This window comes from Rhipicephalus sanguineus, unplaced genomic scaffold (assembly GCF_013339695.2).
Source record: "Rhipicephalus sanguineus isolate Rsan-2018 unplaced genomic scaffold, BIME_Rsan_1.4 Seq686, whole genome shotgun sequence".
NCBI classification, from domain to species: domain Eukaryota; kingdom Metazoa; phylum Arthropoda; class Arachnida; order Ixodida; family Ixodidae; genus Rhipicephalus; species Rhipicephalus sanguineus.
Genome location: NW_023615767.1, coordinates 3408 through 75496, shown reverse-complemented (window position 1 = coordinate 75496; position 72089 = coordinate 3408). Strand labels below are relative to the sequence as shown.

At 44.9% G+C, this 72089-nt stretch overlaps 1 pseudogene; it reads left to right on the top strand.

The window, feature by feature from the left end:
• Positions 1–13309: 13309 nt before the first annotated feature.
• LOC119378097 (serine/threonine-protein phosphatase 2B catalytic subunit 2-like) lies at positions 13310–70813 on the top strand (annotated as a pseudogene).
• Positions 70814–72089: the final 1276 nt, after the last annotated feature.

Genomic DNA, 72089 nt, shown 5'->3' with positions numbered 1-72089 from the left:
TGTTTTTGGTCTGCCATCATGTTACTACTACGACATGCTGTCTTTGGAGGCGTCGGCGTCGTTGTCGGGCTAGTGTGACCAGACGGTCCGGCGACATCGTCGGCGGGCGACTAGTCGGACGACCGTCTGCGTCTGCCTCGTGTCTGCGTCGGTGTCGTGTCGCCCTAGTGTAAACGCGCCTTTTCGTAGTAGTGTAACATGATGGCAGACCAAAAACACCAGCAAAACGCATCGGCAGACTGGTCGTCGGCAGGTCGTCGGAGATCCGTGGCCGAGCGAAAATTTGCCCATGTCGTTGCTTCGAACGTCGAGATTCTCAGGCATTTGACAATGGGCATCGTGCGCACCCCTCCGACGTCTTTTCTTTGCTTCCCTTTGTCTGTCCGCACACCCGTCCCCGGACGAAGGAAGGGGTGGCGGGAGCCGCGCAGCTACCCGAGAGGGACATTGGTAGAAAAGGGAGGACGGCCTTACAAATTTGCCCATGCGTCGAAGGGGGAGATCTCCCGCGCGAGCGAAAGCCGAGCAGCGTTTGAATGGGCATTGTGCGCACCCCTCCGACGTTTTCTTTGCTTCCCGTCCCCCGACATCCGAAGGGGTGGCGGGGGCTACGCGGCTACACCAGAGGGACAATGGTAGAGGAGGGAGGACGGCCTAAATGAGCTGCAGGTGGTCCCCCGTTTTCAACTTTTACGAGCAAGTTTAGGCGGTTCGCTGTGCGTGCCTTCTGTGTGACAAGAGAATCGGCCGACGAGAGGCTGGGAGCACGATAAGACGTGGACGGCGTATTTCACAGACGATCGGCCGACTGGTGGCGTCGTAGCAGTGTCGATAGGACGACGACACGACAAAAGACACTCCCGGCGATAGTCGGCAGACCGAAATCGGTGTCGTGTCGCTCTAGTGTAAACGCGCAGCGACCCCTCTCCTAAACTGCGAGGGGAGCCCTATTGTTGAAAGTGTGGAGGATATGGTAAATAAGGGAGTTCGAAAAAAGTGGAAAGCGTTTAACGCCGGCCTTTAAGGACTAGTCCCCATGAAAAAATAAGACGAGTGGCTGGTGCGTGCTCACGCTCGCGGGCTCTCATGGTTCCGGCAGGACACCAGGTAGTTGAGCCAGGACCGTGAAACAGTAAAGATCTCTAGCTCTCTCTTGTTCCTGGCTCCGTGTCATCTGGGAGGGCTTCAGGTGTTCACTGGCCTTGAGCACACACCTTTTATGCTAGTAATCATGTCCTATCATGCAGACAGAAGTTATTAACTGGGCCGAAGAGGTCGTGGCGAGCTACTTGCCACCACCATTCGTACCACCGGCAAGCTAAATTCAACGACCATATGTGCCGTCCATAAAGTTGTTTTTTCTCTCTCCCTCGGTACCTACAAGCCCAGCTTTCCGCCTTAGTACAAACGCTTGGGCGTGGTGCTGATAAAATATGGAAGGAGCACAACGTAATAGCTAGAAGTTAGACCTGTGCGCCGCTCCCAAAATCCGCGGTGGTGGCGCGCCGGTGTTTCCTCCTCCGGCAGCGTCGTGTGAACGGCGCGGGGTTCATCGGATCGGCGGCGACGTGGCGCGAGGGGAGGGGGGAGGCGTAGATTCAAGAGATCGTGGGGAGAGAATTTTGTCCCTTGAATTTTGTAAAAGATCTGTTTCAGCGAAAGGGCGAAGCAGTGAATGCGATAGCAACATGTCGTAATGTTATAGGAACTAAGGCTAGCAGCTAATATTGGTCCGATCTCGCGTAACTCCACAAAACGCTGGTATATGGGAATACGGCCGCTCCCGGGAGAGAAGCGGTTTTCGTGCAGTTTCTCGTATCAGTGGACACAACACGAAGCGGTGAAATCACAGCGCGTAGAAGGGTATGTACAAGTCGTTTGCTGATGTCTACCGTCATAACGATCGCGCCCTTCTAGTCAAAGTTCGCAGTTGCTGCTCGAGCCACGAAGCCCTCCCCTTTAATCCGGCGTCCCTTCATGCTCCTTCGCCCAGCGAAACACGAACGGGGCGTTTCCTTTCTGGTTGAAGAGCAATTAACGGCAGGTCTCGCAGGCGGGTTATGTTACTGCATGCGCCCTCCGTGCGAGAGAGAAGGCCAGCTTGTTTCATCTCTGCTTCAGCCATGTTCCTCGCCAGCGCACGCGAGCTTTTACTCGCGGTTACAACATACGATGCGCGCAGCAATGTGTCGATTTGGACTTTATACGGAACAGTACGGCGACGTTGAAAAGCTGTCCAGAGTGTCCATATAATTGTTATATCGCAATCAAAAAATATACAAAACCGTGGAAGAGGGCTCGCCTTTTTTCCGGAGAGCTGCATCGTCTCCGCTGCAAAGAGTTCGTCCGTTGGAAGAATCAAATAATCCGACGCCTTTTCCATTGATTTTGTTCTCGCCATACCCTTCTTACAGGCGATATCTCCTCGCCACATGTTTCTTCAAAAAACACGCGTACAATGTAAGTATACTAAGCGCTCAGCCAATCAGGATTTCGCGCTTGTCGGCTACACTCTGTTATCTCCTCTTGCTCAGTAGATTGCGCACGATATATAGTCACGCGAGACAAGGAAGAATGGGTGGGCTACTCCATGGCAAAGCAGGGTGGGAAACAATTCACAAGTGATATTTCTCGTATATGGAACAATCGAGAGTGCGTACCCTAATGGTGTCACGTGAATCACTGTTGTGGCCTCACGAATTGCGCCAAAAAGGCGAAAAACGCCAAGAGAGAATAACGCGCTCGAGTTTGTATTTTCAGAGGCTGTTTTGGGGCCCTTTCATACGGACAGTCTGGACAGCTTTTCACCGTCGCCGTACTGTTGGGGAATTTCGGCATCTAAGCCAATGGTATTGTTATATTTTTACCTCTGTTTATCACCTTCTTGATATGTAATATACGTTGTAAAGTACTAACAAAAGGAACTGAAAACCATGTGCTATGAATACACTACTTTTTTTATGCAGTAAATTCAGTCGGTTTGTACTGTCCCCATAGCAAAATAATGCAATGGTGGGACTGAACTTCAAAAAATGTTTTCTTCCCTAAAACAAAAACTACTTCGATTAAACTTTCTGTGGACGAAGGTGTTATGATTGTCAATCGTATGCGCTTTTCTTCTTATTTTTTCTTGGACCACCTTAGGGTGCTACAGACGTCTGAACATAGGCCAACGTAGCATTTTTTCCAAGTTCAGCATTTTATTTCAGAGCCTGTGAGCCGCACACAGGCAAAACAAAAACTTTAGGAGATAGTACGTTTTATGGAGAGTTCTATAAAAATAATTGATGTATTTGATCTACAATCGTCTTTTGTAAAAAAAATTCCCGAAAACGCTGCAATTTACTCAATTTTACCTAAGCACTAAGGGTGAAAAATATAAAGCTACTTTAAGCAACTGTCCTACAATGAAAGCGCGATGCTCTAAAAACACAAAAAGCTAGTTTCGAATGAATGCGTGAAACGGTCCATTTATAGCGATTTTTTTCTTCCGTACCTGATTGTCCACCATATCGAGAAGTTCAAATGGCGCTCACGTGCCCGAAAAAATTTTGCCGCTCGAAATATTTTGGGAAAATACTGTAGAACTGATGTCTATATGTGTGTAGTTTTCTCAGATTTTTTCAGAAAAATTGATTTTTGTTGAGCGCCCAGACTGGGACAGTTGGCATGGAATGACCCTATATACAAAAATTGGTGACCGCATGCGCACAGGAGGACCGTTATAACTAAAAAATAAATTGATAACTCTCTATGGTACAATGGCGTAAATCATGGGGGGGGGGGGTTAGGGGGTTCCCAACCCCCCTTGTGTTCAGGCTGGGGGTACACTCCTTGCAAGTGTCCCCCCTTGAGATTTATTTTTCAAACATTATATCTGAATTACTTGACAGTTAAAGATACCCAGAGCTTTTTTTTTAAATTTTATCAGCATTTAGGCTTCAGCATCATTAGATCATTCGCCCCATAAATTAGGCGACGCACCTTGTATCAAGGCCGCTACGGGCTATTATATGTGAAGCCCTTGTGAAGCAATCTGAAGACCTTCCAAATAGCCGAAACGACGTACGAAAGTGAAATCTGCTTTTCGTTTCAAAAGGTACTCAAAGCTTCCTGAAAAGGTACGGATTACTTCTGACGTGCCGCAAATGTTCATTACGATGCAGATGCACATCCAAATACAAAATAAAAAAAAGAATTACCGATCATCTATCGTTATTTATTTGTGGCGACGATTCGTTGGAGTCCATTGTAGTGATGCAAAACTATCGGCAAATCGACTACCGATAACATCAATAGTTTTGTTTGAACTATCGATAGTGTAAAGAAAATAACGATAGTACTACTATCGATAAACTATCGATAGTATTATACCGGTAGCGCAATCGACAGTACAGTCGGTAGTATTATTACAGACATTACTATAGTTACTGTGAACAATTATGCTGTTGCTGGCTGGCGATATTGCCAAAAAGCATTTGCGATAGCCTACTATCTGCAATACTGAGTTTACTTAATTTATGAGCAACTTTTTGCCGAAATAACAATTGTTTCTGCAGTGAAAATGCAGGGATATATCCATCAATAAATTCATATTCAAAGGTAACCACTTACACCTTACAATTAACAAACCTAATTCTTGATATTTTTATTTTGAAATCACAAAAAGCAATATGAATTTTAAGCCGTACAGTACCTTCAAATGTAACGTTCTGGTTTCCTGTACACTTGAACAATTTAACTTAATTGTCACGGGTCAGCCAAGAATTCTGGGGAAGGAGCGCAATCAGTGCATGTCAACTTTCTTGCACTTCAGCCTCTTCCCCCTGTTCCACACACTCGGGGAGAGAAGTTTATGCTGCGATGAGTTCTCCCGGTTGATTTTATACTATGGGTAGTGCTATCAAATTTATTATCGATAGCGCTATCGATAGTTTTTCTTACCATCGATGGTTCGATAGTGACTGAACTATCGATAGTATCGATAGTACCGTCGATAGTTCTGCATCACTAGTCCATTGACAATGAAGAAGGAATCCGATTGCTCCACCATGATTCGCAAATACAGGTTTTATTTTCAATTATATAAAAACTGAACTCATCCTTTGGAATAAAAAAAAAAGTAAACGAGCTTGTGCCACGGCGCCGGGCCAGGGAGCTTAGCCTAACAGCACTGAGCAGCCACTTTCTAGGATATTTCTAGCTAATACGCCATTCGGGGTAAACTATCAAATGAATATACTAGAACTTTTTGTTATAACCTGTAGACATAGGCGTGCACACGGGGTGGGGGGGGGGATGCAGGGAGGAGCGCCCCCCCCCCCTATTAACCTAAGGGGGGCGCAAAGTCTGCCGCATACCATTATTCAGTCGTAACTGCCCTGTCATTGTTTAAAGAGCAGGGTTTCGGCGACGCAGATTGTTCACGATAATGCCGGCGAAGGCCCCTTATGTTGCATTCCTAGAACTGTTTACTTCACATCTTTTCGTTCCGGTAAGCCAGGGACCAAAGGCAGGCCATTGCGAGAGGCACGTCATCGCCACATTTTCATTTTTTCATCCATTGTGAAGCATGTTAGCATGTTGTCTCTTGGACCCGAATACCGGGGGGGGGGGGGGGGGGTGGAGGGTAGCAGGGGTTATGGCCACGCAGATTGTTCACGATAATGGCGGCGAAGGCCCCTTATGTTGCATTCCTAGAACTGTTTACTTCACATCTTTTCGTTCCGGTAAGCCAGGGACCAAAGGCAGGCCATTGTGAGAGGCACGTCATCGCCACATTTTCATTTTTTTCATCCATTGTGAAGCATGTTAGCATTTGTCTCTTGGACCCGATACCGGGGGGGGGGGGGGGGGGGTGGAGGGGAGCAGGGTTATGGCACGCAGATTGTTCACGATAATGGCGGCCGAATGGGGGCTGCAATAAAACTTTGCCTCCCCCCCCCTCCCTTAATGGGGGATCCTGCGCATACCTATGCGCGTAAATGTACAACTTTTCTTTAACTTGACCTTAATTCCCCGTCCTGCAACCTGTAAGAAGAATCCTCCCACGATCAAAACCTGTAATATTTCTTGTAAAGCATGTTTATGCTCGCCGGCGGTGCTTTTTAATAATACAATCATGGTGGGGCAATCGGATTCCTTCTTCATTGTCAATTGACTTGTGATGCAGAACTATCGATGGTACTATCGAACCATCGATGGTAGGAAAAACTATCGATAGCGCTATCGATAATAAATTTGATAGTACTACCCATAATATAAAATCAACTGTGAGACCTCATTGCAGCATAAACTTCGCTCCCCGAGTGTGTGGAACAGGGGGAACAGGCTGGAGTGCAATAAAGTTGACATGCAATTAAGCTCCTTCACCAGAATTCTTGTTTGACCCGTGACAATTAAGTTAAATTGTTCAAGTGTACAGGAAACCAGAACGTTACATTTGACGGTACTGTACGGCTTAAAATTCACTTCACTGTACGGCCTTAAAATTCAATGTACGGCTTAAAATGCTTTTTGTGATTTCAAATAAAACATATCAAGAATTAGGTTTGTTAATTGTAAGTTTTAAGTGGTTACCTTTGAATATGAATTTATTGATGGATATATCCCTGCTCTTCACTGCAGAAAGAATTGTTATTTTCGGCAAAAAGTTGCTCATAAATTAAGTAAACTAGTATGCAGATAGTAGGCTATCGCAAACGCTTTTGGCAATATCGCCAGCCAGCAACAGCATAATTGTTCACAGTAACTATAGTAATGTCTGTAATAATACTGGCGACTGTACTGTCGATAGCGCTACCGGTATAATACTATCGATAGTTTATTGATATTAGTACTATCGATATTTTCTTACACTATCGATAGTTCAAACAAAACTATTGATGCTATCGGTAGGCGATTTGCCGATAGTTTCGCATCACTACCATGGACTCCAACGATCGTCGCCACAAATAAATAACGATAGATGATCGGTAATTCTTTTTTTTATTTTGTATTTGGATGTGCATCTGCATCGTAATGAACATTTGCGGCACGTCAGAAGTAATCGTACCTTTTCAGGAAGCTTTGAGTACCTTTTGAAACGAAAAGCAGATTTCACTTTCGTACGTCGTTTCGGCTATTTGGAAGGTCTTCAGATTGCTTCACAAGGGCTTCACATATAATAGCCCGTAGCGGCCTTGATACAAGGTGCGTCGCCTAATTTATGGTGCGAATGATCTAATAATGATGAAAGCTGAATGCCGATAAAATTTAAAAAAAAAAACGCTTTTAGGGTCCCTTTAACTGTCAAGTAATTGAAATATGTTTTGAAAAATAAACCTCAGGGGGGGACACTTGCAAGGGGTGCCCCCCTAGCCTGAACAATAGGGGGGTCAGGACCCCCTGACCTCCCCCATGATTTAAGCCACGGCACTGCCGCAACCTTTCCGTTTATTACACCGGGAAGTTTGGCCGACGTAACAACGGCCACAGGACAATGGAATCCTGTTATACCTCTGCGGTTTTGCACTGAAGAAAACGCGCAGCATGGCTCCCCTTATTCATGCCACCATGACATGTAGCAGGCTTAGTTTTTAATTGAGGCGTTGGGGCAGCCCGAGTCGATCTTCTTCGGAATGTTGCTGCAGTTCCTGGATCAGGACCTGGAACTGGGAAATAGGTCAAAACTTACCTCCAAAAACTTTTTTTTCTCGCGGGCCTCCCCCTTAACCCTGTATTTTCAATTCCTCGGAAACAGTGGGCGTACCAACTCGGTCCCGAGTGCGGGGCCAAGCGTCGCTCACTCTGTCAGCCGTGTATATATATATATATATATATATATATATATATATATATATATATATATATATATATATATATATATATATATATATATATACATATATATATATATATAATATAGTATAGATATATGTATAGATAGATATATATATATATATATTGTGAAGAACCAGACGAGACAACACCCGTTCTCGGGCAAGCTGTTCTAATCGCTGTCCTCGTCTTTCTCTCCTCTAGCTGCCCGCGCGCACAGGCCTCGGTGCCGCTCTTCGTCAGCACACTCGGCCATGACTGCGAGCGCGCGGAACAGTCGACAATGGTCTCTGGTGGGCGGTTTTGGCTGCATCGCGGTTGGTCGGTCCCGACCACGCTGCAAGTTGGTTGGGAGACTTGCAGAGAGTGCCTCTGGTGGGCGACACTCGTTGAATAGCGGTGGCGCTCCCGGCCACGCTGCGACTTGGCGTGTGGATGAGTCATAATATCTCAGTTCGGCGACACTGGCTGCATGGCGGTGGTCGGTCCAGGCCCCGCGGCGACTTGGCTTGAGAAGGTGCCTCAGCGTGCTCTGGCGGGCGACCCTGGTTGATATAATGTGGTCGTATGTAGTTCGCACGTTTATCCCGTCGCAGTTGGCAGAACAGGGCAGGACGTGGTGGGCCCTGTAGCACCACTTGCTGCACCGAACGAGGCCATCTGCGTTTTTTGCAGTGGTTCGAGGGGCGTCTAGGTCTCTTACTAGACGTCTGTGGCAACGGGAAGCTCAGTCACGCGTTGACCTTTGACACCGCTTGTACTTTTGCAGCGTTGTCGCTGTGGAGCACCACCCCGCCGTTCCGAAGTCAGCTTTTCTTGAAGACGCGCTGCGCGCAGCAGGGGCATCCTCGCAAGAAGCCGTTCCAACAGCAGAAGACTTGTGCTGCACAGGCAGGTCGATCTCCGCCGTGTCAGACTCATTGGCGGCTTCTGGAGAGACGTCTCGCAGCAAGTTGGAAGCATTTTCGCGTTCTGCCAGTGCATGCTGTGAGGTACGCAGATCCGCCTTCGTCTGGGCAGAGAGGATCGCGTTTGAACCGACGGAAAAGCACGGCTCGTTGCATGGTAGAGGCGTCCAGTACTGTAAGTGTCGGTGCCTCCAAATGGTCAAGCGACGACGAGCATGGGGGTGGCTTTTCCGACAGATGTGGACGGAAAACGCTCTCGGCCACCGGCAGGGATGTTATGGCGTTGGATACCGACGCCGAGTCCGTGACTTGAGATGGTAGGCCTGGTCTAAGTTGTGTGCTTGTCCCAGGGCAGGTTGAGGCACTGTCTGTAGGTGAGCTGCAATGCACAGTTGCAGCCTTCTCGAGGTGGTGCCCCTTCAGAGTTCCATCCTCGGTAGCAGTGAGGTTCGACTGGGTGGTGGTACTGAGGTGGTGATCAATCGGTCAAGGCAGCTATGAGCCTGGTGCTCCACTCGGCCCCAGGATTGCTGCCTCACGCCTTCGTACCTGTGCCACGCCGCGGGCACCGTCCCGAGGCGGTCTATGGCCACGGACCACTTCTGTTGATCCGTCCAGCAACTCGCGAGCTCCGATCGCGTTACGGTCGCCACCCAGTTGTTGGCGGCGTTCTTGGAAGCCGCAGAAACTCCGGGCAACCACAGATAAGCCGGCGACGGTGGGCGCAGACGAAAAATCTGGAGTATGGCGACCGCCAAGGAGCCCAGCTGAGATGCGAGATGCGTCAGGGCACACCGGAGCTCTCTACGGTTCTGGACTGAGCAGGATTCAAGGCCTTGTGAGGCAGCTGCAGCAAAACAGAGCATTCATTGTGCACAATGATGGGATAGCGGCAGGATACAGCTCGGAGCACCGCGCTATCCTGGTGTTAATCTCGACGCGGAGTTGTGCGATGGTACGCAACAGCTCCGCGGCGCTGTCGGATGAGGTGCACAAGGAGCGAGGATTCAGGTCCCCGGAATATGCTGTGGTAGCGGTACTCCCCATGGCAACATCCACGTCCAAGGAAGCCTGAACGGCGTCCCTTGGATGCTCACGCGTTGAAAGAGTCACGCGTTGGAAGGGCACGGGATGCGTGCCACGGGAGGTGTACGCGACGTTCCAGACGACAGGAGCCCGTGCACATTCTCAGGCGAAATGGTAGCACGGTTCCTGAAACGTCGTACCCTGGACCACCCGAAGAGTCATGGACGCCGTCCGCGGATGATTGATGCGTGGCGGCAGCAGCGGTCGAGTCGTAGAGTCCATGATCGAGGAAGCGTGGACGGCGTTCCTTGGATGGATAGACCCGCGCTGCTGACGACCTCGAGGACACGTGGCTTCCGCTTCAAGGTTTCGATTGACGTCGGAGGCTGCGCCATTGTGAAGAACCAGACAGAGACACAACCCGTTTCTCGGGCAAGCTGTTCTAATCTCTGTCCTCGTCTTTCTCTCCTCTCTAGCTGCCCGCGCGCCAGGGCCTCGTTGCCGCTCTTCGTCATCACAGTATATATAATATATATATATATTATATATATATATATATATATATATATATATATATATATTATATATATATATATATATATAATATATATATATATATATATATATAATATACATATATATATATGTATGTATAGAGCGAGAGAGAGAAACTATTTGCCCTCAATTTGACGTAATTTTTTATATACAGAGAGATAATTTTTCAAAACTGTTCTCTGAAATCACGGAAGAAGCTGCACAAACAGATTGCGTAGGATGGGCCGCCCTCTACCGCGACAACACAGCTGTGTTTAATAACATTATGGAAAAATTACCGTCAATTTTAGAAATTACAGCCACATTTAACCGTTGCATCTGAGCATTCCATCTGCAACCTTCACAGTCTCAGTTTGGCGTCGTAAATACGATGAGTATGAAGAACCTGCTTTGGGAATTTAGTACCCTAAATTCTCACTTATTAAACAACACATGTGGCTGACAAAGCAAGGTACTTTGCAGAAGTCTTCATAATAGGCCGATTATAATTTTTTTTTTTTTTTTACTGTAAGAGCCCTCTAATTTAAAGTCTTTCTGAAGAAGACCAAGTTTTGTCGATTAATTTTTAAGGAAACCATATTGAGCTGGCTGTGTATATAAGATTATGAATGACTACAAATTTATATACTAGGTGTCATTCCTTGCCCCCCTACTTTTCCCAGCCTGTGCGGGGGGTAGAAGGAAAAACGGCGAAGTGGCCCTTTTCTCCTCTTCTCTGGCTCCTCCAAGTAAATACGCTTACGTAAACTGTATAAGCTCAAATTTTCTTCGATAAAATGTGGGCGATTATAACGTTAAACTACCCCTGATTGTTTCGTTCCGTATAGATCGTTAGCTGTCAATGATTGGTAAAACAAAAAATTTCTGGGTCATGCTCACACACTTGCTCGTAACACGACGCAACAAATGACACGTAAGGGATCCACCGCGTAACGACCACGTACGCATACATAAAAAGCAAGAAAAGCAAAATAACTATTTCAGTACGGCATATTGTTGGTCATTGGTTTCTCGCTATTATTCAAAAGTTTTCGACGTGCCATAAAATCGCGTCCTTGTTAAGCGACATCACAAGTCTGCAAACTCGCGGCGTTAAAATGAATGTGCACAATAAACAGCGCCGTAAGTAAACTCTTTTTTTTTTTTTTTGAATAGCCGGACGGTGTCTCATTCTGAACGCAATAAAGAAGGCTGCCCGCCCATCGCATTGGCAGCGGCGAGATGGAGCTTATAGGAGCTGGCGAGATGGAACGATATGCGTATAATAGATACTTGCGTTTGTAGTATAACGGTGTTGAGCTGTTTTTTGCGCGTATACACCTCTCTGTGAACTCATCCTTGCTGAGAGAAAGAGAAAGAGAGAAATGAACATCATTAGGAACAGACACAAGCCTTTGCAGGTGGACAGTTCTCTCAGTCCAGAAAACTGTGGAGGTAGATCCCTGGTCAGGTAGATCATGTTAAGGGGCAAACTCGAAGGCTGGGCTTCTCAAAGTGCTCGAATTCACTGCCTTATTTATAAGCCGCTGCGATCGCTGCAGGCTGCCATATGATAATCAAGGTGAAGCAGGTTAATCGGAGACTAAATCATGACCTTTTTAGCTGTCCTGGCTCGGCACAACTAACATACTCGACACTTCTGCACACCTCAACTCGCAGCTTGGATATGGAGCAGCGGCGATGCCATTCGTTTCAAAGAAACTAAATTGCCTGTAAGAGGAAGAGCATTCGATCGGGCTTTAAAACGTTTACTGATTCCCACCCGTATTTGCGTCACCGATTAAAAATTTCAGGCCAGGCAGAACAAAATAAATTATGACACATTGCTGTAATATTACAGAGCCCCTGCCGAGCGGTGGTCTTCTCTGCAATGCTCGAGCGCAAGGCGCGAAAGCGCCGCATAGGTTGCCCGCACGGCAGAGGGCCTACAGTGCGTGGCCATGAGACACGGAGGACAGTCTTCACGGCAGAATCGTAGGACAGATTGTTTTTTATATATAATTACGTGATTGCTCCGTTGAAGTAAAACTTTGCCTGACTTGTTAGTTTCCCAGTCTGCAGCTGACAATGACCGCTGTCGAAAGTGGGGGAAGGGGGGTGGGGCTAGCGCCCCCCTTGCCCCCCCCCCCCCCCGTTGGATACGCCTATGTCGGGAAACCCCTGGTTGCCTTATACCCGAGCCGTATTCATTAGCACGATGGTCTCGTGCGAACATTAGAAAAGTAAGAACGACGTTGAGGAGATTTCGTCAAAGGTATCTGATGTTTTAACTGTCGCAATATCTATAGAAGTTTAGCTACACAGCGCATATCCTCTCGGATGCAGCAGCCTTTACGATATTAGAAGAAATAATATTTACTCGTACAAGAAGTACTCACCGACAAATTATAATACTCGCCCAGTTGCGACAAGCGTTGTTTAAATTTGCCGCCGAAATTAGTGCGCCACCTATTCGACTAAAAAGATTCCAGAATCACGTTGAAAATAATTCTAGTAATATACTTTCTACGGAAACTTATATGTAATTTTTGTATATATTTGCGTTTACATGTCGCTAATATTTCGTTGATACGACACTAAGGCGCGCTTGAATCAAAACAAAAATGCTTGAGGCAGGAATCTTGACGCGGCATACCGAGAACGCGAAATACAGCTTGTCGACGTTCTATTACGGTTCACTACTGCATGATACATTTTGTGAAAAGGTCCCGGAGGTGTCTTCTATAGTAGGGACACATTTTAGAGCAAACTGCTGTCCTCAAACGTTTGAAATTCACGAAATTATTTTACTGAAGTTTGAATTTGAAGGAAGACACTGCAGGTTGAGTGACGTCAGTACAGCTGTCCAATGAACACGCTCCTCTGCCGAGAGCGGCGAACGGGGCGCCTCCACTGCCGTCGAGCGTCGCGATTGGTCCTCTCAGTCTGCGCGCAAAATTATGCGCAATGCAGCATGCAAACAGGAGTTTGTTGTTTACGCATTTGTGGCCGTCGTAGTGTTGTGTGTCTTTCTTTATCGCAGTGATATACTTGTCATCCGTATGTGTTTCGTGTAACGTGAACACCTAGGATTATTAACATGTCGGCGAATAACGCGAAAATACCAACGACGGAACGCGTCGTCAAAAGTAAGTCGTTTTTATCTACCCTACTCCCGGCGTCCATGGGCTCGCCCCGGATTTTGCAGAGTCCGGCGGCCATTTTTGTCGGGTGCAGCCCCTTTAAATATGCAGTGTGTGACCGTACGGCCTTTCCGTGCTGAAATACACGGACCTGCGGGTTAGTATCGAACCGGACACATGCTCCGTGCGCACGGGAGGCGTACGGAACGACACCATAAAAAGCTGGACCGATCGTCGGGCGTTTAAGCCTAACGTTCCCGTCTCGACCCTTTAAACAAGCTCAGCTGATCGAAAGCCGCGACCGCTGGAAAGCTGGTTTCGCACCGAAATGCGTAGCGTGCACCGAACAGTACAGCGCGTCTCGCTTCTTGCTTGCCGCGCTGTGCTATGTAGTAATCGGTGACGAATACTTCAGCGAGAGCTGTCCGTGTTTGGGATCGCGCTGCATCAATTTTTGGTGGTCATCGCTAGAGCAGCTTCTTGTTCCTCAGCCTCTCGGCTTGTCATACCGTTGGTTTCATTTCACGGGTGGCGGCTTCGCGGGCGATCCTATTTCGGGTGCGCTTCGGTGTCCCCCCACTGTGGCGGTATGTTTACATCGGCATGCCTCCCGTTTAATTTTGAGTCGCTACCGACATCGCTTTGGAATCGACCCGAGGTAGTACGCGCGTGCGTTCTCCTACAGCTGTCGACGAACTTGCCGAATTTGAGTAATTGGTATAATGAGGGAAGCCCGGTTTCCCTGGAACCCGAGTTTCTCTCGAGTAGCGTGTGCCGGAGGGGACCCGAGCGCAGTGGCTCATGGGTCGACCTCGGGCGTTTTTAGAAACCGCTCCCTGTTCACGCTGAAATTGGACGTCGTGGCCGTGTTTTCCGCCGCGACCTCCCTTGTCCGCAGGAACACAATGCCGCGTTTTCGTCAGTCCGAGAGCGCGTCCTGGCAAGGAGCGCTCAATATCCCCCGGGTTTTGGCCGAAAGAGGGGAGGGGATGGGTTGCCATTTTGGACCCGTGCGATCGTCGTCGATGTGCGAACAACTCGCCGGCGCTGGGAGACCGGGTCGTTAGTACGAAACAAGGAAAAGACCACCACCCAAGGTCGCCGCCGGCTGTGTAGGCGCTTGCGTTTGGTGAAACCGAACCTACCGGATCGTAGAAAGTGAAAAAAATTTTGTTTTTTTGCCGGCGACGTCAGCGCCCGCGGTGGCGCCAGCAAGGCTTACGATTCAATAAAAGTGGCTCGCTAGGGTACAAAATAACCGTCGCCTGGTGTGTAGTACCTGCAACGTTCGTCTAACCTGTTCAAAAAGAGCAGTCAAATATAAGGGGCTTATGTCCAATTGCAGCGAACATGGCATCGCGTGCCATAAATGTACTCGTTCCGCAAGTGCAACGCGTAATGAGCTTTCACTCCCGTGGTGCTACTTTGGCAGTAATCGTTCGTTGCGGAAATTCACGCTTTTACGTTACGTGGTAACGATAGCGATGCGAAAATGGCTTCAACCTCCGACACTGTAGAGGCAGTCGTTGATACTGCATGCATTCTGGCCGACATTCAATCCACAAACATTTGTATTCATTACGTTATTTACGTCTGCATGGTATCTTAGGATACACCGTGTTGGACAACTTCGTAGCAGGATGCCCAGCGGGCTGTTCTTGCAGTGCCCCAACTGTCGCTCGAAAGCTCTTCACGGCACCTGTTGATCGCACTTGAGAGTGCACACTCAAGCCCGCGTGGGTGCAACGTCCTTGTTTTCCAGCGCACGATAGACAAGGGGTTCTGCCGCTGGACCGATGTCGTACGCCCCGTGCACAAGACTGCTTGTTGTGGTTATGGTGCAGTTTCGTAATCGATATCGCTTGGACAAAGCCTTCTTGTGACGCTTGGTCGGAGGCGCTCTTGTCGGCCGGGCCGCGAGACTTGTGCCCTGCTAGTCTGACCTGAAGGGATCTCGCGGCGGCTAGACGGGAGCGCCGGTCGATGACGAGAAACAGCGCGCTGCTTTGTCGTCAAATTGCTTCGGTGGCCGTCAAAAGCGCGCGCCTGTCCCCTGTACATCTGGCCCTTTGTTTTTCGTGTAGCGAAAACTCAGTTTTTGTTTGTGTCTCGCCACGCCAATTCAGGAACAGCTGCAGGCTCGGACGTTGGGCGGCGAGAGAATTTTTGTCCCGTATTTTTCAACAAGGTCTCCGAGGAGCTGCGTTATGTTGAAAACGTGGACAGGTGAAGCTGCTTTGGGATATGGCCCTGATATTAAGCGGTCAGCCAGAGATTTTTCGTGGCTACCCGGCCTTTGGTCAATGTAAATAATGAACACAGCATTGGCGTCATTTCTGTGGATTAGTTTGTAGTGTAAATTCCATTTTCGTGATTTAGGATGTGGTTATACATCAAAGTATGCAGCCTGGTAGTGGTATTCAGTTTTACCAGGCTGTGCAAGTGTTTCTGGGCTTAAAAAGCTTATGGACTGAAGTTTCACTCAAGTATTTGTCCAAATTGACCGTGAGCACATTATTGCTTTACCATGATCTGGCTTTGCAAACAGCTCTGCGGTTACATTGTAAGCCATTCTTCAAATCTTTATTTGGGAGAAAAAAAGGGACCTTCACTTCCTAGTGCATTTTTTACTATTTACGAATAAGGTTTTATTGTCACGATTGAGCTCTGGCATTCGAAAAGTTGCCCTGGCGAAGCACTTGTTGCTGGGAACCTGTTATCGGTACCGTTTTTGTTACCTTTCAATGTATGCACTGTCTGCATCAACTGAAATGCCAACAGCAGACTTCGTCTCAAGTGTAACTGAACATTCAGCGGGTAGTGACGTGGGCCAGTCAGCGCCATAGACAGTTGCCCTGCATGTCTAGTCGCCTGCAGGTTGCAAATAATTCATGCCCTACTGCAATGCTCTTTTTCCTTGTTTCATCTGAGAGCAAGGAAAATCAAACGGAAGCTAGATGATCGCAGCAGGGAAAGCATCCCTGTGGACAGCACAGGATGCATGCGCGCCTGCCTATGTTGACAACTGACCAAAGAGACTCATGCTCTAACGTATCCCGCTCAATAAAAAGTGTTAACTTTTTGTTGAGAGAGATGTGCATGTTACCATTCAGGGCTTGAATGGTAAATTCTTCTTGCAATGTACCTGGCCCATGTTATTGCAGTAGAGAACTTGGTAAGGTGCTTGATGATAGAAAAGAAAAAAAGGTAACTTACGCCTGTTCGCTTGTGCATTGTCATATACTTGTGTACTTACGCCTGTGAAATGAGCAAATGACTTGAACTTCATCAGGATTGCAGACTTGTGATGAAGCCACAGAACCCAGACACGTTTATAAGGAGTGCACACAGTGCCGACTAGCTTAGCAACTATAGCTAATAGCTAAAGCTCACATTTCCCAAAACTAAACTTGTATAATTTCAAAGACAGTTGGCTGCATTCACTCGTGCCATTTTCAGTTCAATAGTACTCCCATGTACTTGGACTTTACTCAACCCACTTTGACTTGCTCCCCTAAAACATGCACAGACAGATCAGACTTGCAGCCAGTTGGTTCACCTTAACTCGCTCATGCCCGTAAGACTTGCTACTTTCGATCTGTGGAGAGTCAAGTGTATTGTAAACCTGCCATTACAAATCGAATTCAGACTTAAGATGCTTGATTGTTGAAAGCAGACTCTTGCACTGCCCAAATTCTGCAAGTTAGTGTGGCATGGAAATGCGTGGCTATAATAGTGTGTATGCATGTTTGCTGTCCCTCTTGAATATGGCTATGAATCTTGTAAAACTTGCGTGTGAAGTTTTTTAGCTTCATTTTCTGTCGGCAATATTTTAGGTTGATGAGCAGTTGAAGTGGGCATTTTTGCAAGCCAGGGCAGTGTTCTCTCATGAAACAGGTTGTTTTCAATATACGATAAGGACATTTACGATAATGGTTTTCTTCAATATACGATAAGGACTGTTTAAGGACATTGAACTATATAACGCCTTATTGTGTTAGGTGGAGAATAGTCAGCTGATTTGCAATCATTGATAATAGATCTTTGTTTGATGAATCTTACGGTAAAGTTGGCATTAGCCACAGCAATCCTACAAGGTAAAGATGGTTTTATTGAAGACGATAACGAAACACTTGCTACATAATGCAGCACAGCATTTTCCACATCAGCCTTTTCACTAAATTGTATTGGGGGTTAGCTACACACCTGTTCGCCGCGATGGTATAGTCGTTATGGTGCTCAGCTGCTGAGCTGAAGGTCGCAGGTTCGATCCCTGGCCGTGGCGGTCACATTTAGATGGAGATGACATGCTTGAGGCCTGTGTACTGTGTGATGTCAGTGCATGTTAGAGAACATGAGAGAGCCTAAATTTCTGGAGCCTTCCACTACTGCATGCCTCATAACCATTGTGTTTTGGCAGTACTAAAACCCCCAAATTGTTTATTACAGTTTGCATCGGCTGTGCTTACAAAAGGAATCTCGCATTTGTTGGAAATTCTTGCCTACATTTAGTCACACTGTCTGTGAACACACGTCTTTCTTGCGTGCGAAGCATCGCTGAAGCAAACGTGCCAAGCTTTGCACGCAGAGTTTAAACGCAAGCATGCCCAACACAGCTCAAAACCAATATCAGCGAAGCGAGGGCACTGCATGCTCACTGTGAGGCCGTTGGTGCTGGGCTGGGCCCATGTTTTCACTAACCACACGACAGCACGCACATTAATGCCATATAACGCTAGACTGATTGTGATAGCCTAATAACGAAAATGTGGATGTGGAGGCACTATATTGACATACATAACCTTTTCTTTCTTTCTTGCGGTGACCAGGTCTCTCAGACTAAACTGAAACACATTATCACTCCGCACAAGCTGCCTTGGCATATCAGAAGCTACTGCAATGTAATCGATGATTACAGTCTGATGGCCTATTTAACACGAGTAACTGCGTACATTTTAGAACTTAAGTGAACGCCAGCAGTTATGCTTGAATTGCAATGATGTATGTATAAAAGCAGGGTGTTTCACTTGAGGATTGGATTACGAGGGCGGTGCCTGCTGCGATCGTTTTGTTGTGATGATTTTTTGCTGGGCACAAGTTTGTCCCATGAAGTCTCAGTCTTCCCAAATTCATATGTCGCATTCTTCATCACAACTATGGGACAGAATGGTGACGCTCTAATGGTATCCCAGAACAGTTGGCAGATTTTGACTTTGAAATCCAAATTATGGCTACCTAGTGGTGCCATCATTTTGTAACCGTGCTACCTTCAATGTGGAATTACGAAGTGCAGTTTGGTACACATTCTTTCCTCACCATATTCCAATGTAGGATGGCATAATGGCATATCTAATTCTTTGTAGGATGTACCTTGACATAGCTGGGAAGCAGGCATCTCGGAACTGAATTCGCAAGATATGATGACGTTAGTGTTAAATCACTGCACTAGTGATTGTTGCATGCTTGTGCTTTTCCATATCCAGTCTCAACTGCTTACCTCTCATAATGGAGTGATGTGGCGAAACTGCATCGTTGTTGCATCAGGCAGGTATTGAAAGCAAACAGTAATGGAAGAAGACTTATTCTGGGGACTGTACACACTATATATGCAAGAGGTCAGTTCTGTTTCTTCTGTGAGAAACAGGATAGCATGGAGCATTCCACATTGCCTTTTCCAGCAGATAAAAGCGGCTTGTGGGATAACATAAGTGCTCTCGCGTTTAAAACCTCCAGAGTGTTTATTTGAAAAGTGACTTAATCATTTAAGGGCACACCCGTAACAGAGCCAGGCTCTTTGGAAATAAGGTATAGTCAACATAAACTAACCAGTCGTTTGCACTGTGACACCTGCAGCATATGGCAACAAGTTAGTGATGCATGCCAGCCATACGTGATACCTTTGAATGTTGTATGCAGTAAAACATGTAGGCAGGTGTTCTAATTTGAATTAACAAGACTGGAGAGATTCAATAAACTGGTGTTATGGAAGTGGTTAAGGAAAAAGTAGACTCCAGGAGAAGGAAATATTTTTTTTAAATATTAGTGGCCAGTTTGCACTCGTAACCACAAATGCAATGTGAGAGACAGATAACCTTTGGTCAGTTAGAGCTACAGAATGGATGCCAAGTGTTGGGAACACAGCTGAGGACACGGAGGGTTAGATGGAGTGATGAAATCGGGAAGTTCGCAGGCATAAGCTGGAACCAGCTCACACTAGATAGGCTAAATTGGAGATCATTGGGAGAAGCCTTTGTCCTGCAGTGGACATAAAAACAGCCTAAAATAATCGTGATGCATAGCAAACCTTTGATTTCACAATTATTGCACAGTGACAGCAGTTGGAAGTTAAGTTGTACTCTTTTTTGGACACGCTGGAATGTTAGCATTTGCAAAATGGTGAAAGAAAAAGTGCAATTTTATACTGCTTGAGCACTCTTATGGAGAAGGCCTTGTAGCTCTCAGTGTTCATTTTCATTACGCGACATGTAATGCAAACCCTAAATTGCATACACAAGATGGCGGAGTTACGTACTGCCTGTACAAATTATTCGTGCCTGTCAGTCCACGCAGATTGCAATCAGACAGTTGCTTGTACCTATAGAAGTGACACTGGCATTTTCTGGTAAACTGTTTTTTTTTTTTTGTTTTTCAGACTAATTTTGGCCAGTGCTGTTGTCTTGTGAACACTGTGCTTTTCCTAAGAGCATGGTTATTTCCACTTTGAACAGCGTTATAAGGGCTCATGGGGTTTTGGACACATTATAAAACGGTGACCTGTGCTCCATTTTTAACATGGTTGAAGAAAGGAGTTCTTGCAGAATGTTGTTTCTAAGACAGTTTATGCATGCTGTCACTGCATGCTGCTGAACTGTAATCGCTGGGCAGCTTGTCAAGCTCACAAAAGCTTATTCTTCCCATATCTCCGCTCCCTGAAGTGGTAAATAAAATGATTGATTGATTGATTGATTGATTGATGATGGATTGATTGACTTAATGTGGCTCACATGAACTTTGGTGGTACTTGAGTGTATATTGGCATGGTTAAAACTACCACATAGCCATTCTGTCTCAGTAGGTCTGGATCGAAAAGTCCTGCTTTTTGCAAACCACATACTAGCGATTTTCTGCCTAAACACAGCGAACCGGTAGGCAGACTGAATGCAAATTTTTGTTCACTTGAAGTGATCCAGTGCTTGTAGGGGTTATTAAAAATACGAAATTGAAATTGCTTTGCATGTCTGAAAGCAGCGCACGGAAATTTTTCTGGAGTTGCTGTTGAGCAGGGAACAGACACAGCTACACGTAGTGATATCTGGCCATCCATTGTACTTTTAAAAAACAAGGTTGCCCTCCACCCCCACATAAGAATGCAGTTGTATATCGAGTGTACTTAAATAAGCTACCTGAAAACCACTGTAAATAGCATAAGACAAAAATTTCAACTGCATTGAAAAGGAATCTAACAGGTCTTGTGTAGCTTATGTACTGGGTGTCTCAGCTAACATACAGCAGTTAAAAGGGCCGCATGGCAAATTTCTATTCTTCACTGGAAGTCTGGGGAGCACTTTACTGAAATATACTTCAGATCGGTTCGTTATTGGACGTGATTATTGTGCCTCCTGGATGCGAGCTTCACTGCCAGAGCCTGCTCTCTTCCCCTTGGCTTCGCTCATGCAAGTGTCTGCACGACAAGCCCTGCCTATTGTTTCTTTTTCTTTCGTGTCAATGTGCACTCCGCATTTGATGGGGAACGAAATCGCGGCTCATGTTCAATGATGTTCCATGGCTGGTCTGGACGTGTGCATGCACGACTCCAAGCCAGCCGCAAAAGTTTCAAGGAGTGCCTGTGACCTTTCTCTCTCTCGAAGCACAGCTCTTGTGAAAGGAAGGACGTGTGGCCTTCTGTTTGAAATTTCGGCCACTTTTCACTCCACACAGGCATTTCATAATTTGCAGACACAATCACGGAGGGATCTGCATGCCACGCTTGTTTGTTTGCCCTTTTTTATGATGAAGCCTTCTGAATTTGGGAAACTGTGCTAGTGAAGTCAAGAAGCTTCCAGCATCTCTTGTTGCTTGTAATAATGCATTAAGTTGCAATTAAGCTATTTGTCGGCAGTGTTAAACTCTATTCGTAGAGCTCATTGGAAACCTGTCGTGCTTTCAGTTTGTTACAGCTTGTATAGCTCTTTGTTTCTGGGCTTCACTTATAAGGCTTGCAAAATCATTAAAGTGCTGTGGCAAGCTGCTCATGTGCCACAGTGACTTTTTGCTGTCTATTTGGGAAAAAAAGTTGCATAAGTGGCATTGTCTCGAACAAATAGAATTAATGTGCCCTGCAAACCTTTAATTGACAGTCACTACCAATTACTAAATTTAATAATGAAGACAAAAAATATTGTAGGCTTATCCAGAAGGTCCTAATACATTTGGGTTCATCCATGCCAAAGGCATAGCTTTTTGAAAAATTTATGTTAACTGGGGTGACCTGGATAAAAGTAATCTTTTTAGCATATGAACATTCACAGTAGGCATTTCCAAATTAATGTTGCTATAGGTATTCATGGGCACAGTAAAAAGTGCTAAACCTTGCAGTAAAACTTGATGCCCTGAGGGTCTCACTCCAGCAGCTACAAACGTAGCTTAATCTCTCTGTCAGGCGATGTGCTAAAGTGGTGGTTTTTTTGTAGTTAGTTTTCAAGGGACTGCCTTATTTTCTGCCTGTAATTGTTTTGCTAGGCTGTCATTAAACTTAGTTTACTTGCTATTGCCGAATTCTTGGCAACTTGCAAAATGCAGGCACGCTGGTTCTGCTAACATAGTTTAGGGCTGGGATGACAGAATAGGGAAGGTGCACTGAAACACACAGACATGCACCTACAACCTAATTGCGAGTTCTAAATGCAGCCGTGCCTGGGGTACAGTGGTTACGGTGCTTGGCTGCTGACCTGCAGATCATGGGATCAATCCTGTGCACGGTGGTCACATTTTCAATTAAGGCGAAAGTGCTAGAGTCCAGTGTACTTGGATTTAGGTGCACGTTGAAAAACCTCAGGTGGTCGAAATTTCTGGAGCCCTGCACTACGGCATGTCTCATAATATTGTGGTTTTGGCGCGTAAAACCCCAGATATTATAACAGTGATGTGATAGCTGAGCCAATTGCGCCAAACTGCACCAAGAGGTGAAAGCTGCTACGTGTGCTACGTTTCAGCAAAAATGTCTGTTTGCACCGAGCGTGCGCCAAGACATTGTTTTTTTTTCGTTTTTTTTTTTTTTTTGAGAAAACGCTCGTTGGAAGGAAGGGAACGGAACGGCGGAAGGTACAGAGGGCTGGCACTCATTACCCTTATTTGGCGCTGTGCTGTGCTCCCTATTGGGTTGCAGAAATAAGTGCCTTTTTCTTCTTCGTTCACAACCACTACCGCCTTATTTAAGTTACCACTGTAATTTTTAATGGTCATGGGAGCAGACAGGTGAGTTCAAGAAATCTCTAGCGGCTCATAAACACGTTACACTATCATTTCATTGAGCTAATGGTTATTGAGAAGTAAAGCGGTTGTCGCCTCTTGATTTCAGCTTAGCATAATGTCCAACCTAACTATCGTTTGCTCTGTGCTCGTGGTCTATTGGTGACCATATTTCGTAGCTACAAAGACATGCGCACAGGGTGTCGTCAGTGGCTACCTAAGAATCCAAGCTCCTCTCTTGCCGTAGACTGCACAGACTTCATTTCACCGAAAAATTTTCTTCGCGCAAATGTGTTAGCTTGCAGATTGCTAGCAGGGAGCTTGATCAAGAGATGACGATGCCCAGTAAAGGCTAAGTAAAAGTCGAAGTTGCTGGGTATCTAGGGACGTTCCCAGTATAAGTAATCGTTTCAATGCAAACTTGTTTCCCTATGAAAGTTTTATTCCAGCAGTCTACTAATGGAGAAGGCTAAGTCGGTGATTCTGGATTGTAAGGTTTCTTGCCGAACAAGATGGGAGGAGGGGGCAGACGCACTGCTGCCAAACCATTCCAATTACCCATACTACGTTAAAATTTCTTTTCTGCTACTGCTTGACCATACTGGTAGTAGGTTAAATGATTGAGTTCAGTAAACTAGGTTCCAACAGTTGTGGACTCACTGTTGTGTAGAGTTGGAGAAATGTAATACTTGCTGCAATTACAAGTTTTTGTAGGGCAACAGTCTTTTACTTGATTGATTGCATAAATTACAGTGAGCGTGGACGCATGTGCTTGAACACTCCCATTAGTTTTAGATTGTGTCACAAAAATTTGGAGTACGTAATTGTTTTCACTTCCAGAAGAGGTCTGCAAGGCGCTTAACTTTTACCACCATACAATGACCTGAATTTACCAACAATTTCACCCGCTGCAGTGGCCTGTGGGGTTTTGCTGAGAAAGCATGATGTTGCAGTATGCCGGTGCCTGTTCTTCTTCTCGACCGCGGCAAACATTTATGTTCAAGAACTCGTCAAATTAAATACGAAGTCTCCATTACCACAATTTCATGGAGCTCGGAGCAGATTTCTGGAAGAAAGGATCAGTTTAAACCCTGTGTTTTAATAAACACTTGTGAACCAGGATCATAACGATCCTGGCCATAAAGCGCGATAGCAGGCACGTTACCGCTAAACGAGCACCTGGGTTGTATTGAAAGCCAAATGTAATCAGAATAGGGTTTTCGATAGTGAACAGAATGCATGAGAATTTTACACAGTTTGTGCTTGCTGTAACTAAACCGTTAGGGAGACACATTTATATTACAATATGGAGTGTATTGTGGGGAAACGTTAGGGGGCCTGAGGTCACAGGATTACAGAATCTTGGGGCTCCTACAGGAAAGTAAGGGCAACACTTAAATTCATCCTTTTGGTATTCTAAATAAAAATGAATGTATGTATGCATATGTGGACCTTGTTAAACATCGTAATATCTCTCCAAATTGAGGTTATAGCTGCCAGAAGCTGTGCCGAAATTCGGTCCATCACATCACTGTTAAGGTTATTGTGATTTTAAAATGCAGGTAGTGAGGTTGATGATCTCACACCTATTTGAGTTCAGTAAATGCTGTTTGTTGCTACAGCAATCTCATTCATATTGAAGCTCACTCATATTTACTTGCTTCATAAAACATAGGTGATGTGACATACAGCTTTTCACAACCTAACAGATTAGTCTCTGGGTTTTGAATGAAGAAGATCCCTGAAAATGTAAAGCTTCAAAAATGGCCTTCGCCGTAGACCTTCACATGCATGCTGCATGGAACAATCTTGATTATAGCGGCGTGTTGAAATCACGTGGCTTTATTTTGCCAGATGTAAACCTGCTATAAAAGGAAATGACTAGTGGAGGGTAGCAAGCTGGATGATGTTTTGAAATAAAAAAACACAACATAATGGCTTCCAGATGAGACTTGCTAACATTAGAACCACCAAGACTTCCAATATTGTAGGAATATAGAAAGGAAATGAGAACACATGGGAAAGATGGTATCTTGTGTTTAATAACCTGCCACTTTGACAGTGTCTGTTTTTAACAAACCATTGGCCATTGCATCCGTCGTAGCCCTTTGTGTTGCTTTACACCAGCTTGGTCGTGGTGCTACTGCACTAGCCTAATGTATCACTGCTGTTGTAGTGGGTTTTAATGAGGAAACAAATTGTAGAGGAAAAGTATAATGAGAGCTCGGCCATCATTGAAACGAGTCCTGTACCTTCCAGTGTTGCACTGACTGCTGGAATTTGTTTGCACATGTTTGTTGCAGGTGTGCCGTTTCCTCCTAGCCACAAGCTGACACTGAGTGAGGTGTTTGAGGCAAAAAGCGGCAAGCCGCGGATCGAGGCATTGAAGCAACACTTTGTGCTCGAGGGGCGAATCGAAGAGGCAGCTGCCCTACGCATCATAAATGAGGGGGCTGCGTTGCTGCGCCAGGAGAAGACCATGATCGACATTGAGGCCCCCGTGACTGGTAGGTTTTCTGGCAGCGGCACCTTGTTACTGTGGCATTGGCAATATTTCCGATAAATGCGCAGTCGTCTTTAACAGCACACCAGTAACGCTTGTGCTGTTTGCTATGCATTTGGATGTACCAGTGCTTGTAGTCGTACTTTGTGCCTACAATGCATCGTGTAGGTATTCTTTTAGCTTTCAAGGCACTAGCTGTCTAGAGGTATTTCTGACCAGCACATTTAAATGCAGCTGTTGTGTTGCACAGTTGGGGCTGGTATTCAGGTCTGTCTTTTTTGCAAGGCGGCGAAGATAGTCGCCCTCACTATGCCTGTCACTGTCTTACCGTTGATGCTGCCAGTAGCTTTAGACTAGCTCTGTTACGCAGCAACAAAGTTTATTCCTTCCATCTCACTCCATTCCCTAAAACAGACCAATGGTCAAGGTATTTATAACTGAGTAGTAAATGTACAGTCATCCAGGTTTGCCCGTGTGACTTGCAAAAACTATTACATTAATAATCAGCTGACAGATGTGGTGGTGTTTGCACTTTTTCTTGGTTATTTACATACGCAAGTAAGCTTTTGTTAAGCTTCAGTGTGATAATTGTAAAGGGTGATGTAAAATGCACGGCCATAATTAGTAAAGCTTGGAATATCTGCTGCTCCTTGGCATTTTTTACTGCGCTGTGTTATGATGTTACAATTTGTCAGCAACTGAAAGTTATGCTTTCATGGCTGAATACGGTATGGTATTCAGGGGTATTTTCTCCAGTGGCTGAATAGCACCATGAAAGCTGAAAAGATACTGTGCCTGTAAATGCAAAAGCTTGCCGATAACCGAATTGCTTGCAACTTTGTTCACAGTTCCAATATTTGAGGTGTTGGAGAGAGAGGAAATACATTTTCAAACATTGGGTTCGAGCCATATTTAGGGAAGCAGCCAAAGGGAATGGGGGGTGCTTAGTGTGGCCAACCATGAAGCTTCACGTGCAAAGCTTTGTGGTGAGTTCACTTTCTATGTATAGACCTAGTCCTTGAATGTTGTCACAGCCTTAGGCCATTACGTCTTTAGTCTTTTGCATTCTCGTACAAGGCTCTAAGCCCTGCTACCACCAGAGAGGAAGAAAGGGAACGGTCTGGGTAGGCTTTGTTGACCTGCTCTGGCAGTTGTGACAGCACCCATTTGCTTGCACGTCGCCCGAGTTCGCAAAGTGAAACAGTAACTTTTGCTGCTGATAGTGGGGCTGACAATGGGTTGTAGAGGAATAAACCAGCAATGAACAACGGACACTGAAAAAGAAGGCGACAGGACGAAGCAGGATGTCTTCTTTCTCCTTCTCCACTTTGCCTCTATACTCGGTTACAACCTAAGAAAAAATGGCAGCTCTACCCTCAGCTGTCACTGTCCCTCCCACAGAGAATTTGAATAAACGCTCCATCAATAGCGCTTACTCATTTTCGTGACATCAAGCACTTCTCAAGGGTTGAAGATGGTTGACTTTCCCATACACGCACACGTTTGTGTCGCTGGTTTTTACATATTGGAGACTTGAATGTCCTGGTAAATTACGTCAGGGATTCTGATATCGCTGCTCAGCCGAACTTAATGTTTCAGTAGTAACAACGAACGTTTAAGGGGAGATGAGATTCGAAAAACGAGTTTTTTTTTTTTTCAAAATTACATATTTTTTGTTTTTATTTGCTTTCAGAAGTTTAGTTTCTCTACTTTCATGACGAAAAAACTGAAGATTGCAGTTAAACTCGAAGTAGGTTAAAATCGCCTTTAAAGAGCACAAGGTGGCTACTAAAAAACTAAAAAGTGCTCATTGTCTAGAGTCCCCTGGAAATTTGTCACCTGGCTGCTTGCCATTGCATTTCGCATGAGGAGTTCACTAAAGCCACATGCTCAGATAACCATGATTGTCAGCTCCTCGTGATGGAATAAATCATCTTAAATAACATATCATTTTGCGCACAGATGAGCTTTTCACTTTACCTTTATAAGGCTTTTTTTTCAAACGATCCATTTTTGGGCAACTTCGTGTGTTTGGACATCATGTTTTTGGTACTTCTGATAGCCCGATCAAGATGAAATTTTGCCCACATATTCCTTAACATGTGAAGGGTGCAAGTATCTCCTTTAAAACTTGATATCGCCTGTATAATTATTACGAACCTAAAGTAAGCAATTAGTATCAGCTGAGGATTCTAAGAATTCTCCCATTACAATTTTTCTTGAAAAAATGTATTATACGCACTTTCTTGATAGTTATTTGCATTCTACAGTTAATGCGGAGCAATATGAGCCCTTAATGGCTCAGAACCGTAAACGTTTAGGGGCATAAAAAGTTTGTCCAAAACGAACTATACTTTACACATTGTCATGGCACAAAACGAAAACTGTACAACTTACTATAAAACTAATTACATATTTGAAATCAACATAAAAGCCTATATATACAGCAAAAATTTCATTGGCCTAGGCTACAGATTAACGCAACTTTTTTCCGAATCGCATTTCCCCTTAACTCTGAATATGCATAGTATTTGCATTAGCTGGGAAAAAGTACTTGCGGTTTGAGAGAACCAGCTAGCACGACAGTCTTTCACAGGTAAAGAGCAGGCGCGCCCTGTGTCGTCTCTCTTGCCTGTCCCTATGTGTTTTTTGCGCTATTCCGCAATGCGCCCTTGAGCCTGCACAGTTTTTATAATGCTGCTTCTCTGTTTATATCAACACCTTGTTTACTGCATAATGTGCGTATTCCTTGTTAATTTTGTATGTGCTCATACACTTTGCTCTGTACATATAGTTTAATTTTTTTTTTTCAATTTTTGTGAACTGTATTCAAGTTCAACCCCTCCTTCATGGACCTGAGAAGGGCCTGCAGTATTGTGAAAATGAATAAATAAGTAAATAAAATTCTGTGGGCGGAGCTTGCATTTTTTGTCAAGTTGTAACCGAGTATAGATAGCATTGCTTTGCATGGACACTCCACAACGCCTATTTCACAGATGGGTCATGTACAGTTGCACGTAGAAAAAGCGTTGCATTGTGATCTGGTAGTTGGAGTTCTTATCTTGTCCACGAGACGTTTAGCGAGACTGCAAGCACTTCTTATTTCTATTGAATGTGAGGTGGCAGTGGTAGTCCTTTATAAGCAGAGTGAAATGCGGTTCGATTTTTCTATTTGCACGCTAATGTCCCCTTGCTGACTATCGCAGCGTGAGAGTGCATTTGAGAACCGGTGATTGTTATTGAAGCACATTTAATGCACCTATCGTGCTGTCGCTTGTAGCAGCCTCAGTTTCATGCGAGTTAATCTGACATGGCTGCAATTGTTTTTCCTTGCCTGCGTCAAATAAAGCTGCAATTTTATTTATGTGGCGGACACAGTGGTCGTTGCATTTCAATGTTATCGGTGTCGTTATGGGAAGCTTTTTCGACCATCTTGCTCGTTTTTGCATGTCGCAAGCCATTGGTACATCAGCAAATGTCCCATGTGTGCTCTGGCTCTGTGAAGTGAATGTTGATGTAGCTTGTGAGCGAACACACAAGGCTTCATGAAGCAGAGCTATTTGTGAGATTGCAATAGGAATTGAACTTAGGTCGATTCCACGAAAGATCGAAAAAGGGTGTATATTTGATGTTTCCGATTTTCCTGATAATTTTGTATGTTGTGCACATATGATTGCACAGCACGAAATCGCAGTTCGTTTTCAAATAAAAAATTTTTTCAACACAGCAATATTCGACAAGTGTCGCCGGTTGACGACGACCATTTTACGAAGAATGCGTTTTCGTAACTTTGGAACCATGCTGGCAGCCACTGAAGCTATATATTACAAATATCTTTCTTTTGGCGGAAGTAGAAGTAAAGAAAATAGCTCTTATCATTTCATGGAATTCTGAGTAAATTATGTATTTTTAAAAATTCACGAAAGACGCTGCGTTTTTGAAAATCAGTCAAATTTGGGACGCTATGGCTACTTCTGTGAACATCTTAGCTTGTTCATATTTGCAGTATGAATAGGCCTTTATGTGAATAATGAACCTCTGCATTTGTATTTCTCTAATAATTTTCAAAGTAGTAAATTTTCATGCTCGAAACACCAAAAAGAGAAAAGTGCTCCTCCATTCAAAAACCTATAATAAAAAAAACCCAATCTCAATTTTGTTCAAAGTCCCCCAAAATGTTCTCAAAGGACTGCAGAATGACATTATGAAAAAACATGTTGCATCATTTTTATTAGAACAAAACAGAAAACGTCAAACATTGTGTTTCCAGAGCGTGGTGGCCACTGCGTAAAGGACATCTCTAGTAGCAAGAAAATACAGTAACACGTCTTTTTCTTCTCTGAGCTTCGCTAAACAGCAGTAATGATCTATTGTTGGAAAGTGGGAACTGTTTGTAAAGAAAAAAAAACATCGTTCCAATTAAATGCATTTGCGACACCACTTACATTCCTCGTCGACGGGCAGCACGGACATTTTCATTCCTCTGGATAATTTTTTTTTTTAGTAAATGCGCTTATATAAAAGTAACGAAGCTAAACGCGAAATATGTGTAGCTGAGTCGATCATGCATTGTAAGAATGTGAGAAATCGCAAATGGCGGCAGTGGTGAACGGCGAGTACCGCAGTGCAACCTAAGCGCAGCAGCCACACATTCTTTGCCAGGCTTTGTCGCTATGCACGAGAAAAAGCTGGGGTGTCGATTGCGTTGGTTACACGATACATTTTTCACCGCTCGTCGCTCTCCCGCCGGTCTCTGGATCCGACCGTGCGCATCGTGTGGTGGATCGAGTGGCCCGCGCTACACGCCTTCGTGTAAACGGAGTAGCATGCGTTAGGCGGACAGGTGCAAAGGGCGGCGCGATGGACGCCCGCCTGAGCAGACGACAGCAACGAGTACGGCTGTGCCAGTCAGCCAAACACCACCTGAGATAGAAGTTAAGCATCCAAATTGTGCTTCACTTTGATGCGATCACTATCCTACGCTCTGAAGGTGGCTATGGGTAGGGGTTACAGCCATGGCCGAGATTTTGTACGGACTGCCTCATGGTGCACAAAAAGAAAATTCCGCTGCAGCAGAATTTTCGTTACGTAGAAGATATCGGATCGAGACTCTTTTGCGGAGGGTCATGAAGCAGGATGCGCGCTCAATTCAAGAGGGAAACCAGATCTGCCAGCACTCCTTCAAGAGAAAGAAGGATATGCAAAACAAGCAGATGCAATGCAAACAAAACGTGTTTTGTCCTTGGCCAGAACTGCTGCCACCAATCTTCACGTAATCGATTCTTTTTAAACTCTGCATTGATCACATAAGGTTTGAGAACGTACACATTTGGGCCAACAAAAACCACACCTCTTGGCGACCGCTCTCCAGAAATTCATTTCCATTCATGAAGAGACCTTGGCTTTTATACCAATCTCTCAATTCTGGCACAGCACATCATCATAAGAGACGCATGGAGGGAATGCGTTCTTTAGCACTCAAGATATGAATTATACTCAACTGAAATAGATGAAAGAAAAGGAGGCTACAACTGAAAGTGCATACTGTGGACTGAGGGATGTCTAACACTGGCGTGAAGTCGCAAACCACGCGAATGCATTTAATTGTAACGGTCTTTTTCTTTACAAAACAGTTCCCAATTTCCGACCATAGATCATTACTGTTGTTTAGCGAAGCTCAGAAAAGAAAAAAGACGTGTTACTGTATTTTCTTGTTACTAGAGATGTCCTTTGCGCAGTAGCCACCACGCTCTGGAAACACAATGTTTGACATTTTCTGCTTTTGTTGTAATAAAATGATGCAACATGTTTTTCATAATATCATTCTGCAGTCCTTTGAGAACATTTTGGAGGACTTTGAACAAAATTCAGATTGGGTTTTTTTTATTATAGATTTTTGAATGGAGGAGCACTTTTCTCTTTTTGGTGTTTCGAGCATGAAAATTTACTACTTTGAAATTATTAGAGAAATACAAATGCAGAGGTTCATTATTCACATAAAGGCCTATTCATACTACAAATATGAACAAGCTAAGATGTTCACAGAAGTAGCCATAGCGTCCCAAATTTGACTGATTTTCAAAACGCAGCGTTTTTCGTGAATTTTTAAAAATACATAATTTACTCAGAATTCCATGAAATGATAAGAGCTATTTCCTCTTTACTTCTACTTCCGCCAAAAAGAAAGATATTGTAATATATAGCTTCAGTGGCTGCCAGCATGGTTCCGAAGTTACGAAAACGCATTCTTCGTAAAATGGTCGTCGTCAACCGGCGACACTTGTCGAATTTTGCTGTGTTGAAAAATTTTTTATTTGAAAACGAACTGCGATTTCGTGCTGTGCAATCATATGTGCACAACATACAAAATTATCAGGAAAATCGGAAACATCAAATATACACCCTTTTTCGATCTTTCGTGGAATCGACCCTTACACTAAAAGCTGGGTCCTTTAGTTGGCGACAGCTTGATTTTGTGTGCTCATAACATTGTGGTGACACCTTTTGGGTGCTTTTGGTCTTCTCTTTCTCCAAAATATGGCCATAATGATATCTTAAGGCAGGTCTGATGCAAATTATGCAGTTTTGCGGGTTTCAGCCATCTTACCACTGCATCGCTTCCTTCACCCGCTTGACTGTTGCGACAGGAGACATAAGAAAATGCTGGAAGGTTGCCAAATGTAGGACATAAACGTGTAGTAGATGTGTGCCTCCACGGGTGCTGCAGTGGACTACTGATGCAGACAACCATTCTGAAAAAAAAAAAAAGTGCATGTAGAAGGCAGCCAGGACGTGTTAAGCCAGGACGCGCCTTTGAGGCGCTGTTGCTGTGAGGTGTCGATTGATGACATGGTAGTTAGAATAAGTCGTGCTACCTGTCGCTTAGTGGGGACCACCACAGTACGAGCTGGCTATGGCAATGGGCAGTTTGAATTATCCATGGCAGTCCCAATTTGTGGGCTTATTAATGAGCTCTTTAAACACGTGAGTTCTATGTACCATGGCTGAACCGTGCCACTTATTCGGCATTATCAAATATTCAAATTAGGTGTGAATGAACGAGGTTCTACTGCATTAAAATGCGGTCACTGCAGCTGGCAAACAATCCTGCAACCTATACTTGCAGACAACTTTTCTTTGCAATGAAGGGAAAGCTACGGGGGTGGAGCTTCTGAACATGTACTCCTACACGAAGTAGTCCGGTTTGGCGAGCATCTTGTACCATTGTGGAAAGGGATGGCTTCACGTAGTCAGCGATGCATATCGATGCAGACGCCGCTTAGTGTTTGAGGTACACCTAAAAGGTGGGACTTTCTCCACGATCAAGGCAGTGGGAGAGCTGGCTTGCTAGCAAGCATCGGGAGCCAGCTGGCTCTGCTCGACCAAGCCCAGCGAGCCGCAAAGGCCAGTGGAGCCCCTGGACTGAGGACCCCACCCACTTGCCCAGAAACGTTATATGGCAATAAATGTTTTTTACTACTACTACTCACACGTTCAAAATCGCAAAGTGACAACATATAAAGTGAAATCAATGCAAATATCTCGCTGTAGTCTGCTGTGTCCTGTCTTAAAGAACTACATGTAGAAAATAAAGGAGTAGGTTTTATATCTCAACTAGAAAATACGGACGTGATTGTGGAACTACATTCATTGGCGGTAGGATACGCACAATCTCACTCTGTAGCCTTTGCTTCATTGCAAAGAAACGTTGACCGCGAGTATAGTGTGCAACAGCAGAAGGCCGTGTTCGTTGAGCCACTTCAGCTTTGTCTACTCACTGTTCGGCCAGCAATACAAGCAAGTCATTTGAACAACACGTGTGAAATTATGTAGGTACTAGTCTCTTTTTCATTTTCAACAACCATTTTCAGTTTCAGCGTGTCTGAGTTTTGGTAGCCAAGTGATAACTTCATCTGCGGTTATTACTGCATATAATATTACTCCATTTTTGCCTCTTGTGACAGGGGCACCATTTTCTATCAAAAATCGGATCTGGTGCCATCATTATGAAACCTTTTATGCTCGCAGATTGCTGCGAGTCTGGCATGTAAATATTGCAAAATTGATGCAAGTCCCTGCAGTGTAATGAAAGCTTAGTGTTCCAAACCATTGTGAAAGTTTCCTTCGACAACTTTCGCTGATGTTTTCTTGCAATTTGCACCCGCTTCTAGAACACTGGTACTAAACACTATATGTTCACCTTGAAGCATGCAGGACGTCAACTTGCACCACTGCTTCGCATTTTCAGTTTTCGTCTGAAAGTGATCAACCTCATTCCCTTGAATACACTTTAGTATAGGTATTGTATCATCTTTTTTCTAAACATTGTATCATGTAAGAAAGGGCGCTATTCTTAGCTGACTCTTCAGAGAGAGTATAAAACCCTTCATGCATACAGAACTTTACTTGAGATGAAGAAACTTTTGAATTTGCCGCACAGAAAACTGGGAGAATGATCATTCTAGCAAAATGCACAAACTTGTAACAGGACAAAGTGCTTAAGAGCAGAAGCTAGACATGTAAGACTCGGATGTAATTGGTGTTTTTATTATGAATATTTCTAGTCTTGGCCACATTGAGCAGCTTGCAAAGGGCAGTTGGGCTGTATTCTGTGACCTTTTTTTCGGCACACTGAATAACAGTGAATTAAGTGTGCAAGTAGTTTGCATATGCCTTAAGGTTTGGAGCTGCTTGCTTTGTTTCAACATCTTGGCTGAGCCATGATGGTGTGGCTGGTTATCGTCTTGTGATCAGCAAGTTGTATGGAGGAGTGATACTTGTCACTTTTGGGGCCTTTGAGCTTTTGTTTGTATGAAAGGCCAGCATTCGCATTTAGCAGGCTGCGAAGGGGGTGACAACAAAAATTGCTCGTTTACTATTCCATGGTAACGTTTAGAGTCGTGTTTTTGGGGTAATTTGTTGAAATGGTTGCCTCGGACATTCAACTGATAAAAGAAGCTGGATTTTTGTGTTCTCAGTTAATTGACGTAGCGTGTTAAGATTTAAAGGCTTGTTCAAAGAATTTGCTCATCAGTTCTTGTGGCAGAAAGTCCAGATGTATTTTCAAATCGCTACTTTTGCAGTACAGAGAACATTTCAGTATCTGATAAGCTTATCGTTTCGTTGCATGTCTGCTGTGGTATGCCTGATGTCCTTATGCTGAGGATGCCTGGTGACTTGTGCACAATTTTAGCAGGCGGCGTTTCACTGTTTTTGTTGTATCAGTTCTTGATGTATTACTGGTTTACTGGCACTAGCGGTGTGTGTCTGGGGTGCTTGTATGCCATGCAAAATCATTTACTCGCTGGTATTCACATTGGCTTATTGTATCAGATTACATGTGTAATGACATGCAGACAGTGCCCTAAATGTATGGCGTCGATAATTTGGGACTTGTTTGCAGTGCCGTTTATTTACTTTGTTGACCTGCATATGAAAGATGTTATACTCGTACAGTGCACTCGCATGTTAGACATTCTCCATGCTTGGAAATGTAATGCAAATCACGCATTGCTTGCAAGAAACTCTAAAGACCACTTGAATATTGAAGACAAGTTCCAATGTGGCATAGTCAATGTTGCACACATTCTGCTAGCCACCTGGCATTGCTGTGGGGTGTCATGTAGTACTGAGGGCTCAAATACTTTTAACTATTTTGTACCCTAAAAAATGTTAGGGTGTGCTTAACTGAGTGCATTCTGATGAGGCATTGTTTGCTGTCCTTTTAAGCCCCACCTTCCTGTGACAGTTGTGTGTACAGAGTGGGACAAAGGTCTGGCAGCATTACTTTTTTAAAACCCATTGCACTACTGATAACTTAAGGCATTTTTGAGTTTTATTTGTGAGCCCCAAGTTGATGGTACTGCAGAACTGTGTAGTGGCTTCCTTGTAAAGTAATGAAAATTAGGTGAAAGGCCAGCATTCGCATTGAGTTGGTAAAAATTCATTATGAAATGATTTCAGTGCACGCAAAACAGACAGAGATGGAAGAAAGAAGACAACACACGCTTGTTTGTCTCCTTCCTTTCGTCTTTGTTCTGTGCGCTGAAATTATCCCATAATGAGTGGCTTCCTTTTTGTCTGTTCAGCGTTGTTGAGATGAGTATTATGAAATCGTTATTTGCCGAGCATTCTAGTGGTGGAGGGGCCTGTTATTGGGCACCCCCTTTTAAACGCTGAGTATTCCTGCTAAGAGCTGGCAAAGCTAGTAAAATGTTACTGGCGTGGCAGTTTACATGACTTGCTGGCTGTTTGTAGCGGCTAACATCGTAGGTATCTCGAAGGTGTTTTGTGTGCAAAGCAGTTGACACCCAGAGCATGGCTTGGAAGACAGCCAAATGAGTGTGTCTGATAAAGGGGTGGGCTGGCATGTCCCGCAAAATAGGCGCACCGTGAGCCTGTGCTGCTGAGAGCCTATTTCTGGCCTGGCAGCGCTCACTGTCGTGGTGGCTTTTGGGTCGGTCTATGTGGTGCAAGGCTTCAGCTTAGCATGTTGCTAGCACTGCAAAGTGTTGGGTTCAGAGGGGGGGGGGGTCAATTACAGTTCCATTTTGTTTACTTGGTTCAAGTGTGCCTCGTTAAGTGTTTATGAGCTTAGCATGTGTTTGTGTTATCCTGGCATGATGAACTCGCTACAACATTGATGAGCATTGGCTGTAATGAATTAGTGTCAGGTGCTTTAGAGCAACCTTTTTTTAGGGACTTGGAAAGGCAGCAGTCATTGAAAAAGAGCCAGAAAGATATCTGCTTTTGCACTTTGATTTAAAATAATGCTGTACTTTCTAAAACAAGTTTTGTCATGTGGATGAACTTCAAGCACCGAAAGTTGGTCCTGTTACTTAAGTGTTTGAACTGTGCATTACTTTCTCTGTTACTGTGAGATGCAGCAAAAAAGAAAGCACAGTTTTCTTTTTTTTTACTCTTGAGTTACACACGGGCCTGTTACAGCAGCCTTGACGGAGGCAGTTCTGGTGATGGTTTCAATCCGCCTTTTTCGTTTTCTTTTGCTGCCCTCTACAGTTCCGGTAGGGGCAGAGCTTTGCGTGGAGATCGGGGACAACCGGAATCGTCAGAATGAAAGGCTCCGAAATCGAGAGGAATGCGGAGACCATACCAAAACGTTTCACGACTTTTCTTCTAGGGGAAGGGTGCATGTGCTGCGGCACCGTGAAGAAGGCGGATTGGGCAGATACGAGCCCTTGGCTTGGAATAAATATTGGGCAAAAAAAGTATGCACATATAGACTAATAACAGATCTCTCTGCTAAGGAGTTGGAAATATTTACTCTATTTTCAATTATATTTATTGGTTACAAAATTACCCATAACTTTAAGTCATTACTACATACCAAAAACGAAACCTCGTGCAGCTCTAAAAATGAAAATTTACGCAGTTTGAGTGATGTACATCAAATTGCAAGGCAGGACACTGTTTTCACAGGATTGAGTGAAATGCAAAAATCTTAGTGCTTCTTGCATTGGGGGCATGAAAGAACTTTAGGTTGTCAAAAATAATCTGGACGTTTTGGCACGTCAGACTTCAGAATTTTGAAGGAGATGGAAACATAACTTCTGTGGCATTTCCCCACTTTGTAATCTTTGAGCACTTGTTCGGTGTTGTAAAGTATGCTCTTGTTGCTCATAATAGACCGATCTCACCGCGAGTTGCGCTACGCCACCGCTGCCGCAGTGCATGCCGGTACTTGTAGTACTCGGTACGTTCAGCTGCCTACAGCTGGTGCATTGGCGAGCTGCATTAGCGGCCTTATTTGGATGATTTGCGATGGTTGGGTTGACGTGCTGTGTGCTGGGATGCTACAACAGGAGCTTGAAGCAAAAGGACTCGGATTTTACGTGTTCTCGAGGGATTTCAAGTTCCGACAGGAATGTGTGCGACAGTCAACGAAGTCGGACAGAGACGCAACTACCGCGCACTTTCTTGTTCAACGTGTTTGTGAACTCCCTGTGCATGATGCATCGTGGTTTTTCAGTGCCCTATTGCGTCATAACAACCTTGCTGCGCGAACGATGGACCGATCGGCGACAGCAAAAGTTCATATAACGCGAGCTCGATCCCCTTGCCTGGGCGATCGCCGCCAGCGGCGACAGATTGGATACAACGTCCTTTCCGGGCTCAACAGAGATCGCTTTAATATATAGGGAGACCTAAACCGACCTCTCACCAAATGCGATGACGACTGTCAAGCGTCTAGCATGAACGAGACCAAGATTATAACTGCATGCTGTGTACAGCTCGCGCCGTGGAGCGCACGGCGAAAACTCGGCCGTGCCGGCATCGCACCCAACTCCGCCGCCGGGATTTCCCTATTCCTTTCAATATGCGATATTATTGTGAACGCATCATAAAGCGGGCAACAGCGGTATCAAAGCTGAACTTCTTCATGAGCGTGGGCTATTAACCGTACACTGCCGTTTCGAAGCGGTAGGCCTAGCGACGATACCGGCGCCGAGCCACCGGCTGAGGCCTCCGCCGCCAGCCGGAGCGAGCTACTGCTTGTCCGCCGCATTGCGTTTGTCGCCAAAATCTCTTACTGACTCATCCATTCCTTGTACAGCAGGAAATATTATGCCATTCACGAGATTTTTGTGATGTTAACCTTTGGCAAACGGCATGAGCGGCCAGTCACCGTTCAGCGGACGCGCCTCTAACCTGCTTCACGGCGACAGTTTTTTTCATTCACGTTTAACTTATTACTGTGATCGAAGTCTTGCGTTGACAACACAGTTTACATGAAAACAGTCGCCTCGACAAAAAAAAGCGTAATAAGCTTCTGTTTTTCGTCCCTTCGGCTTTTTTTTTCTCCTGTTGTCGTGTAGCGGAGAGCTCTACACAGTTTAGGCAAGTCTTTTTTCCCGGATACTGTAGCTTGTGTCGCTTGCGTGTCTTGCGTTCACTGAAGAAGATATTTGCTCTCATTACGACGGGAACGTGATTTCTTTTTTTTATTACTAATATTTATTCAGCAAAACGACCCAAGCTCATCAACCCAACGAGACGACTTCGCCACATGTAAGCACTATCAACTGTTCTTTTTTTTATTTTAGCGCTAGGATGCAGTTTAACCTGAAATAAAATAACATACATTGGAGGTGCGGACACAGTTTTCCACCGCGTTCAATCTTCTTGCGTGTCGAGGATTGGTGCAAAACGGCAATATACCTGAAGCACGCAGCAAGCAGCCGCACCAGCAGCGCTCCGAGAACTACAAATAAGATGGCGGCAGTGCCACTGTCGGAAACTCGCGCATGCGCAGATGGTCTGGTGAGATCGGTGCGCAAACTTAGGTAGCGAGGTTGGTAGATGAATGCTGTGAGAAATTGTGGAAACAGCACTGTAACGGTGCAGGGAGAGAGCTGGCAGACCGAAAGAGTGGTTTGCTAATTACAGCTTGTCTGTCCAACAGCTAGAGCATGGCCGGGTGCTGTTCCTGCAAATTCTCACCACCTCTTTGAGGTATCAAGGTAAACGTACGGCATTAACTTTCAGTTTTAATTTTCATTGGTGACTCACTGATGACAGTGAGTCACTGATGTGTTCATGCTTTCGTGCCGACAAAGAAGCCTGCCGACCGGCACGTTCAGCCACTGAGCGAAAAGATAGCACTGAAAATGCGATTGCTGCAGCAGCTGCGCTTGCATGCATACATATTCGGGCTCACACATACTCTGAATGTGCTTGTGAAATTGAAATGCGCAATTTTCTAGGCATTAGCCATTTGTCCACACACAGCTTGAAGAGGTGTACTGTCGGCGTCACATGAAACCCGAACAGCGGCAAGCCTTCGCAGTGGTATAGTGTGCGCCGTCCAGTTATCACCATGGACAGGCACGCATATGCAGTGCAGCCAAACCGGATCCGCGTGCCTATCAGTGTGATGGCAGGACGGTGCGCACTATACCATTGTGAAGGCATGCCGCTGTTCGGGTTTCATTTGATGCCGATAGTACATCTTTTCAGCGATTGCAATAGGCTGTGCTATAGGCCTAGCACCCCAAAGATCGATCGAGTTCATATGCTATCAGTGAAGTAATTGTAACACAGTGGAACAAAGTAAGCTGCTCTTATAATTAAGGGATGGATGGTCATGCCATTTAAAGGGGCCCTGCAACACTTTTTGGGCATTGTCAGAAAACTCTGCCGATTGGTAGTTGAGGCTTCTGAGGACATGCGAGCCAAATATTGTAGCGCAGCACGCAACCTGGAATTTGCGATTGATTCTCAGTCAGCTGCAGGGTCCCTTTAAGTGAACAATACTGTGCCCGCCATGGTGGTCTAGTGGTTATGGTGCTTGATTGTTGACCTGGAGGCCGTGGGATTGAATCTTGGCTGCTGTGGCTACATTTTGGTGGAAGCGACATGCTGGACTTAGATTTAGGCACCCGTTAAGGAACCCCAGGTGGTCGAAATTTTCGGAGTCCTCGACTACGGTGTTTCTAATAATCATATTATGATTTTGGAGCGTACAACTGCAACAATTATTAACAGTGGAGCTGTTTAAGGTTGCCGTTACTCCGTGATGGGTGAACAGAAGTGATCATCATTGTAAACTGGCACGCACTCTCTGACCTCTTCTTCCTCTTCGTACTGTTCTTCCTCTTCTGCTTTGCTGCCAGAACACGTGTGCCGATTTGTCCTTCGTGGGATGCAATAACTTCGATCGGTGAGAGAATGACTACAGAGGGAGAGAAAGAAAGAGGTTGAAAGAAACAAAAATTCTTGGCAGAAAAAAATTTCCTGGCGAGGCGGGATTCGAACCCACGTACCCATGATCCGAAGGCGAGCATCGTAACCACTCGGCTATCCATGCATACTAGCAGAGCATAACATAGCCTTGTATAGTATAGCAAGCAAGGGGGTGGGAATTGGGAAGTGAGAGTGATGAGGAGAGATGTGAGGGTGAGGAGGGAAAGGAGGAGGGGAGAATAAAGCAAGCACGGAAAGAATGAGAAAGTAAAATATAGAGAATGAAAGGCAGAAAGAGAGAGAGAGAATCGGAGTGAGAAAAAAAATGAAAGAAGAGGAAGCGAGAGAGAAAAAGAAAGGGAAGGGAGAAAGATAGGAAGAGAAATAGACAGAGGAAAAAAAAGAAAAAACAGAGAAACAAGGCAGGCCACCCAGCTCCGCACTTCCTTCAGGCTTGGCACCTTAGGTAGGAAGCTGCCTTAATTTCTATTATTATTATTATTATTGATGCGGTGGCACACAAGAAATGAGAAGTGGTGACACGGCACTGGCGCTGTGCTGCCAACATTGGTAAGCCAGCACGTTAAAGAAGCCCAGTGGTCGAAATTTCCGGAGCCCTCCCTACGGCGTCTCTCATAATCATGTGGTGGTTTTGGGACGTTAAACCCCAGATATTATTATTATATATTATTGGTAAGCCAGCGTATGTTCTTTCCTGAAGGCTGCGGTAGCAGCGACTGGAGTCCATGGACGAAGTGCAATTACGTTGTGTTAGGTTTGTGTGTATTGTTATGTGATCAAATTTCTTGTAAACAAACGCCCACTTTCTTGAGATGTCGTGAAGGCCTCGTAAACAAATGCGCCACTTTCTTGAGATGTCGTGAAGTTCCAACGAGCGTTATTACCCATTTAAGATGGTTACAGAAATAGCTCAACAGTACCAGCAAATTTCATCTTACCTTCATCTTAACATCAGTTCAGGTCCAACAGGGACAGGCGCATGCGCTCGATTTGTGTCAGCTTTAACAGAGACTTAATTAATAACTAATAGACTTAATTAATCTAATAGACTTAATTGTAATCTAATAGACTTAATTTACTAAGACCTTTAATCTCTTTCAGAAACTTGTTCTGTTTCACGTTAAGCAGGGTATGAATATAAAATGCAAGCTAACGCACGTGTGCAATTCATTTCTCGCTGCGCTGCACTTGTTCATCTGCTCAGCAAGGTTACTGTTTTTGTTGACGTAAATGGCGCAAAAAAAATCGCACTGTATGCGATGACTTGTGGCTGTCAGTTGTGCCAGTCTTCTTCAGCATCGGTGCCTAGCGCATCGTCGAAAAACGAGAATTATTAAAGCGAAAGAAAAAATCATTCCAGCCTCCTTCATGTAGTGCGCACGGCCCGCCACCGATGCCGTATGTTATCTTCTCACAGTGCCCGCTTAGGTGGCACCACAGCGCAATGCAAAAAGGTGAATAGCACAACGTCCTGCTTTGAAAGACTGTAATAAGTAAAATTTTCATACTTTCTATAAATTACATACTATGTAATGGATGAAATAGAATTTTTGCACAAGCCCTTACAACAAACAAAGCTTGGCACACGCTTTTTATCAGGAGATCGTAAATGGGCCTGATATGTTTTGAAATATTTTAATAAATTTTTCGAGAATCTGATAGATTTTTCCCGTGCATACGTTGTCACCTGTAGGCACTCTTGAAGTGTATTTGATATTCTATGCGTAGGAGTTTGATGTCCCTTGGCCTCTGTTTTAGAATGTTGTGTCATGTGAGACCCGGTTTTCAAGGGTGCCGTGTATTTTTTCCATGAACTAAGCAATTCGCAGTGCTACAGAAAGGAACGCAGATGCCTTCAAAAATGAGAAATGAAAGTGTGACGACCTCTGCTTATGGTGTCTCTGGATGTGGCTTCTGCTTGCGGTTGAACTCTGTCATAACGGCTGCATTCTAGTGCTGATAATGCAAACATCCTTCATTTTGTGAAGAAAAATCCAAAGCTTTTGCCAGTGGTGTCTCTCATAGCCTCTTTCTCTCATTGCCAGTGAACCACATAAAAAGTTTAAAGCCTTGGGGTTCAGGTGTTTCCCAGGTTTTTCTCTGAGCCATTTGTGAAATCACGCTTCTTTCACATTTGCTCCGAGTGGTCTTTCTTGGCCCAGTATGGTAAGAAAACAGCCCCCAGGCATATTACATTTCATACGGTTGGCTGTCAGGCCTTGGTCTGTTCTTGGGCATTGTTCGCACAAAGTTTTTTTGAAAAACATTTTTTTTTACATACTGCTCATCTTCTTACCACTGGTGCAATAATTTTACCACTTAGCTTTGTTTTTGACTACACATATACATAATGTTGGCATTCAGTATTTATTCAGACTGAGGTAAAGTTTTTTTGGCACTATAAGCGGGTGTTCAGGAGCCCTTAAATGTGTTGCCCAATTTGTTATGCTTGAAAAGCGTGGTCTGAGACTGCGTGCTTTCCACAGTACAAACCATCTGTAATACGGCATGTTGTGCTTTTGTGCCGCTGTGCAAACCTGGCCGTGACTAAGTGCTTGGTTGTAACGACCATGGTTGTGCTGTTTGGCAGTTTGTTGGCGATATCCATGGCCAGTTCTATGACCTGATGAAGCTGTTCGAGGTGGGCGGCCCACCTGCAACTACCAAGTTACCCTCTTCCTTGGGGACTATGTAGATCGGGGTACTTCAGCATTGAGGTGAGTTTGTCACCCCCATATTTTGAGCACTATTGTTGCTTGGTTATTTGGCTGCTAATCACGAAGTGTTACTTGGTTTCATGGCTGCCGATGAGCAAGATGTACTGTCTCACTTCTCGATACTTTGGGGCTTTTGAAACGCGTAGCCCGCATATTTCCTAGACACGTTTGCTTCGTCATTCTTTGTTGTTTAGCTAGCATGTCATTTGGTGTTTGTCTCAGTGGTGCTCCTCTTTGTCTCTGCTGCATGTGTGTTAGACTCTGGGCCCTAAAGATCTGCTACTCCAACACTCTATTCCTGCTACGTGGCAACCACGAGGTAGCACCTAACGGAGTACTTCACATTCAAGACTGAGTGCAAGATAAAGTATTCAGAGCGTGTGTATGATGCCTGTATGGAGGCATTTGACTGCCTGCCCTTGGCTGCCCTCATGAACCAACAGTTTTCTCTTGCGTCCACGGGGGCTTCTCTCCAGAGATTCACAACCTCGACGCATTAAGAAGGTGCTGCTGCCATGCTGGGTCAGCAATTTTTATTACTCTCTCAGTAGCCGGCTATGACATGAGGTGAAGTTTTTGTTTGCCTGTTCATAGCAAAACTTAAAGCTTTGCAGTTTTTCACGGTGGTGCCATTGCACGGCCCCATGCCTCTTGTGTGTAGACACCGTTTTAAGTGAGTGAATGAGAATTTATTCCCACTGGTTTACCTAAACTTACACAAAGCTTGTTTACAGTGCAAATTTTTTTGCTTGCATTAATTTTGAGTGATAGGTTCATGCATCAGGTTGCATAGAAGGCTTTTATGACTTTCCATGTATTGTATGCTGTTGAAACACATGCTAAATGTAAGTGGCACTGCTCTGTACAGGTAGGGCATACAGTAGCTTGAATGTTCAGTTGGGCAGTCGTGTAACTTTATATGCTGGTGTGCTGTGAAAATTTGACCACTCTATTATTGCAGTTAGTTTTATTTGTATGACTGTGCTGTTCTTTCAGTATGAGACATGGTGATGGAACGGGCAGATAGTTCTGCTCTTTCTACCACCATGATTAGGTCTCATGTTTTCTGATGCTTGTCCTTAATAAGGCCAAGGTGATGATACCACTGGGGCTATGTTGGTACAATACTACTGTTCGTTGTGTGCAGTTGATAGTGCAGCCTGTTGTTTTTCCCATAGAGTAGAATGTCTGTAATGTAAATTGTTTAAGTGGAATTGTCTGCCGAAATGGAGAAGCCTCTACTTTGGTTGGAAACTCCTCTTAAAGGGAACATATTTTGCCAGTCCCTTTCTGGCTACATTTCATGAGATTCCACTATAACTTGGTTTTCTGGGTGGCAGCCCTTTTTTTTATTGTGTACCATTGTTCTGAGGGGTCAATGGGGCCATTATAGGCATTATCAACTTGACTGTAGAAGCAGGTATAATGTGATCTCACCTCATTTCATTGTGTACAAAGAGGCTTTTGCCCTGTATGATGGAGGAGTCTCGTTTATCCAATTTTCAGGGGAATTGGAATATAAGCATATCATCCAAAAATCATTATCCAAAGCAAGCTCAGAAAGTATGAAATAGGTGTAGTTGTCAGTGATGTGATAGCTGCGTGAATTGAGCTAAAAATGCACGAAGAGGGAACCTGCTGCATCCTGCTATTTTCAGGCAAAACCTTTCTGATTTGTGCCAAGCGTGCGCCAAAGTCTCATAGTTTCGATGGTGCCCTGAGAACATTGAGAGAGGACAGTACACTTTAGCACTGTCGGCTCTCGATGCGAGAGAGCTTTCGGCGGTGATAGTGTCCCCAGGGGGATGTGGCAGGGGTGGTGCAGTTTGCTTGCTTTTGTTGGTAGTTATGCATGACTTTTAATGTAATGGATAAAGGCCATTCAAAGGCAGTCGGCATTGTGGTTTATCATAAAGGCTGCTGGTAGAGAAGGGAAGTCATGTGGTGAGGAGTAAGAAATAGCTTAAGGGTTGGCTAGCTCAGGCGTGGATTATTACTTAAGCATTGTGAGATATTTTCGTGTCGTAGTGATGGTGAAGGCAGCAGTCACACTGCTAAGGATGAAACTCTTTATTTGGCTAACTTGTGCCCAGAAAATAGGTAATTCAAAGTACAAGCAATGCATGCTGTACACTGATAGCGGTGATCACAGTCATCGGCCATTGGTAGTTTGATAATTGGCGGGGCACATATTCTTTTGCCCAAATAGATAGAAAATTCCAGCGTTATCGCTAGTGCTTGTGTTAGCTCTAAAATGAACACTACTGCTCACGTCATGCACGCAATCTTATCAGAATAGTCTAAAATGAAGTTTCTCAAACATTGCGGCACAGCCTGCGCAGAGCTGTGGTAACAAAAGTGAAGAAGTGTGCATGGCAATGCCCCGTCTGAAAAGGCATCACTCTGATGCTGAAAACAGAACATGCACAAATACAAAGGAAATTAAAAAGTAAGTTTAAAACAAAGTTCCACAGTTCGTCAGCACATGTAGTAGGGTTTGACACAACCTCATGAAAACCAGCAGACAATGAAGTTAAGGAAGGTATGGGAGACATTACTTCAATGCTTTTAACTTTAGTATAGTAATTATGACATACCATAAAATTCCGAGCAAGCCCCCCCCGGAGGTGGTGTAATGGCCACGGTGAAGGGGAGGGGGCGCTTGCTCGGAAGTGCTCCAAATTCAAGATGGTGGCCAGTAGTTTTTTTTTTCTAAGAAATGATAAAGGCTTCTTACAGCAATGTACAGAGTGAGTAAACAAAGCTTTATTGGGAAATTTTTGATGATTGCTTTATTCAGTCAAATCCATCAAAGGACCCGTCGGAGTCTGTGTTAAACAACAGGCTGTAGCATTCAGCCTGCAGTTCCTCAGGACGTTCTGTAGAAATGTCGTCAACGTCAGACAACCGGCCATGTAGAAGGCCATGCTCCGATCCGTCCAGCGCGTTCGATATTCCGCAGCCCTTGAAACTCTGAATAATGGTCTCCTCTGGTACAGCGTCCCATGCTGCGGCCACAGAATTCAGTACGTCCTGACGCAACGGTTTCTGCAGATTTCCTTTTGGAGTTCTTTCTGCTATGCGCATGAATTCCTCCCAGCTCCTGCGAAGGCTGGCTTTGAAAGACCGTTCCAGTACACGTCGGCCTGCAATAGACTTTCGCAGCCAGCCGGCACGTATGCAATGTCTGTATCTCGCTCCTCCATGGCATTCTTTGCTGGCTACGTTTTGTGAATAGGAGCTTGCTCTAATACCAACAACCGCCTAACGTCGTCGGTGTTTGGACCCCACACCCGTGACAGCCACTCTTGGAATTTTTCAGATGTCATCCACCCGTCCTTTGATGCTGTCACATGGACGTTCGCTATAAAAAAAAAATATATATACCGTGATCTCACTACCCACACTAACAAGGAAAGAAAAAAGAAATAGAAACCACCTGGTACACGGATTTTCGTGAAAGCCTTCGTTGGAATCCTGCCGCTCAACTCCTTCAAAATAACGAAGACCGGAAGTTTGTGTCCCGACGCACAGGCACGAGTGCGACTGTGAATCCCCGCCTTGCATATCCAGTATTGGCGATCTGGACTGAACTTCCCCCGATGATGTGTTGTCCTGGATGCTGGGCAGTCCATGCAGACCATTGTCTGGTCCATGTTGGCCATATTGAAAGGCGTGTGTAGTCGTGCATCAATCGCAGCTCGTTCACGGACAACTGAAAGGCACGTGCTGCTTCTGCATAGTCTTTTGGCTTTCATTCGTTGCCTGTCGCATGGAGATGCCATAACGCTCCTTCCACCTGGCAATATAATGTTCCGACGCTACGAAGTTTCCGAGCTGCAGGCTCCTAGCTACGCGCACAGCCTCTTCCGTAAGCAACCTGTTGCTAACAGCGTGCCCGGCACTGCTCTCACTTTCAAAAAACTCGAAGAGAGCATCGTCCACTTCTTCGCTTAATACGGGAGCACCGTTGCTCGGCTTGCGTCATGACTTCGACTTGCCGAAGTTTTGTTGCAGCAAGGCTACACATTTGCTGTCCCACTCTCGAATCCTCTTGCGATCGATGTTGAAGTGCCGCGAGGTCGCGTGTGCATTTCTTCCACCTTGGCGATGCCACTGAACCACCTCAATTTTCTTGGCAACAGTGTAAGAACGCATCGACGGCATCGTGAAGTCAACCACGAGGAACAACGAACAAATACTGGCTGGCTACGTTAACACACGCCAAGCCTAACGGCTATGGCTAGATCCAGCAATGGCTAGCGACGGAGAAAGGGCGCCAGTTTTGATAGGGGGCACTTGCTCGGAAGTGGGCGGCAAATTCTAATTCCCAAACTAGAAGGGGGGGGGGGCGCTTGCTTGGAATTTTACGGTAAATGGAATGAGCTGGCCTTGTTCACGCTGAAAGAAGAGTTTGGGGGCACCGCAGTTTCAGGGTGCCGCAGCTACCCTGATTCATTTTGCGGAGTTCTCTCTGGCTTGAACGGATGGTGCAGTAAAAAAAAATTTAAAACTCACTCAAAGTATGCATTTTGGTTGAGAAAGGGCTTGATTCTAGTGACCGGAATTCGAAGCTGATGTCCTCCTCTGCTTGCATGCCGGCAATGGCTGTTTAGAAAAAAAAAAAGAAAAAGGCTTGTTTGGCGAAGTTCTGTGAAATGAATGTTAGTTCTCGTGCAAGTGAGGCAGTGACTACACGGAGCTGCATGTTTTCTCTAAATCATTGGATTCAGACGACGAGCGTGTCTCAACTGTATTGGCAGTGGGCTCTGTTAGATTTTTTCCATTAGAATGGTTTTTTTTTTTTTGGTGCTGCACAGTCGTGTTGCCTTCAGGAATGAAAGCAGCTTGCTATCACCACGTCCGTGTGCGGTCACGAGCAGAGTGGGCCACATTGAAGCACTCACTGCAAACGTTGTGCGTCTGGCACAGCAAACACCCCAGTGACAGCGTGACGAGCTTTGTAGGAATGATTAGGACACACCATTAGGAACAATTGCTTCATGTGGCAGCAATGCTGTTTTTGATGAAGTGGCAGGGATTTCGTACAGTAGTACACTGTTTATGTGTGCACATGCATCGGGGAAAGCTGGACAAGTCGTCCGCTGTCGTGCCACAGCCTTTGTATTCCACGTCATCATTTCCAAGAGTTGAAGTATTCTCACTTTGTGGATATTGGCAGTGCTCGTCACGCCACTTAGCACGTGGTTAAGCGTGGCTCCTGGCAGGTACCGAATGTATTCACGAGAGCCTATGCGAGCACTGAAATGCCTATAAATGTACTGCATGCCTTCAGAGCTGTTTTGGACGTGGCTGTGGCGATTTGACTGCTCGAGCGAAGTAAAAAAAGCATGAATTCGTTTTTTTTGGACTGCCCCGACTTTTCAGACGATTTGCGATTTTTTCGGACTCCCTCAAAAAATTAGACGTTGCCTGCAGTGAAACCTCGGTGATACAAATCTCACGGGAGCACCAAAAATATTCTTATCATCCGAAATTCGTACCACTAGTAAGCATGGAAAATTAGCATGAGACAAAGAAAGCTGGCATACATTTTCATGTATTGTTTTTCAGGGCCGCAGCAATGTCGGGAAGAACCCTGAATGATTGTCAGTTAAGTTTTTAGATGTCGGCAATCATACCAGCACTCGTAAATATACGGCCCTTATGCATGTGTTGAATTAATGAACCAGGTGCGTTGTGACCCGCGACCGCGAACGCAGTACTAGCCCCTTCCAAATTTTAGTATGCTTTTTTGCATGACATCGAAGTGCTGCGGTGAAAGTAATGAAGAAGCGCTTTGACGCAATGGATCAAGGCCACAAAATTACAGAACCACGGCCCTGTGTTATGATTTTGTTATCGCAGAGGTGTTGGGATATTTTTGGGGAGATTTAAGGCCGTGCCCGTACAAGTGCGACCTCAGTGGTCGCGCATGTTGACGTTGTGAGGCCCGGCTCCTTCGCCAAGAACGTCCTCGCCTTCTTTCGCTCCTCGTCCACCTTTTATAGGATGTCTGATGAACGACCCAGGCACGTGTAACACACTACAACGACAACAGCCTGCATCGACGCGTTAGAAAAAAAAAAGCATGGCACTATGTCCTCTGTAATCTAAACACCAAGGCACACGGAGGCTCATAAGAGCCTCAAAGATTGCGCGCACAATCTCGGTGGCTGTGATGCATCTCTGAAAGTCTATTCTGACTGTAAGAAAGTGTTTTTCTTACACTGTGATTTTGACTCTTTGGCGGTGCGGTGTGCATGCCCACACTTGCATTCCATGCTCACACGTGCTTGGCGCGTCTTTCGTGACAGTGCGGACAGCACCTCTTCGTACCAGGGCAGTAGTGTACGTTCGTATCAATTGTCGCTGGGTGGAAATCTGTTCACAACAACGGTACTCCATTACATTGCAGGCCAATGGGCCTTGGCCGGGACCAACGAAAATTTCGTATAACGCCGAAATTCGTATGAGCTGTGATCGTGTCACCGAGGTTTCACTGTATATACTAACTTAATTATTATAATTGCGGGCTACCATCAGGCACGAAGGGATTTCTTTCTCGGTGGTGATCCAGTTGCGCCATTTTGCTACAATTTCGGCTGTCTGCACCTGGGTGCACCCATCCTAGTGTAGTAAATTGAGTGTTTCAGGATTAGATTAATGCGGACTAACTTAGTCCAGTTGGGTCTAACCTAGCTCATGGCTAGGCCATCACATCTTGGTCCGGATTAGCGTAATCTGACATAATCCATACTAACCCGGCTTAATTGGTATCGATCGGTATTTATTGGTATCGACTAGTGTTGATTGGCTTGCCACAGCTTAATTAGGCCGGGATATTGTAGCTTAACTAGGCTTTTTCGAAGCTTAACTTGGCTTAATCCAATGGCTTAATTGGTATCGATTAGTATTGATTGGCTTGACTAAGCTTAATTAGCCTGAGCTGTGACTGACTTGTCTTAACTAGACTGGGCCGATTTCTGTTCACTTCACATGACCCAATGAAAAGCTTAATGGCTCCTCTGTAATAGCAGCTTCACACAATGATTACGCTATGCAGCTATAGTGAGACAAGTATTTAATTCGTGCATGAATTTGTTCAACTACATGTTCATGGACAGCGATCAAAAATACACTGTCATGTGCTACGACAAGCCAAAACTAACCTTGCATATCTTGGTGCTGTCTGTCGGATGCTAGCGGTCGCGTTTCACTTGTGCTTCCCATTTTTTTCTTTGCTCGCTGTTACAAGGGAAACAAAACACCCTTTGGCCTTTTGCATGTGAACCAGTGCACAGTGGCTCACAGCAGCCTGTCATAGCAGACAAAGAACTGATCTAATAACTTAAACACCAACACGTCTGCAGCATTGTCCCCGCTTTAGCCACTGCACATCACCTGACACTTTAAAACCACTGCGTCTCTCCACGAAGAAACGGCAGCGCGGAGTGGGTCAATAGGTGTCTCCACCCTGGAAGCAGCGGCACTGGCATCGAGGCACCCTAGTTACCGAAAAGACGGAAGTCCTCTTGTGCACATTGTGGCATCGACAAGTTGAGTGGCACAGTGAACATTTATGCTACAAAAAGTTGTCGCGGTTATCGCTTCTTGCATTTATGGCTTCTCGTGTTCAAAGGCATTGTTAAGTTCATCGTAGGCGGTCTTAGCTTCAGAGAAAGGTGTCAGAAAAGGTTGCGGTGCGAAAGCTGATCATGAGGCTTCATGCTCCCTGTTATTTAATTTTTTTTCCTTCTTTTCCCCCACTGCCATTCTGCCACTGAAGAAACGCCTGGAAAGTGAGCGACCTTGCTCACAGCGTCTTAAATCTGTGTGCGGGGCTCGCCGATCTGGATATCTTAGTTGCAAGTAAACTGGAGTGGGCCATGCGCGAGCGCGTGCCTCTCTCATGCTTTAGAAGGCTCTTATTACTTCTTCACTTCGTATGCGCCATATTTTTACTGCGACCGTGTCTGAAGTGTTCGTTGTAAAAGTAGGAGGCTTGGAAAAATGTTCGCTATATGTGGTTGCAGTTTCAATGGGTAGCACAGGAAAATCGTAAATGCACTGAAATATGGTCGTTATAACCGATAAATCGTTATATCTGGGATTGTTGTGTGTTTGGCTGTATTTCCATACATGAAGATGTGGAGCGTGCACACTGGTTTGGTCATTACCATCAAAACAAAGCTAGACCTGTCATTATAAAATATGCCAAATTTAAAGGCACGAGTTTTTCAATTTGCGAAGACTGTTCAGCTAGGGTTCGACAGGAACGAAGGAAACTTTATCTTCATGGTATGCAGAGCGGCAAACCCTTCAAGCTCCGCTCTGACAAGTTGCTGCTTGGTAACAAGCAATTTTTTCACACAATACAGAATCTGATAGCATTGTTGAATTGAAATCATAGCAGTCATTGCTGTATTCCAGGCATGCGCGTGCCCACTTTCCCCCCAACCCTGCCTCACCCTTATGACTGATCCGGTTTGCCGATGTATGGCCATCTTTATCACAAACGTTTTAGTTACCTGCTTAAGAAAGATGCTGTTGGATCTATTCTAAGTGACGATACAGACCTCGCAGTATTTACAGAATCTTCGCTTCAACCGCATATTGCAGACCATGAGCGATTACAAGACAGCCTAGCGTACGCTGTTCGCTGGCTTGACTTGGTAGGGCAGTTGGAGGCGGTATTTTTGTGGAAGGTGTTCCACTTCAAAGTGAACTGTCAACATGAAATATTCCATGTCAACGTTACGCTTGCTTCAAAAGTGACCGTGATTATTGCTTGTTATCGTGCTCCTGACTGTGATGCCTCTTTCAATCATGAACTAAATTCGTTCTGGTAGATCAATTAAATTCAATGTCTTTATTTTCTTGACCAGTCAAGAGGGCAGCAAGGACTAAAGGCTTGCAAGCCACTTAAACCAACAGTACATAAAAGTTTGATGTTTAATATAAACACGGTGTTTCACACTCTTTATGTGATGTACTGGGTTAATTTCACGGAAGAGTTTCACAGTTTACCGATGATTCCCTCCGGAGCTTCACCCCACTCATCATCATTCACCCCGTAGATATGCTGAGATTTTTTCTTAAGTTCCGCTACTCGAACCAGGTTACACCCCTGTCACTCGGACAACCTTAACCGTGGTTAAGCTGACCACGGTTACAGCTAACCACGGTTAGGGGTAGCTACACAGCAGAAATAACAGCACTTAGTCTCTACACTCTAAGGTAAAAGGGTGTGTGGTTCGTCCGTTTGGAGACTAATGGGGCTGCCACAACTGTTAATTCTTTTAAGGACTAATGGCAACCGGGTCTAAGAGTTAGTCCCCACAGATCACCTCAATGGACTAACATTTGGTCCTTACATTTACACCTTACCGGCCAACTGTTAGTCCTGCAGATCATGTCAATGGACTAACATTTAGTCCTCACATTTATACCTTACCGGCAGCGTGTTGACAACCGTATGCTACTGAATGCCGGAGAGAGAGGGGAGACCATGGGGAGACGCCCATGTCGTCTGCTCTGGCGTTCATTGGCTAGCGGTGGCGGTGAACGCCATTTCGCTTTGGTTGAAATTTTTCGCACGGTTGCCAGTTGCCACGGCAGCGGCTGACGCCTCGCAGTAAATGGCGGGTGAGGAGCAACTGAGAGCTGCTGTTAGGGCAGCCACTACAGTGTTCTGTAGTAGCCACGCTACAGCCGTGTGTGGTGTTTGTGAATACGCGGTGATCAGGATTGCGGTTCGAGTTGTTTCCAAACTACTGAAGCCGTAAGTAAACAGTGCGTAGTTAGACGGCAGCTGCGCAGTTAGGCAAATACATCCACTACGGACAGCTAGCGCCACCTATCGCGATGTTGTGGAACTAGTAGCGGCTTGTGACAGCGGCCGCAAGAAGGAGGCGACAAGGGAGACCGTCGAGAGTTCGAAGCGGGAAGCCGCGCTCACGAAGAATCAGTCATGTAATCTGTTTGAATCCTTATTAAACTGTTGTTTTCCATTCAATCGTCGTGTCATCATGCGCCTCAACCCCTGACATGGCGACGAGGATCAACAACGTACTACGGCCGACGTAGAACACAAGGCGAAGCGAGAACTTTTGTTAACTTGTCAGCCGCTAGGTTGGCGGCTGATTTAGCATCACGAGCAAGACTGCTTTTCATGCACTCTTCAGCTGTCATATAGTCTTAATCATGGTCCATCAGTGAGCTCTCACTTATGTTCGACATAATTTCGTATCTGATGCTGTATCGTCAACCGTGTTTAGTTGGAAGCCACTGTGTTCACAGCTGAGTACCATCACTTCAGTGATGTAGCTGTGTGAAAAGAGCCACCCACGTGTTATCCTCTGTGTCTCGTATGTTGTCAAAATTAGCTTTTTTTCCCTGGCTCAGATAACTACCCCATTTCTCTCTGATTTTGCTTATGTTACCACGGTCAGCTGCAAGTTATACAATCGCAGTATTACGTAGAATGATCGCTTCACAAAGTTAGCAAAACTACGGGAAATGTCACAAACGGTCACAGCAATGCCAAGTTGCAAGGCAGTTTATGTTCAAAACATGAAATACACAGTGATTGAACAACATTGCACATTTTTGGACCGGTCTCGCTGCAGGTAAAAAGCTGATTTGGTGCTCCAACGAGCACTTAATCGTTAAAAATATCAGGTGCAATCGTTATGCACGAACGCGTAGCCGTCGGTAGCCTCGAACTGCTCAAGACATGAACGGCAACGTAGAGCCGTACCTGCAACAGGCTATGCGGCATCTAGAGGCAAACAAACGTGAGGCCTCGGCGTACGTAGTCTCGCTCCAACGCGCAAGTCTTGGACGTCTACTACTCGTCGTACGCGATGCGTGCGCGCTGCCGTCTATCTACACAGTCAGCCCGACACTGTTTACTACGGCTCAGTAGTTGAAACAACCCAAACGCAATCTGATCACCGGCGTATTCACAAAACACCACACAACAGTGGCTCTCAGTTGCGCGTCAACCACCAACATCGGCATGCCCGCCGCCTCGGCTGCTGGCAAAGCGGAGATGGCGTTCGCGGTACCGGCAGCCAATAAACGCCAGAGCAGACGACATGGGCATCTCCCTCGATCTCCCCTCTCTCCTGCGTTCTGTAGCATACGGTTGTCAAACATGCTACCGGGCAACTGTTAGTCCCCACAGATCACCTCATTGGACACTAACATTTGGTCCTCGCATTTACACCTTACCAGGCAACTGTAAGTCCTCGCAGTTGCACCTCGCCGGATGCACCGCAAGGCTTAATACTTTTTTTCGCGTGCTTCTTTTCTACAGTGAGCTGCAAATGCCGCGGAAAAGAACACGCGAAAAAATATTTAGTCGTGCGTGTGTCACTGCTTTCGCAGACAATGCAACAACGAAAGACAAAAGTGATACAATGAGATGTTTTATTTCTCTATACACATGAAGTTTCTGCTTTCTTTCATTGAATTCACTGCAAAATGTATAATACAGGTCCAGCATGTAATATCTCGTACAGTCCTTTTTGTGAAGCTGCTCCAACGGAAGCGATAGATTACAGGAATTGTACGTGCCAGGGCACATAGCATTCTGCTCAGTGCGGACAACGGCTGCATCCTGCAAAGCACAAAAATTTTGCAAATAGTTAGTCACACGTGACAGTAAGGGTGAAGACGCATGCACATTGCAAACATGTGCAAGGTGAACTAAACACACGTCTAAATATGGCATGCAAATCATTTCACCCCTGCAAAGCACAAAAATATTGCAAATAGTCTGCAACACGTCACAGAGGAGATGAAAAAGCATGCACATGGCGAATACGTGCAAGGTGAAATAAAACACACGTCTAAAATGGCATGTAAATAATTTCACTGTGATGTCATACGTCATCAATCACGCATTTCAAGCCCATAGCGCAACAGTAGTGCGGCAGCCGCAGCCATTAGCCGAGGTGCCGCCAACCACCGTGCCCCAACAAGCCGGCGAGTATTCTTCGAGTGGTGTCGTACAGCTCGAGCAAGCCCGCAAGCTGCCGCAGCCCCGCAGCTGCCAGCGAATCTCGAGCAGAACAGTGAGCGAACGCGGAGCCGCCGCCATGAACGGCGCTGAGCTGCTTGCGAGCGAGCGTCAAGGAAGCTGGCGGTAATGGCGACTGATTTCCACAAAGTTCCTCGAGCGAGCACCAGTACAGTGAGTGAACGCGGAGCCCCCCCACAGACGGCGCCGAGCTTCTTGCGAGCAAGCTTGAGGAAGGCGACGGTAATGGCGACCAATTTCCGCAGAGTTCCAAAGCGCAGATAAGGTCGGCTAGCTAAAGCACCCGCCAAGCCATGCCGGTGCATTTCAAGTGCGCGACATGCAATCGAGCTCGTTACCGGCGACCGCAATGCATTTTGGACAAATCGCAGAACAGCGGCGAGGCCTCTGCCCAATATCGCGAACTCGCAGCTCATCACCACGGGGAATCTTCGGTGAGCAAGCGTCCGGGTGGCTGACGACAGTGGCGGCCAATATCCAGGCGGTCAGAAAGCACAGGCGAGCTGACGCCCAAAGCCGGCCCTCGCGTTACATTTCGTGCGTGCGATATACAACACGATCGAGTCCGTTACCGGCAATCGCGATCAATTTTGCGCACGCGATAGGTACGGCAGAATAAAGAGTAATCACTTACCTGTGAAAGAATCCAGCGCCGATTTGTGCCCAGAGTCACATTGAAATTGTGGATCCGATAGGCCTACTGTCTTCTCGGCCGCCATACCCCCGGTGGCAACGCAGTGCCATGGCTACGCTAGAGATATACAGGGCGGCGTCGCGATGTGTCGAGACCAGCTCCAGACTTCATGGGTACGGCGAAATGTAAAAACAGCACGACACGCTCATCCACGCATACGTGTATATCAAAGGCACTGAGGCATAGTTAGTTCCTAGATCGGCAAACTCTCCGAGTGCGACACAACCGCCAACACACCAGCTCGAACACAAGTGGGGAGACTGACTCGAGCAAGGAGGACGGTTAGTTCCCTTCACAACGGTTTGCACACGGAACGTATCTCTGCACACGGCCTGCATCTCCCGCGCGGTTCATCCTCTTGCAGACCAACTGGTTTGCACACCTCCACACCTCCCTCTGCGCTTGCTCGTCGACGGTCTATCCGTTCATCGTGCGCGCCAATTGGGCTCCGTTACTCCTCTTTCAGGTAATTTTGCCTTAGTGTAACCGTGGTTATCGCAAACAGAGAAGCTGGCAAGATGGCGGACAAGCTTCGCACCAGTCGTGAACTGGCGCAGTTAATTAGCAGCTTCGTGTTGTTTGAGGATTTTCACGAAACGCGACTCCAGCCGGTGAGCAAAACTCGTGGAAAACTAGGTTCGCCGTGGAACGGCTATCAACACAGACTATTTTGTCCTCGGCGGGATTAGCAAAAGCGAATCGCTACACGTTTCTTGGGGGAATTGCTTTTCGCATTGCTCATGTCTCGCCGTCTCAGAGCCTCAGGTCGTTCCAAGTTCAGTGTCGACATCCTGAACAATGGACGAAAATGGTGCCGCCAAGGCAGCGATGGCAGTGGATTTTGCATTGTCTGCAGTCAGACTAGTAAACGCGAACAGCATTGTTTTGCAGCGATAAAGCGACATGCTACAAGAAAGAGGCACATTGAGGCCACGAAGCAGCACTGGAATTCAGCAGGTGTACTGAAAACTCCAAAGGCCTACATGTCAGACGTATTTGGACTTGACAAACATTGGAACCCAATCCGATACAGGCTTTTTGCGAACCCACAGTAAACCAATTTAGGAGGCGTTGATGTAAATGTAACCGGCTGATACGAATTGTGAAATTCCCCAGCCGAATTCTACTGTGTCAGATGGGTCAAAATTTGGATGTTCCAAACACTTTTCCGCGTCGCGGCGGGTGATACAAACTTTGATACCGAATTCGTCGAGCGACGGCCGAGAGCAGAATGCTGTTAGTTTAGGAAGTGCGCGCGGCCAGCGCGCACACTGTCACAACTGTGGTTATCGTTTGCCACAACCGTTGTGGGCGAAACCGCAGTCGCTCTTGACACTCATGTATGGCGACAACGAAACTGACAGAACTCCGAAAGTGCACGCGTGTCCAATGCCACCCAGTCCAAGCGATGCTGCTTCCCGCAAACGCTGCGGACAAAACCGCGGCAGTGCTATTATAGATAGCAACAAACGACGTAGTTTGAAGGCACGTGTGCGGCCAGCGCAGGCGGATTGAAACGGAACTGCCGTTTGCCACAACCGCCGCGCACGAAACCACGGTCTCTATCAACACGATCATAGATGCGACTATGCGCTCTGAAGGTACACGGCTGACGCAGGGGTAGATTAAAGGCTATATAGTCGTAAAAAAAGCACGAAGCAGTGGCGTAACCAGGGGCAACTTTTACTACGGCATACAGAGCCCAAAGTGACACTTGACCACATCTTTGAGGGAAATAAATGTTTTGTGCGTATATCGTGGTTTGAAAACAGGTTTTGCTAGTTTTTTTGATGACGAAATTTTGGCTGATACGAATATTGTCGCTCCCCCTTCAGATTTGTATCACCGAGATTGTACTGCAGTTGGGAAACCCTACCTGTGTTGTTTTGTTTGGCCACCCTAAGCTATTATAAGACCGCAGCGCCAATGTTTACGTTTACGGGACTGTTACACTCATTATTGGGCAGAACTTTTTATTTCAAAAAAAGTTCCTCCTTATTTAACTGTTTTGCTTCACACGGTTCATTTTTCCACTTGGCAGTGAGCTTTTAGCTTTTTTCGTGCTCCCAACGCGTTTTTGGCTGCTCCAAAATGCACTTTTTGCTGCTCCAAAAACCTGCTCCAAAAAGCTTCAGTCAATCACATCACTGCGCTCCACCAACTCAACTTCGTCACTGGTACACGCATTAGGGCACTCAGCCACGATATAGTTGAAGGATAGAACCACGGAGCTGAGAACAGCATCATCCACAAAAATGTAGTCATGTGCGATTCTTTTGGCACCAACCGCTGTAGGTGTGAAAGATCTAAGCATGCGCAACACGACCAGCGTTACAAGTCTAACCAAGAACTGCACGAACTCCTCCAACAAATAACTATGATGATGTGTCCACGCCAGTGCGACGGTGGAACAAACTCCCAAGTTTCGAAGACCTTTTTTCGTGAGTGCTAAAAAGTTTAAAACCAATTGGGCCATAGATGCCATCTTTTCAATGTGAATCTCGAGGGCTATGCTTTTGTTTGCAACCAGCAAAGGTATGTTATGGTTGTTGCTTGCGCCACTCATGAGGCTCTTGAGGTCGAGCTAGGCCAAGCTGTGTGAAAAGTTAACATGGTCGCTTTGCTGGCTCGGAGTGCACTTCATGATGTGTCATACGGGAATGCTCCCGAAGTTGCGACTTAACAACAGGGTTCCCAATACATTGCATCCTAAGGATCTATGCTGGGACTGGCAGAAAGCAACTAAAAGCTGATAAAGCGCAGTGAGGACGTAACAGCGGGGTTCTACTGTATGTGTTTCCGTAGATTTGAGTAGTATGAATGGCCAGTGAGATCAGCGCGAAAAGACAGACAGGAAAGAGAGCCACAAGGATGACCAGTCGTCCTTGTGCCTTCTGTTTGCTTGGTCTTTTCAAGCTGTATTAAACATCTCGCCGCACATTTGAAGTATGCATATGCTGCTACACATTCATAATTTATCGATATATTTGTGCAGATATATTATTCTATAGAACCTTGTGAATGACCAGGGGAAGTATGCGATTGCGTAAAATTCAAGAGAATATTTTACATACTCCAAATTATTTGAGAAACACAATGTCACAGTATTTTTTAGAACCGCATAGTCTCCTAGGGCTTAGAAAAAGATGTTCACAAGTCATCTTCATGCAATGCTGCAGGCACAAAAGAAAAATTCTGCCAGTCAAAGGTTGCGCAGTCCACAGGTTGTATATTCTGCATGAAGTGCTGAGCTGTGTCATACAGCAAAGAATGCCTGTACTCCTTTTTTGTCATACCTGCGGTGTTGCCCGTCTTTCGCCAGAGTGGGGCTGCCTGCCTTTGGCTCTGTACTTTGACCTACAGAGTGTAGTCGCTGGTGCTCGCGCACCTATCTCTTTCATCACAATGTTTGTGTTGAAGCCATAGACCACACAAAGGTCACTTCACTAGCTGTAACAGTTTTTCTTATAGGAGTAGGCTGCTAGCCTTTCTTTGTGTGACATTCCAATTTGTTGCTATCGCTTTCAATTCATTGCCTTGCCCTTGTGGCTTTTTTCTTTGAACCGTCATCCTGCTTTGGCATTTCTCTGTCGGTAGCAGCAATAGATCTTGTTGTTTTGATGTTGGTGCCCAGGGCGTCTGCCAGTTGCTTTCGGTCGCCACCGTGCCTGTACACGTCCAGTCCTCGCCCTGTCGAGTGTGGACACCTTGATGTTTTTTTCTACGAGGATTGCCTGAATCTTTGAAATGTGGTCCTAGCTTGCAGCCGTCCATGACTTCACCTATTAGTACCTGGTTCTACCTAGTACCTGGAAGTGTTGTTTTCTGAAACATGCGTTTTAAAAGCGGCCACACTTGAGCTTCACGGTGCTGTCGGTTACATGAACATGCGCACTCCTTTGATGCTTTTGTGGAAAACCTATGGTACATAACACCAATAAATGTGTGGTTAGTTTTTTTGAATATCTTTTAATTTGAAGAATGGAATACATCCGTAAGTCACCAGCTCATGTCTGGCTGAGCAGACAATTGCGAACTCTTTTGCAAAAAAAAAAGCCTTAATGTCGTGTGCTAGCAGACGACGTGAGTCTCTGCCACATGCGATCTACAGTGCATGTGATGATCTGAAATAGACCTTTTCAAATACATCAGTGCCACCAACGGGCACACAAGCGCCCATGAGAAAAGTGTGTATGCTGCAGTAACTGCTGAGACGAGCGCGTGAGCCTCACGCTTTAGCTCTGTGCCTGTGCCGTGCCAGCACTTCTCAGACCAAGTGAATTTTGCAAGATGAATATATTATTGCATAATGAACCATGAAGTCCTGTGCTGCGACGGCCGCTCACGATTTCAGTCTGTTCACAGGTTTCCGCTGCCACTTTTGTACCGGACAAGCTTTCCAAAGAGTCATTAAAAAGAAAAAGATTGGGGGCCAGTATGCCCTATGGCTTGAAATAAATAAAACGATCCAACTCATTTTCTGAGGTGAAGTGTAGGAGCAACCTATGCAATTCACAGATGTACTTGGCATCATTGCCGCCGACACTGTCGACGAGCGCAAGGCTGCGTTCTGATATCTAAAGAGTACGCGAGAGAGTGTAGTCCGCATTTAATAAAATGAGGCATGCATTGATATGACAGCGTGGGCGTCACTCACAACACAGACAACAGATGATAAGCTTACATCACCCGTCACTAACTGCAGGTGTTGCATTTACAAATGCCGGTTGTGCTTTCGCGTGTTGGCTCACAGGGGACTAGTCATAGATACGTGTGGTCGTGAACGATGATGGAGTACTGAATACTTTTTAAAGGACATAGTGGCTAACTGTAATTGGCAAGTGCATAAGTGTTCATGACATCAAATGTTCTAGCGTTAAGGTGTCTCTTGCAATTACATGAGTCATTCATATCAGCACAATAAAAGTAATTGTTGAATAAACGTGAATTTGGTGTTTCACCTCTTACTACTCTAGGACGTCTTTATGGTATTGGCACGTAATAACGCACATACTGCTTAACTGCTACTGCTACATCTGATATCATCCACTCGGTGTTACCTACACTGACTGCGTTATTCCTTTCACGTTTAAAACGTAGAGATACATGCAGGCGCATTCGTTCGATATGTGTAGTATCTACGGTGTAAGAATAGTCAACAAGGGGTGACGTGTTCTTTTTGTTTCGTGCTCCCATGGCGCCAACGAGCAGTGGGCGACCAAGCAGCCTCTTGACATACACATTTTCCATAGGGCACCGTGTGCCCGCGGGAAATATAGCGATGAAGCATATAAACTGACTCGGGGCTTAAACTTTTGCCACATGTTCTGAGTGTATAGATTTCGCACCTCGACATGTAATTTAACCATGCTGCTTTTTCAATTTTAATGTTTCACACCAAGATGTTGGGGAAAATACTGCAGTACCTATTCATAAGCACTAGCATGCAGTGGAAAAAAATTGATCCTGTCGTCTCATGTCAACCTTGTTTTGACATTTAAACCATCTAAACTAGTAAACCTCTTGTTTTGTTGTTGTATATGGTCAATTAAAGCTGTTCGCTATTGGATTAAGCATGGTGGCACTTGGATTAAACTCACTGGCACATGGCTAGTTGCGCTGGTGCTTGGGTTAATATGTTGGCACATAGATTAGTTTAGCACTCATATTAGTTTGGCACTCAGATTAGTTCTGTAGCACTCGGATTATTTTAGCTGGCACTTGGAGCTAGAAAACCTGCAGTAGTGATATTGAAAAATTTTATCCTGTGCCTGTATCCCTTTCAATTGTGAATTATGACCAGTTGTCAGTAGTGTGAAACTTGCACTGCATTTCCAAGGTGCAATGTTCTCTTGCAAGCAAACATGTGGGAATGTGATGATTTGCACATTTAGTGATTAATCATAATTAGGGTGTAATTCTATATTTTTCTGGAGTCAGTCATGTATTCTTGCATGACCAAAGTGACCAAAGTTCATCTGACGCCTGAAGTATATGTGCAATCTATTAGTGGTTGAATTCACTTCGAGAAAACAAAAATGATACTTTGGTATTGGTGCCAGCTTGCAACATGTCGAACAACTCTTCGTACATAGTTGCCACCTGCAGAATGATTTTCTGCAGCAATGCCAGCACATCTAAGCTAAATAAAGATGCATTGAATGTGCAGGAGGTTCAATTCATCCAAGACTCAATGTTGTTTTTTCACGACCACCAGTGATGAATTGGGTGAAAATAATTGGCCTCCACAAAAAGTAGACACTGTGCCTGGGGTAGGTAATCCAAGGATCGGAAGGCTGCTACAGTTGCACCAATGCGTGCATTTTTTTAAAGCTGCAACATCCATGCTACAATGAGACAGACTGCTCCTATGCTGCTCCAAAGCATGGCCTTCAAGAGTTCGTGAAACAGTGAAACAGCCTGCGCAACCTCAGAGGCTACAACCATGACGACTTGTGGTCCATGCCAGATAGTGGTTGTTGCCACCCTATTGAAGTGCCATCACTTCTCCTGCCTTTCTCAAGCCCGAGATAATTGGATCTAGTGTGCATTCGTGCATAATTGTGCACGCTTAGACAATTTCACATTTCTGCTGGGCTCCGCATTCATAGTTCCTACGTATGGCTCCCAAAGCTTCCCAAAGTTTCCCAAGGTACTGTAACTCTACGCACTTGTACTATAGTGCCTTCGTCGAAGCCACGAAACAGCTAGTATTGGGACAGCTTTCTTCATGGCCGGCACACTTTGTCTTGCAACATCTTGCATGCATTATCCCTGAAGAATCTAGCAGCACCCGGGCCGCAGTCACCACTGTGCATTGGCTAAACAGAAGTCTTGCGAGTTTGTTTTATCAGAGAGTACCCGTACGACTTTCTGGAGTTCGTAGTGGTGCCACAATCCACTATTCTACAGCGGTATCTGAATATAAGTACGTAGGCCTCCTTTTAACTTCAAAATTATCCTGGTCGAACACATAAAAATAACTTGAAACAAAGCATTAAGGAAACTAGGATACGTGTGCCAAACCTGAGTATTGCCCCCCAAAAAACTAAGCTATAAAACACTTGTACAACCAATTCTTGAATATGCAGCTATCGTACCGAACCCTTACAAACCTTGTGACACTGATAGAGAGTCTGTTCAGGAGGAGGCCATTCCTTTTATACACCCACTGCGATAAAAATTTTTCGATGGCATCTCGTTTGGCTCTGCTCGATTTAACTCTCTTTCTCGTCGTCGCCACATTGACTCTTGACTCTCTGAAATTCTTGGACTTACTGTTTTACTCGGCACATTCTCCTTTAATATATCTATCGTGTGCGAGTCCCTAGTCTCAAGAAGCAGTAATGAGCTAAACTTATCGGTCTTTTTCGCTCGCTCTAACATTTTTAAGTACAGTTTTTTCCCAGGACTATTGAATCTTGGAACTCTCTGGTCTGTACGACCCATCGCTTGACAAAGAATTTGCGATTGCCATTGAATGTGCCCGTTAACCTTGTTCTTACATTTTTGTTTTCTTTTTTTCTGTTTTTTAATTGTATTCTCCCACTCCTGCTATAGCCCTATGAAGGCTGCAGTATGTGTAAACAAAAAAATTGTGATGCGCCCCGAAAAATTAGTCTCCTATTTAAATCCAAAATTATTAGTGGACTAAGCGCTGCACTCATAAAAACTTTTATTTGTAGTAAAAGCATCAAATTAGTCCTTTTCTTAAGCATGTTAAGGATAGCTTCTTTCTATTCTGTGGCATTCCAAAATAGCGGAAACGCCCTATTGCTCACTTGTGGTGATCGCTTGCAAGATAACCGAGAAGACCTAACATTTTGTACACCACGATTGTCTCCGGCATACTGGTTTCCACTCTGCCACACAGAAAAGATTTGAGAGGTGTCTGAAGTAAAAAACCGCATGTATGGTAGTTAAACCATTTGGCCACTGGTGCCTGCAATAGCCAATTTATTTAATTAGGCAACAAATTGAATTATCTGTGATTTATTGAAATAAAAGATATTTCAACGTACTTATCTGCACTTTACTGAAACTGCTGGTAAATGTGTTTCCTTGTATATAGGTTAAAATAGCTGATGTTCTGGGAACATATCAAAAAAGGTTAAGCACTCATTATACATGCGGAGGTGTAACTATTTTTCTGACGGCAAACTACTTTGTGCTATGGAGGTGTTCACTCAATAAAGATACTAGCAGTCTTTTGTTCTGACATAAGTAACTTCTCTGCTGTTGGCTGAAGGCCACATTTCAGTCAGCTGCGCAGTTTTTCAAGTTGGCTTGTTTCATGTCTTTTTCATGTGAAGCTTCTATTGACTGACCTGTGTAGCTGGTGGTGGTGTTCCAAAAAACTCTCCTCACCCACAGCTGGCGTGCATCAAAGAAATAATAAATAAAACAAAGTAATTTTATTACCAGGGCTGGGGTTTGAACCCCCCCCCCTTCGAAAGCAATTGCCTTGGATGCTAGGCCACCGCATGCCCATGCTTGCCCAATGTGAACTGAACTGAAGCACACGAATGCGTTCTACCGACAATGCAAAAAACAGTTGGGAAGCAGTACACTTGCTATGGGTGCTTCATTGAAATATTTTGTTTTGGTGAACTAAGTGATTTGCTGGACAATGTGTAAGGTCGATATCAGGAATTGCATATTTCATGAAAATTTTCAGCTTCGAGGAAAATTAAATTTCCAACCAGTGTTCCATGATGTGTAATGGGCCTTTCGTTGGGCCATTTCTACAGGCTGACGAATGCTGCAAAGAATGTGAAAGACGCCATGCCGATTCAGCCCGAAAACGGGTTCCGGGGATAGCTGCTACCTATAAGAAAGAAAAGCAGTACGTCAGGCATGCCCACGCCAAGCTTCGCTTGTTCCCATCTCCTCGATTGGGAAGGGCTACCACAATTTTTTGTGGTACAGTTAAAACTCGACATAACCAAGCCCATTTTACAAATTTCCCGATAATGAAGAAATTTCCATTCCCCGGGAGGTACCCATAGAGTTCAATGTTGTCATCAACTCTAATTAACGAAGTTATCGTACCACTAAACCTGATTTAACGAAGTTTTACCGGAAACAAATGAGCGAAAAATGCAGCGATTTCTTCCTAATTTTGAGACAGAGGCTTTTTCTTCAGGCTTACCCCGTAACGCTATTGCGTTAAAACATCACGCCCCCCTAGTCACGAACTAGCTTTGTTGTTACGAGGATGCACGCACTGCCCATGCAAGAAACAATTGACTTCACGGTTGTAGCACTTCTACATACCAAAGGGCGCTGTAGGAGTGTCGTGGTTTGTTGTCCCTGTAAATGCTCCCACAGGAACACTGTGGTTGCATTCATTATTTACCCATCTTTCTTGCTCTACCTGCTCACAACAATCACTGCATTCGTTCTCCCTGTCTTTGCACATCGCAGCAGCTTGTCATAACTGTCTACCTTCGCCTGTACCACCCGGACAAAGAGGTACCATGTCCAGGCTGCCCTTGAATTTTCAGATGCACGGCGTGTGCTAGTCGCAAATAAGGTACCGCGGTAGCTTTCTTGGTGCCGCCAGTTACAATTTAGATTTTGAAGGACCGAAAATTCGTTTTCGATTTTACGAACTTCCCGAGTTAACGAAATAATTCGGTGCAATCATCACTTTATTAAATCATTATATTGATTTGTTGTCTTGTTGTTTGGCACTTTTCCAAAAAACTTTCTGATACACTCGTCATTTTAATGCACCTACCGTAAGATGCCGAGCAAGCCCCCCCCCTCCCCCCCCCCCCACGGTGAAGGATAATCCGACCAGATTTGGAGGGGGGGGGGGGCTTGCTCGGTCCCGGACTGAAATTCGAGATGATGGCGGGGGAGCCGCTAAAAATAAAAAATGCCTATCTATGTTTTTAATGAAATGCTTATTTTTTACCGTTTTTATTCCCCATCGTCAAACCATTGAAGCAGCGACCGGTTTGACTAATATACGACCAGCCACATGACAACGGAATTTCATTAACAACATTAGATACGCATTTGGTGTACTCATCCTTGTGGTTTTTTACACAAGCGATGCCAGTCTTGAAAAAAAGTGGCTGCAGGGGAGGATGTGGGGGGGGGGGGGTGTGCTTGCTCGGTCACTGGCACTTATTTCAGATCTCCCGAAAAAGGGAGGGGGGTGCTTGCTGGGTGGGGGCGCTTGCTTGGTATTTACGGTAGTCATTTAAGTTCGTGCTATATCTGTAACAAAAGCAATAAGCAGCTTTTATCCAGTTTTTTTTTTTGTCTTTGCAACATGCTACAAAATTGAGGACACCTGCTATAAATCACCATTTTTTATTCTATCAAATGTGCTACAAAATGCATTGGGCCATTCCCATCTCTATAGATATTTGTGGTTGTTTGTTATACCGAGACTTATGAACGTTCTTGTAGAGAATTTATTTCAGGTTGCAGTTATGCACAGTTAACTATCATAGCATAAAGAATTTAACTAGTGTGATTTTGGTCAGTTGCATAACCAGGGAAAAAAACGATTGTGAACATGAAGTCTCCACATGAATGCTGAGCACCCTAGTTCCCTTTAAATAAGTACCTTTGGAGGATGTGCTTGCTGCTACTGAATTTTCTTTAGAAAGAATCTGGTGTGGTTGACCTGTTCAGATAGGAAACGTGTCAGTTCCTTATGACATTGCCTAGAGGGAGAAATAGTGCTATGCTGCTGTTGTGTGCATAGGAGTGCAGGATGTGGTTGCCTTTGAATGACATTGTGGAAGAGCCAGGATGCCTTGAAGGCATGGCTAGTTAGCACCATTCATTCTGTTGCAGTGGTTCATTGACACATAAAGAACTTTCATTTTTTAATTTTACTTAAGATTTCTTTGTTCACTTTTGAGAATGGATGTTTGGAGGTATGAAACATCGAAACTGCTGATGAGCTAATAAAATTGAACTGATGACAAGGCCCGTGCTTGCAGTGCACCAACTTGTATGTTATTGCTTTTCATCACTTGATATGATCTGCAGGTAGCTGAAGTTTATTCAAAAATATAACATGGACAAATGAAAAATAATTGAGATTTTATTAAAGCGAAAGCCTTAGATGCCTCATCAAACACGAAAATTGACCGTTGGCATCGACCATCGTCTCATGGTGTCAGCGTCAACAAAAGTGATGCTAAAGTCATCACGCGATGACTTCGCCATATGACATCATCATGACGTCTCAGATCGCAAAAATACATGACATCATAGTTTGGTCAAAGGTGGGCTGATCACGGAGGCAGTGTAAAACGAGGTGAGCTGCAGAAAGCTTACAATGCCTCCAATTCTGGAAGCAGTACCAATTCACGTTAGGTGCAGAAAGCTTTCGGAGGGGGCAGGAAGGGTCAATACATTGACTGAGAAGGAAAAGATCCCCCCCCCCCCCACCACGTTTATTAAATTCACCAAGGAACGGTAGGCATTCACAACACATGACTGTCAATTAAATTAAGATGGCTTTCACCTTCAAGTTGTTGTTGGCAAATCATGCGTAAGGGACCCTGTGAGTTTCTTTTATGAAAGTTTCATCTGTGCATCCACATCCATGTTTTGTGCCAACCGTCACTGAACGCAGGCCAACAAAAGCCTCACACGTCGGCATACTTCATTCTCATGATGGCACAATGCCATTAGGAAACTGCATAGACAGTGGCACCAGATTCCTCCCTCTAGGTAATCTTAGAAGAAACTCTGGAATTGACCATCCTGTGTGACCCTTAGTTTTGAGTCTCGGAATTCAGTTCGCGAACAGGCCTGTAAAAAGAAAAAGGTTGAGTTTTCTCAAGTAAAAAAAAAATTGCTGTTTGCATTCAATTTAGCAACGACGGCTTTGCTTTTTGATTGAAGTGTGTACTATAAAAATTATGGGCCATTGCATTTTGAATGTTTGGTCTGGTGACATGATGCTTAAGTAGTGTAAGCGGATCTGTGCAAGTTATCTTGTGTGAATGAATTGTGCACAGCCATTAAAACCTGTTCCTTTAGGCTGTGCTAGACTGGTACTGCACTGTTGTTTGCAGAGTTGAAATGTCGGTGCATGTTAAAGTTAAAGTGTACTGGATCTTCTGAAGTGTGCATTGATTTTTAATAACAACTGGCTTAGCATTGTACTTGCGCACTTTGTGAGCTCAGAACATGCATTGAAGGAGCATGGGGTCCTTTTGAAAGCTGTTCCACATGAATGTATGAGCCAGAGGAGGCGTGGCCTTTTCAGCAGGCAAAGTGCTGATGCATTGTGGTCTGTTCATATATGCTGCCTCTGTAGCGTCTGACCTCTTCCTTTGGTGCATGCAGCTGGACAGGTTCAAGGAGCCGCCTGCATTTGGTCCCATGTGCGACCTGCTATGGTCGGATCCACTTGAAGACTTCGGCAATGAGAAGAATGCGGAGCATTTTAGTCACAATAGCGTCCGCGGATGCTCATATTTCTATAGGTGGGCACCAAACACTTTTTTTCAGCTGCAACTTCGGTTTTGGGATATATGGCATGGAAACACGGTCAAACCACACTATATCGAACTATTTTCAAAACAATAGTCAATGCGTAGGAAAATCTACGCCTACATCGAACAAAATAGCCAGAGCACGTCGTACATCGAACATTGAGCAGCGCTGAACGCCCCAAGAAGTTGGCTTTTTCTTGCAAAAGGGGGCTTTCCTGCATGCTTCTGGGAGAGCGAGGGGTGCGATTAAGAGGGTGCCGCGTGGAGTGAGTAGAAAGTACCACCCGACATGCTTTCTCTCGTGGTTCCTTTTTGTCGCAACCATTGGCCTGTTGCGCTTGGTCACTGTTCGCTTCTCCGCAGATTCCCTGCTCCCTTTAACACAGTTGAATGTGGAGAAAAGAAGTCTGACATCGCTACTGCATATAGCATCCTAAGAAACACGCTCATTACGATGAAAGAACAAGGCTGACATTAGGGCCAAGGTGGACTAGATGCTTCCGGCGCCCAGCTGCGTATGGAGATGTTGAAGTGCCCGTTTTACATCGATACCGTAGTTTCTTGCGTATAACCTGAATCCCTCAGCTACAAACTGCGGAAAAATAAAAACAAAAAATTCCTGTGCATTACCATGAAGCTGCCTTCTTTGAAATATTGTGAAGCAGTGCCCTAAAGCAAACTTGCACATAGAAATTCATACTGCAAATACGGTAAATTACTTAGAAGTTTTATATCAGACTACAATATATCAAACCAATTTCCATTTTTCTTTTTTTGAGAGTTCGATATATGCTGGTTTTGCTGTTGTTGTCACTAGAATGTTCTTTTAAGACAGTCTCTTGTCTTAGCTGACTTCCTTGAAAATGAGGGCATATAATTGTGTGTGAATTTGCATGTTATGGCTTGATGTGCCACAGGGGCAGGAAAAAAAGAATGACTGGATAAAAAATGTCATGTTGCATGCTCACTGGAATATAGGAAGGGGATAATTATAGGGGCCCTGAAACACCTTTGGAAGTATATAGTGACCTCACTATTGGACCAGCTTGCCTCTCCAATCTCCAGCTGCAGAAATATTTGAATTCACCAAGTATAAGCAAAATTACCGGTAGTTTATCACAGGCTTTTTGCACTTTTTCTTATCTTTCATCCTGACAAGTGCACTAAAAGCTACACACGGGCGTAGAAGAGAGCCAGCATGTGCTTACGAGCACCTCTGCGGCTTTGGAGACTGCTATATGCATCAGTAATAACCCTAGTAACATGTTCAGTATAGCACAGGCACTTAGTGTGTAAAAGAGCACCGTGTGCCACCTTGCATAAGCGTAAAAGAAAACACTGTGCAGATGGCTGTCTCTAGGACTGGATGTGCAAAGATGAGCTACCATTTGGGTGTTGTTGAATTGAGAGGCGTATGTGTGTTTTCAGTAATTCAAAACAAACAGTAGTAGTATTACTGAGGATGTTTTCGTGATGTTGAAATCAGCCAATGCTCGTGTCAATTCCTTCTACTATGTAGTCGGTCCTCTTTGGCCACGCCTGGCCCTTGCGCCACTAGAAACCACACATCATCATCATCATACGTAGTCAGTCCCACCTGCAGCGTAGTTTGCCGAGAGCAGAGCAAGCAATGTTGGTCTTGCACGATGCCTCTCAATATTCCAGTGGCATTTGCAATGTGTGCATGGGCTTTGAAATTGAAAGGTTGCCAGGCAGAGTCCAGGAAATAGGAGACAGACATAAGGGGCAGAACTGCTGCTGTTTGCCGTGAATGGGATATATGGTCATACGGTCAGTTTTTGTGTACTCGGATCTTACAGTTGCTACCATGAATAAGTTGATACGTACATGCTTTATTAAATTGTTCCTGAATTGTCTGAATACCTGCACACGTTCGTAGTTTGCTTGCACTTATTTTCCCCCTGTGGTGATGGGGTTGTAAAAGATAAAGCTAAATAATGCTGTTTAAACTGTAAAGTTACCATATTGTGCATGCAATGATTTCTTGAAGTACTTTGTTAACGAAAATGTTATTTTTGATCTTTAAACATTAGTTGCTGTAGTGCAAACATTCCAATTTTTTTTTTGCTTATGTGCACAGATAGCATGCTGATTGCAGCATACACATTTGAGGCCCAGGTGCATAGAAATTACAAACACATAGTTAATTCCTATACCAGGTGTTGGAGTGTGTAAAAATTATTACTTTCCTTTTTTGTTTCCAGGAAAGGTAGTTAAAATGTCAGTGTTTATGTGGCATTGCATGGCTTGTAAAAGCTTGTAAACACATAATTGTGAAACCTGTGTTAATTCCACAATGTAACAATACATTCTAGCTGTAAATCTGAGCTTGAATGTCGTAGAAGGTACAGGTCTAGTCTGCTTCAGCAAGACATCAAATGGACGCGAGACAGTATAAAGTAGCTGCTTAAAGTTTATTCTGCGTCGTGTGGCTTTACTGTCTCCCTTGAGCTAAGACTGTAAATGTAGAAAGTGTTACTGAAAATGAAAAACAGGTTGCATAAGTTTTGTTGATATGAAATATGTGTGTTAAGTGCAAGAAGGAGGATAACTAAGTTGGTGTGTTATACCTGTGTGCATGCAACATGACTTTTGTCATAACCTAACAGATTGGCACAGATGTGCTAATGTGCTGTTCGCCTTTTCACAGCTATGCAGCATGTTGCGAGTTTCTCCAGCAGAACAACCTCCTCTCTATTATTCGGGCTCATGAAGCTCAGGACGCTGGGTGAGTAACATGTCGCTTGCCGTTGTGCTTTGTGCAGTGCGCAATTCAGTTCCCCTAAAAGAAGGGCCGGCTGAACGTAGGATAATTCTAACCTACTTTGGATGTCCCCCAGGGGTGGATTTAGTGGTAGTATTAATGAAATTGATGGATATATTAAACAGAGGACTCCTGAGATGGCAGAATAGCACATTTGGTAAAAGTACCCACTCTGTATAGGTTATGCTGTAAAAATTATCTGCAGTGAAGCAGAAAGAGTACTAATGAGCAAGATTTTAGCCATTTTTGTCTTTATCCCATATGTCCAATCTTTTTCACATAGGTGCAAGGAAGTTCAGGATAAAAGTAAGGTTTTTAAGTAAAACAAGCTGAAGGGAATTTGTGGGGCAATAAATCTGCATATAAGTAACAAAGGGAGTCTGACTGGTCAACAGTATGAAACATGCTTGCGTATTTGTTCCTTGCACTTAAAACGAAGTGTACTTGATCACTTTCACATGAGTCCGTCAGTATATGGGACAGACCAGGCATTGCTTGAATATTAAGTTAACAGAACACCATAGTTCTTTGAAAGGCTTTTCACCTAATAAGGTCAACTTGTTGGCTAGTTGGTAAAGCATGGTGAAACGGGAAACAGCGCAGTAAAAGACGACGACAAAGAAGGAACACAAACCAACCACACGAAGCAGTGACTGACAACTGAAGTTTATTCGGGTGAAAACGTATAAATACATTCTTAGGCGCACCACGTCACAAACAAAATGATACAAACAAAGCATGAAAAAGCACAGGGACACAAATATAACAGAAACCTTGGTCATCATCACATGATGCATAGTGATTGAAAGGCGTAAGCGGTTCAGTTGAGATGGTTAGCTGATAAATACGAAATTTCTTTGTCAGATAGTAAAACAGACTGAGTACTGACGCACTTTTCTTTTAACAATGAAATGTAATGCGCTTCGATAATTTCTCTTGTCATTTGATTTGGTTCTTAGCTAACACATCACTTCTCAAACTTGGGGCGACAACCACATTGCTTACAATGAATACCTAGAGACCACTAACGGAACTGGTCACGTTATTGTTGTGCTCACGAAGTCTATCATTTAAACATGGCCAGTCTGGCTGATGTAGAATCTGCCACATGACAAGGGAATGCAGTAGATGACGTTCCTGATACGACACGAAAGGTGACTTGTGTTGTTTACTACAGGCACTACTGTCAGGGGTGCTGTTGACGCGGTAACATAATTTTGACAACTTATTAAGCACACTCAAAA